At 48.7% G+C, this 71,258-nt stretch overlaps 1 protein-coding gene and 1 long non-coding RNA gene across 3 annotated transcripts; one reads left to right on the top strand and one right to left on the bottom strand.

Annotated features, from left to right (window-relative positions):
- Nucleotides 1-34,230: 34,230 nt before the first annotated feature.
- On the bottom strand, nt 34,231-55,662 carry PES1 (pescadillo ribosomal biogenesis factor 1). 2 transcript variants are annotated; one of them, XM_073312499.1, is made up of 15 exons: nt 55,517-55,662; nt 54,708-54,787; nt 49,136-49,289; nt 48,217-48,326; nt 44,019-44,190; nt 43,496-43,585; nt 40,359-40,475; nt 39,987-40,064; nt 39,443-39,532; nt 39,146-39,276; nt 38,468-38,593; nt 37,947-38,131; nt 37,560-37,699; nt 36,248-36,415; nt 34,231-35,164 (listed from the first exon to the last, which is right to left on the bottom strand). In XM_073312499.1, the coding sequence occupies exons 1-15, from the start codon at nt 55,538-55,540 to the stop codon at nt 35,078-35,080; spliced, it is 1,752 nt and encodes a 583-aa protein (XP_073168600.1). In that variant the 5' UTR covers nt 55,541-55,662; the 3' UTR covers nt 34,231-35,077. The 2 variants fall into 2 exon arrangements, with proteins under 2 accessions (XP_073168600.1, XP_073168601.1); XM_073312500.1 differs by having other exon boundaries at nt 37,560-37,696.
- A 248-nt stretch (nt 55,663-55,910) lies between these two features.
- Nucleotides 55,911-60,554, top strand: LOC140898533 (uncharacterized). Its single transcript, XR_012155012.1, has 3 exons — nt 55,911-56,270; nt 58,740-58,894; nt 59,653-60,554. It is a non-coding gene; the product is annotated as an uncharacterized lncRNA (long non-coding RNA).
- Nucleotides 60,555-71,258: the final 10,704 nt, after the last annotated feature.

Genomic DNA, 71,258 nt, shown 5'->3' with positions numbered 1-71,258 from the left:
TGATTGGTACTTATTTTATTTTCTTCTAGATGCTTACAGATTGATTGTTTGATTATTTGCTCCATTATCTGTTAAGATGACTGGTCTGTAATTCCCTGAGGTGTCAGAGCAAATACACGATAGGAAAATGATAATAATAATACCTAGCTCTTAAAAACCGCTTTTCATCAAAGGTCTCAAAGCACTTTCCAAAGTTGTCAGTATCAACAACTCACTTTTACAGATGGATAAACTGAGGCAAATGTCTTGCCCAGCAGGCCATGGCTACGAATAGAACCCAGGTCTCCTGAGATCCAGTCCAATGTGCTATCCACTTGGCACCACCACCCTTTATTGGTAGTGGCAGTATTTCAGCTGGGGAGGGAACTCCCTGTACAAGAGGTTACCAAACTTGGCCACTACAGAGACACCCAGTGCAATAGCTAGTGCTGAGCGTGGAATAAAGCTGCATTTGTACTTTGTCTCTGTAACCATGCCACTGGAGCTCCATATTTATTGTCTCCTAGAGACTCCAGGTCAAATGAGCTCAGTTTATAAGTAACAAGACGGTTTACCTAACTGACAGACCACAAACAGCCTCACATCGAAGGCAGCATCCACACTAGGTTTTTAGCCCTGTAATTCCCAGTGGGCACAACTCAATCAGTGGTCATGCTGGTGGCGGTTGCACTGGGGGTGGCTCCTGCTGGGCGTTAGCAACAGTGCGACATATCTGTGAAAGGCTGTCTAATGCAGATAGAGCCATGGAGGGCCCAAATCTGCCACTGTGCAATCGCATACACTTTTATGGGTGACATGGGATGGGATTCAGTGCAGAATTTGTGTCACAGGCTTCAACTCAAGGGCAACAATTGACCGCTGGCTGAGGCGATTGCAGCGTCATCCTTGCAGAGTTACCTTGAGTTATCTATGCTGTAGTTAACACCTCTCTCAAGCTGGCCTTGCTCAAGTGACAGTAGCCACACTGCGATAAATACTCTAGCTGCGACACCCATACTGGTGCTGCACTCACGGGAGTGGTGCTAAGATTGCTGCAGGCACACCCCCTGGTCCTTAGTTCTATGAACTCTTTCCCAGTGAATTGTGGGAGAAGTTGTCTGTCCTTTCTGAGCATTTGGGGAGAATTTTGGAGTGCAGTGGAGGACTAGCCGCACGCAAGTGGAGCTAGCCTGTGTCCACATGACACAGTGGTCACGTTAGCGGCTGATGAGTTGTGCTCACTCACTCAATCTATACCCCTATACCTCTTAGGCAACCAACTCCAATTAAAAATACCAACACGCTTGAGGGAAGGGTTTTGTGTTTGGACAGGGCTCCAGTTAGGGCTAACACACAAGATATAACTCATAGAATCATAGAAGATTAGGGTTGGAAGAGACCTCAGGAGGCCCTCTAGTCCAACCCCTGCTCAAAGCAGGACCAACACCAACTAAATCATCCCAGCCAGGGCTTTGTCAAGCTGGGCCTTAAAAACCCCTAAGGATGGAGATTCCATCACCTCCCTAGGTAACGCATTCCAGTGCTTCACCACCCTCCTAGTGAAATAGTGTTTCCTAATATCCAACCTAGACCTCCCCCACTGCAACTTGAGACTATTGCTCCTTGTTCTGTCATCTGCCACAACTGAGAACAGCCTAGCTCCATCCTCTTTGGAACCCCCTTTCAGGTAGCTGAAGGCTGCTATCAAATCCCCCCTCACTCTTCTTTGCTGCAGACTAAATAAGCCCAGTTACCTCAGCATCTCCTCATAAGTCATGTGCCCCAGCCTCCTAATCATTTTTGTTGTCCTCCATGGGACTCTCCAATTTGTCCACATCCCTTCTGTAGTGGGGGACCCAAAATTGGACGCAATACTCTAGGCGTGGCCTCACCAATGCCGAATAGAGGGGAATAATCACTTCCCTTGATCTGCTGGCAATGCTCCTACTAATGCAGCCCAATATACAATTAGCCTTCTTGGCAACAAGGGCACATTGTTAACTCATATCCAGTTTCTCATCCACTGTAATCTCCAGGTCCTTTTCTGCAGAACTGCTGCTTAGCCAGTTGTTCCGCAGCCTGTACCAGTGCATGGGATTCTTCCGTCCTAAGTGCAGGACTCTGCACTTGTCCTTGTTGAACTTCATCAGATTTCTTTTGGCCCAATCCTCCAATTTGTCTATGTCACTCTGGACCCTATCCCTACCCTATAGCATATCTACCTCTCCCCACATCTTAGTGTCATCTGTGAACTTGCTGAGGGTGCAATCCATCCCATCATCCCAGATCACTAATGAAGATGTTGATCAAAACTGGCCCCAGGACCAACCCCTGGGCACTCTGCTTGATACCGGCTGCCAACTAGACATTGAGCCATTGATCACTACCCATTGAGCCCAACGATCTAGCCAGCTTTCTATGCATTTTATAGTCCATTCATCTAATCCATACTTTTTTAACTTGCTGGCAAGAATACTGTGGGCGACTGTATCAAAAGCTTTGCTAAAGTCAAGATATATCCCATTCACTGCTTTCCCCATATCCACAGAGCCAGTTATCTCATCATAGAAGGCAATCAGGCTGGTCAGGCATGACTTGCCCTTGGTGAATCCATGTTGACTGTTCCTGATCACCTTCCTCTCCTCCAAGTGCTTCAAAATGGCTTCCTTGAGGACCTGCTCCATGATTTTTCCAGGGATTGAGGTGAGGCTGTAGTTCCCTGGGTTCTCCTTCTTCCCTTTTTAAAAGATGGGCACTATATTTGCCTTTTTCCAAGCGTCTTGGATCTCTCCCGATCACTACGAGTTTTCAAAGATAATGGCCAGTGGCTCTGCAATCACATCCGCCAACTCCCTCAGCACCCTCGAATGCATTGCAACTGGCCCTATGGACTTGTGCATGTCCAGCTTTTCTAAATAGTCCTTAACCTGTTCTTTCACCACTGAGGGCTGCTCACCTCCCCCCATACTGTGCTGCCCAGTGCAGCAGTCTGGGAGCTGACCTTGTCTGTGAAGACCACGGCAAAAAAAGCATTGAGTACTTCAACTTTTTCCACATCATCTGTCACTATGTTGCCTTCCCCATTCAGTAAGGGTCCCACACTTTCCCTGACCTTCTTCTTGTTGCTAACATACCTGTAGGAACCCTTCTTGTTACCCTTCACATCACTTGCTAGCTGCAACTCCAATTGTGCTTTGGCCTTCCTGATACACCTCTGCATGCTCAAGCAATACTTTTATACTCTTCTCTAGTCATTTGTCCAAGTTTCCATTTCTTGTAAGCCTTCTTTTTGTGTTTAAGCTCACCAGAGATTTCTCTGTTAAGCCAAGCTGGTCACCTGCCATATCTGCTATTCTTTCTGCACATTGGGATGGTTTGTTCCTGCACCCTCAATAAGGCTTCTTTAAAATACAACCAGCTCTTCTGGACTTCTTTCCCCCTCATATTAGCCTCCCAGGGGATCCTGCCCATCAGTTCCCTGAGGGAGTCCAAGTCTGCTTTTCTGAAGTTCAGGGTCCATATTCTGCTGCTCTCCTTTCTTCCTTTTGTCAGGATCCTGAACTCAACCATCTCATGGTCACTGCTGCCCAGCTTGTCACCAATAACTTCTACGTCCCCTACCAATTCTTCCCTGTTTGTGAGCAGCAGGTCAAAAGGAGCATGACCCCTAGTTGGTTCCTCCAGCACTTGCCCCAGGAAGTTGTCCCCAGCACTCTCCAAAAACTTTCTTGATTGTCTATGCACTGCTGTATTGCTCTCCCAGCAAATGTCAGAGTGATTGAAGCCCCCCATGAGAACTAGGGCCTATGATCTGGAAACTTCTGTTAGGTGTCTGAAGAAAGCATCATTTACCTCATCCTCCTGGCCTGTTGGTCTACAGCAGAGTCCCACCACGACATCATCCTTGTTATTCTCGCCTCAAAACCTAACCCGAAGACTCTCAACAGGCTTTTCTCCAGTTTCGTACTGGAGCTCTGAGCAATGATACTGCTCTCTTACATACAGTGCAACTCCTCCACCTTTTCTCCCCTGCGTGTCCTTCCTGAACAGTTTATACCCATACATGACAGCGCTCCAGTCACGTGAGTTACCCCACTGAGTCTCTGTTATTCCAATCACATCATAGTTCCTTGTCTTCCAATTCTTCCCTTTTGTTTCCCAGGCTTCTTGCATTCATGTACAGATACCTAAGATAACTAGCTGATTGCCCTAATTTCTCAGTATGAATCAGGAGGCCTCCCCAGTTGCACCCTCCTCCTTGTGTTTCCTCCTTTCCACTTCCCCATTTACCTCAAGGCTTAGGTCACCATCCCCCAGTGAACCTAGTTTAAAGCCCTCCTCACTTGATTAGCAAGCCTGAAAGAGAAGATGCTCTTCTCTCTCTTCATTAGGTGAATCCCATCTCTTCCTAGCAATCCTTCTTCCTGGAACAACATCCCATGGTCAAAGAATCCAAAGTCCTCTTTCTGACACCACCTGCACAACCATGCATTTACCTTCACAATTCGATGGTCCCTACCTGGGCCTTTTCCTTCAACAGGGAGTATGGACGAGAATACGACTTGCACCTCAAACTCCTTTATCCTTCTTCCCAGAGCAACGTAGTCTATAGTGACCCACTCAAGGTGATTCTTGGCATTATCGTTGGTGCCCACGTGGAGAAATAGGAAGGGATAAAAGTCCGAGGGCTTGATCAGTCTCAGCAGACACTCATCACATCGTGAATTCTAGCTCCAGGCAAGCGGCACATTTCTCGAGTTTCCCAGTCTGGACGGCAGATGGATGACTCTGTCCCACTTAGGAGGGAGTCCCTGACTACCACCACCTGTCTCCTACTTTTGGGAGTGGTGGTTATAGAACCCCCATCTCTAGGACAATGCATCTCATGCCTTTCGGTTGATGAGGTCTCCTTCTGATCTCTTCCCTCAGATAACTCTTCCAAACCATTCTCCACTGTAGTACCTGTGCAGAGAGCCTGAAAATGGTTTCTTACCTCTATCTGCATTGGGGGTGCATGGGTTCTCCTCTTTCTTCTTCTGGAGGTCACATGCTGCCAATTTTCTTCCCTGTTCTGCACTGCCCTGTGTGACAAAATTCCTCCTCTATCTTGGTGGGTCTTGCGCTTACTGGCAGATTTGCTCGCCTTGGAGCTTCACGGCAGCCCTCAGTTTGGTCGTTTTCATGAATTCACAGTCCAGGTCAACTCCTCCTGTGTCTGATCAGGAGTTGGGAGGTTTGGGGGGAACCTGGACCCACCCTCTACTCCAGGTTCCAGCCCAGGGCCCTGTGGAATGCAGCTGTCTAGAGTGCCTCCTGGAACAGCTGTGCGACAGCTGCAACTCCCTGGGCTACTTCTCCATGGCCTCCTCCCAAGCCCTTCTTTATTCTCACCATAGGACCTTCCTCCTGGTGTCTGATAATGCTTGTACTCCTCAGTCCTCCAATAGTACACGTTCTCACTCTCAGCTCCTAATACCTCTTGCTCCCAGCTCCTCATACGCACACCACAGACTGAAGTGAGCTCCTTTTTAAAACCCAGGTGCCCTGATTAGCCTGCCTTAATTGATTCTAGCAGCTTCTTGATTGGCTGCAGGTGTTCTAATCAGTCTTAATTGTCTCCAGAAGGTTCCTGATTGTTCTGGAACCTTCCCTGTTACCTTACCCAGAGAAAAGGGACCTACTTAACCTGGGGCTAATATATCTGCCTTCTATTACTCTCCTGTCACACCTGTCTGATTCTTCAGCATGCTGTGCCTGCAGTACAAATGCTGACTTCTATCCAGAAAGTTAGCTCACAACACAGCCCCCCTAATGCAGCACTCACCGTAGCTCCTCTCCCTGTTTGCCTGTCCTCTGTTTGCTGCTCACTCATTAACATTGCAGTGAAAACAAGTCCTAAGTGTGCTCAGAGATGAGCTAAAACCAACAGACATACAGCTGAGCTGAGAAGTAACAGAGAAACCATCTAGCCTGCTTTTCTTCTCACTGGCACCAGAATAAATCAGGAGTAGCTCCCCTGAAGTTAGCAGAGTTAGACTATTGCAAATGAGAGGCGACCCAGGCCATGGGTGCAAACAGCTAGCAGCTGATGATCTGAAAGAGCTGTGAGTCTGAGCTGTACTATCTACTATCCTTCTTCAAGATTGTACATACATATAAATGACACCAGAAGTCAGTGCCTGTGTTGGTTTATTTTTCTCACCACAAAGAAATAATGAGGTTAGTCAAAGTTATAGGGCACCAGAGTAGGAGGCAGCAGTTATGTATGGGTTCTAGTCCCAGCACTTCACTGACTTGCTGCTTTACCATGGGTGGATTACCTCATCTCTCTCTTTCCCTGTTTTCCCATCTATCAAATGGCAATAATTCTTACTCCACCTCTGCAAAGCCACTGAGACCTATGATGAAAAGTGCTCCATGCTACATACCTATAGCCTGGGAGTCCACACTTTTCTGATTGCTCAGAACCTATGATGATTGGCTGGAGTGAAAACTGTCCCAATAGTCAGGTTTCAGAGTGGTAGCCGTATTAGTCTGTATCAGCAAAAACAATGAGGAGTCTTTGTGGCACCTTAGAGACTAACAAATTTATTTGGGCATAAGCTTTCGTGGGCTTACATGGCAGACGGGCATTGCTGGCAGATGATAGCATATATCACATTGGTAGATGTGCAGGTGAATGAGTCCCTGATGGTGTGGCTGATGTGGTTAGGTCCTATGATGGTGTCCTACAGACAGCTCCCCAACCTGAAGCAAATACTTACCAGCAACTACACACAACACAACAAAAACACTAACCCAGGAACCAAACCCTTCACCAAATGCCGGTGCCAACTCTGTCTGCATATCTATTGAAGGGACACCATCATAGGACCTAGCCACACCATCAGGGGCTCATTCACCTGCACATCTACCAATGTGATATATGCCATCATCTGGCAGCAATGCCCCCCTGCCATGTACATTGGCCAAACCAGACAGTCTCTATGCAAAAGAATAAATGGACATTCATCTGACATCAAGAATTATAACATTAAAAAACCAGTAGAAGAACACTTCAATCTCCCTGGACACTCAATAACATACTTAAAAGTAACAATTCTTCAACAAAAAAACTTCAAAAATAGACTCCAATGAGAAACTGCAGAACTGGAATTAATTTGCAAACTGGACACCATAAAATTAGGCCTGAATAAAGACTAGGAGTGGATGGGTCACTACAAAAACTAATTCCCCCCCGCTGATACTCACACCTCCTTGTCAACTGGGGAAGAAAACTATTAGAACCTCCCCTGGGATAGTGCTTTGGGTGTGCTATAGACTGCCAGGATCTAATTTGGATATGGATAGAGCCCTTTTTAATGTTTTTAATAAAGTAAATACTAATGGAAACTGTGTGATCATGGGAGACTTTAACTTCCCAGATATAGACTGGAGGACGAGTGCTAGTAATAATAATAGGGCTCAGATTTTCCTAGATGCAATAGCTGATGGATTCCTTCATCAAATAGTTGCTGAACCGACTAGAGGGGATGCCATTTTACATTTGGTTTCGGTGAGTAGTGAGGACCTCATAGAAGAAATGGTTGTAGGGGATAATCTTGGCTCAAGTGATCATGAGCTAATTCAGTTCAAACTGAGCGGAAGGATTAACAAAAATAAATCTGCAACTAGGGTTTTTGATTTCAAAAGGGCTGACTTTCAAAAATTAAGGAAATTAGTTAGGAAAGTGGATTGTACTGAAGAATTTATGGATCTAAAGGTAGAGGAGGCCTGGGATTATTTTAAATCAAAGCTGCAGAAGCTATCAGAAGCCTGCATCCCAAGAAAGGGGAAAAAATTCATAGGCAGGAGTTGTAGACCAAGCTGGATGAACAAGCATCTCAGGGAGGTGATTAAGAAAAAGCAGAAAGCATACAGGGAGTGGAAGAAGGGAGGGATCGGCAAGGAATGCTACCTTATTGAGGTCAGAACATGTAGGGATAAAGTGAGACAGGCTAAAAGTCAAGTAGAGTTGGACCTTGCAAAGGGAATTAAAACCAATAGTAAAAGGTTCTATAGCCATATAAATAAGAAGAAAACAAAAAAAGAAGAAGTGGGACCGCTAAACACTGAGGATGGAGTGGAGGTCAAGGATAATCTAGGCATGGCCCAATATCTAAACAAATACTTTGCCTCAGTCTTTAATAAGACTAAAGAGGATCTTAGGGATAACAGTAGCATGACAAATGGGAATGAGGATATGGAGGTAGATATTACCATATCTGAGGTAGGAGTGAAACTCAAACAGCTTAATGGGACTAAATCGGGGGGCCCAGATAATTTTCATCCAAGAATATTAAAGGAATTGGCACATGAAATTGCAAGCCCATTAGCAAGAATTTTTAATGAATCTGTAAATTCAGGGGTTGTACTGTATGATTGGAGAATTGCTAACATAGTTCCTATTTTTAAGAAAGGGAAAAAAAGTGATCCGGGTATCTATAGGCCTGTTAGTTTGACATCTGTAGTATGCAAGGTCTTGGAAAAATTTTTGAAGGAAAAGGTAGTTAAGGACATTGAAGTCAATGGTAAATGAGACAAAATACAACATGGTTTTACAAAAGGTAGATCGTGCCAATCCAACCTGATCTCCTTCTTTGAGAAAGTAACAGATATTTTAGACAAAGGAAACGCAGTGGATCTAATTTACCTAGATTTCAGTAAGGTGTTTGATACCTTGCCACATAGGGAACTATTAGTTAAATTGGATAAGATGGGGATCAACAGGAAAATTGAAAGGTGGATAAGGAATTGGTTAAAGGGGAGACTACAACGGGTCCTACTGAAAGGTGAACTGTCAGGCTGGAGGGAAGTTACCAGTGGAGTTCCTCAAGGATCGGTTTTGGGACCAATCTTATTTAATCTTTTTATTACTGACCTTGGCACAAAAAGTGGGAGTGTGCTAATAAAGTTTGCGGATGATACAAAGCTGGGAGGTATTGCCAATTTAGAGAAGGACAGGGATATCCCACAGGAGGATCTGGATGACCTTGTAAACTGGAGTAATAGTAATAGGATGAAATTTAATAGTGAGAAGTGTAAGGTCATGCATTTAGGGATTAATAACAAGAATTTTAGTTATAAGCTGGGGATGCATCAATTAGAAGTAACGGAGGAGGAGAAGGACCTTGGAGTATTGGTTGATCATAGGATGACTATGAGCCGCCAATGTTATATGGCTGTGAAAAAAGCTAATGCGGTCTTGGAATGCATCAGGAGAGGTATAAGGAGGTTTTAGTACTGTTATACAAGGCACTGGTGAGACCTCATCTGGAATACTGTGTGCAGTTCTGGTCTCCCATGTTTAAGAAGGATGAATTCAAACTGGAACAGGTCCAGAGAAGGGCTACTAGGATGATCCGAGGAATGGAAAACTTGTCTTATGAAAAGAGACTCAAGGAGCTTGGCTTGTTTAGCCTAACTAAAAGAAAGTTGAGGGGAGATATGATTGCTTTCTATATATATATCAGAGGGATAAATATCGGAGAGGGAGAGGAATTATTTAAGCTCAGTACCAATGTGGACACAAGAACAAATGGATATAAACTGGCCACCAGGAAGTTTAGACTTGAAATTAGATGAAGGTTTCTAACCATCAGAGGAGTGAAGTTTTGGAATAGCCTTCCAAGGGAAACAGTGTGGGCAAAAGATCTATCTGGCTTTAAGATTAAACTCGATAAGTTTATGGAGGAGATGGTATGATGCCATAACATGGTTTTGGTAATTAAATATTCATGGTAAATAGGCCCAATGGCCTGTGATGGGGTATTAGATGGGGTGGGATCTGAGTTACCCAGGAAAGAATTTTCTGTAGTATCTGGCTGGTGAATCTTGCCCATATGCTCAGGGTTTAGCTGACTGCCATATTTGGGGTTGGGAAGGAATTTTCCTCCAGGGCAGATTGGAAGCAGCCCTGGAGGTTTTTCACCTTCCTCTGTAGCATGGGGCATGGGTCACTTGCTGGAGGATTCTCTGCTCCTTGAAGTCTTTAAACCACGATTTGAGGACTTCAATAGCTCAGACATAGGTGAGAGGTTTTTTGCAGGAGTGGATGAGTGAAGTTCTGTGGCCTATGTTGTGCAGGAGGTCAGACTAGATGATCATAGTGGTCCCTTCTGACCTAAATATCTATGAATCTATGAAACTGTTTGAAATGGGCCACCTTGATTACATTGAACTCATTAACACCATAAAAGTGATTTTTTCCTCCCTTCTTGTCAACTATTGAGAATAACCCACTTCCACCTTAATTGAATTGGCTCATTAGCACTGATCCCCCACTTGATAAGGCAACTCTCATCTTTTCATATGCAGTGTATTTATACCTCTTTACTGTATTTTCCACTCCATGCGTCTGATGAAGTGGGTTTTAGCTCACGAAAGCTTATGCCCAAATAAATTTGTTAGTCTCTAAGGTGCCACAAGGACTCCTCATTGTTTTTGTCCTAATAGCCACCTGCTAAGTGTAGTCACCTGTCTTAGTAGCCAGGTAAATCTCTGTCCTGTGGGAATTGTTATCCCTATCACAACACTGTGTTATGTGACCACCTGGAAACCCCAAGCCCAGGTGTATAAATACACTGAGATCAACCTGATGTATAGGCTGGTGAACAGACAGACTTGAGCCAGCTTGAAGCACCACCCAGGAAATGGAAACAGGCAAGGCAGTGAAAAGGAATTGCAGTAGTAAGCCTGGGAGATGGACAGGAAATGGAGCCGAGCTGTGACTGAGGGTGGGGCTGGCTGGCCAGGCTCAGGGGCCATCTGAGCTTCCATCACACCTTGCCCCTGGAGCATGAGGAGTATTTAAGTGTGGATGCAGAGGCTGATACTTCTGGAATTTACATGCTGAATGGACAGAACTAAAGGAGCCAGTGATAAACTGCCCAGGCTGCCTCAGGGGATGCATCTGCATGCAATACTCTGACACCTGTTCTTTATTATGCCCTTGTTTCCCATCCTGCCCTGGGTGCGTCTTGTCCATTTAGATTATACGCTTTCCGGGCCAGAGGTCTTTGTAGAATATCTAGCAAAGCAAGGCTCTGATCTACGCTACGGTGCTTTAATACAGAAACAATAAATAATCATTGAGGGCCCAGCTCAGGATAATGCTGCTTGGTGTTTTAAACAAGAAGCTGTTTCTGGGTTACACAAGCTCAGCAAAATGTCTGACAAAGCCAGCATGCATTCAAGGGACAGCTGTTCCCTGTGCCCTTCAACACACAAAAACTAGGCCTGGAACAAGGCTATTGGATTTTTCTGGTTTGATCAGGTGTGACACACAAAGAGTAGGTTTCAGAGTAACAGCCATGTTAGTCTGTATTCGCAAAAAGAAAAGGAGGACTTGTGGCACCTTAGAGACTAACCAATTTATTTGAGCATGAGCTTTCGTGAGCTACAGCTCACTTCATTGGATCACTTCATCGGATGCTGTAGCTCACGAAAGCTCATGCTCAAATAAATTGGTTAGTCTCTAAGGTGCCACAAGTCCTCCTTTTCTTTTCACACAAAGAGTAACATCCGTTCCGTCTGCCCCCTCCTGGCTAGACTGTGCCTGGGAACAACCTTGGCAAAGGGTGTGATGCATTTCAGTTACCCTGGGATTCAGCAGTGTCACCTTTAACTGGGCTGGCTCCATCCCAGCACACACATCCTGCCTAGGGCTGCCAGTTCAATCCTGGAGGGCTGGCAACCCTGTAACACTGCTTAGTCTGCAAACCTGTGGCAGCTCAAACCCGCCTCCAAGATGCTGGGGGAGGAGGCCTGCAGGCTTCTCAGAGGTACTTCTCATTTTAAAAATCACTCCAGCCCTCCCTTTGTATTTACTGCTAACCTCACTAGAAGCTTGACCCAGAAACCCATTTCATTACTGAATGCCCCCCACCCTCCCCCGCATTGGGCTCACCCCCGGTTTTGTTATTGTAGGGTTGTTTGTGAGGGCTGGGCTACGTACAATGGTTTGTTATTGGACACCTACTCGTGACCCCTAGCTTTGGGGCACTTGTTTGGGTTTCATAGGGCAGCCCACCAGCCGCAGGCTGCCCCTACTCTGGCTTGTTATGGTGGGGTGACTTGCGAGTGCTGAGCCGGAAACACGGGTTTGTTATTGTAGGGTTGCTTGGGGCAGCTGCTCTACAATTGAAGTCATCATTGGAAAACAAAAGTCTGTAGGGAAAGTAAGTGCTTCTCCTTCGCCTGCTGGCAAGGATCCCCACAGGATGAGGTGGGGCCCGCTTTCAGGGGGCTGGCCTACATGGGGTTACATCTGGGGCCCTCCTGGGGCCTGCGGTAAAATTACACCCCCAGAGCACTGCCAGCTGCTCCCTCCCTCAGCCAGAGCCCCCAGCATGCCCCGTGGCCCCAGCGCTGTAACCCTCTTCCCCCGACCCCTGCCTGGGCACGGAGAGGGGACCGGGGTCACCCCCGCCCAGCCAGGCCCCACACCTGAACCGAGCCAGAGACCTCACCTGTGGGAGCCGGGCTGAGGAGACCCGCCTGCCGCGCGGCTGGGTCACCAGCAGGGGGCTCTCTCCCCGGGCCTGGCCCTGCCCTGAGCGCGCCCTGCCAGCCCGGTACAGGCCCCACACCGGGCCCCTCCACCCCACAGCATCAATCCAGGCAGAGCCTCTCCAGAGCACAGCCCAGCACGGCAGCGTTGCTGCCACCCTCACGCAGAACGGCAAGTACCCCCCGCCCAGTGCCTCCCTCCTCCAGCTCAAAATGGCCCTCCGGGCTTTCCAAAGAGTCCCGCTGCTCCCCCCGACATCTCCAGCTCTCTAACCCTGGCCTCCTCCTCTGTGTCCCTTATAGATATAGGATGTAGATATTCAGGCCTGTCGGTAAAGGCCTAGACTCTAAGAATTTAGGTGTATTCTTATCACTTGGCTAGTGACAGAGGTATAAAAGAAAGAATCAAAATCACTGTCTGCTGGTGTAAGGGCCGTTTCTTACTGTGACAGTCTGAGGCCCTGTGCTTAGGCTCAGGCCTTTGGCTAAGCAGCAGAGGCAGCCATAAGCTGGGAAGCGACCGGTCACATCCTCACATTCCAAACTAGTCACATTGAAATAAGGTGCTATTGGGCTGTTAGGCACTATCAGGACAGGATTGTATTCCTATCACCTCCAGAGAAAGGGAAGTGCCTAGAAAATGTAAAAGGAAACTTAGTTTGATAGCATCCTGTCTGGCAAGAACTCACTTATCAATAGCTGGGATGTGAAAGCCTCACTTCTGTATTGTTTTGTCATTATAGTTCCCACTTTGCTGTTGTTTGTCTGTATAATCTCTGTCTGGTTCTGTGATTGTTCCTGTCTGCTGTATAATTAATTTTGCTGGGTGTAAACTAATTAAGGTGGTGGGATATAATTGGTTACATAATCATGTTACAATATGTTAGGATTGGTTAGTTAAATTTCAGGAAAATGATTGGTTAAGGTATAGCTAAGCAGAACTCAAGTTTTACTATATAATCTGTAGTCAATGAGGAAGTGACTGTGTGTGTGTGTGGGGGGGGCATCTGGGTGTGTGTGAGAGAGATGGGAACAGGGAATGGGGGTAAGAAAATTGGAATCATGTTTTGCTAAAGCGGGAGATGGGAATAGGGAATGGGGGTAAGAAAATTGGAATCATGTTTTGCTAAAGGGGGAAATGGGAACAGGGAATGGGAGTAAGGAAGTTGGAATCATGCATGGCTAACAGCAGGAATGGGAACAAGGACACAGGTGTAAGGCTCTGTGGGTCAGAGCTGGGAAGGAGGATACTAAGGAAGGAAACTGGAATCATGCTTGCTGGAAGTTCACCCCAATAAACATCGAATTGTTTGCACCTTTGGACTTCGGGTATTGTTGCTCTCTGTTCATGCGAGAAGGACCAGGGAAGTAAGTGGGTGAAGGAATGAGCCCCCTAACATCTTGGTGCCGGTGACTTGGATGCATCGCATTGGATAGGTGGGTGGCAGCCTGTAAGTCCCCCTCCCCAACAGTCTGCGCAGCTGCTTGGAGGGGGTATCGCAAACTCTCGTGATGGTAGTTGCGGGTTCTGGCAAGCCAGGGTAAAGGATTTTTTGGATAAATGGATAAGGGAGGACCAGGGCCCATACCAGGTACAGGGGTCAACCTAGGATAAGATTAAAAAGGAAATGGAGGAAGTGTTAGGGGACCCAGAGGTATGGGGGGTGGCTGAGGAGCCCACCCTCCTTGGTATATGGGTAGGGGAAGAAGGTCCCTGCCCATGGGGACTGAATGCCTCCCAGGGAAAAGAGGCACTTTAGTCTGCTTGAGAGGTTTGAAGTAAGGGCAGCAGTATGGGAAGCTGCCAGTAATCTTTCAAGTTTGGTGCTGCTTCAGCAAGGGCTGCTGAAGGGTTGTAAATTAGTTAGGGATAGTGAAAGATGATTTGTCACAAAAGGGTTTAAGGTCAAAAGCAGAGTTAACAGACCACCTTTAGAGACTGGATCTGAGACTTGGTCCTGGGGGAGTGGAGGAAAAAAAAATAAAAGTTTCAAAGTGCAACCTGCCTTTCCACACTCTTTTTTGTTTTTCTGAAGTTTTAATGGAGGGTACTTTGGATACTTATGTGAGATGTCAAGAAGGAAGTTTTTGTTTAATGATAAAACCCAGTTTTAGAAATGTAACTGTATGTGCAACTCTGTGCAGTCACATTGGATGGAAGCTTGGTAATTAAATTATCGAAGGGGGTCAGGTAGAGTGACTACTACCACCACTACGCTTCTGTCCCCAGAAGCCTTTATAGCTATTCTGAGGGAAAATGGGCCCTTTTCCCACAGAAATGGTCTATAAGGGACTGCTGCAGGCAGGAGGTGGAGAGAGAATCTGAGCAAAATTATTTGACTATTGGGTAATGTAATCAAAATCACTAAAGGATGGAAGAGGTTTCTTTTGGAACTTAACTTGGCTGCCCCTAGTTGTGTCTAGTTGTACAAGATGGAAGTGTAATCAGGGTACAGTTGTGTAAAAAAGAGTAATCACAGTGCAAGGGATGTTAGGCAAAACAGAATTTTGTGTGTGTGCGCACAGGTAAAAGAAAAGGAAAAGGGGAGGAATGATGGGAACACTGAGCCTTGGGATGGCTCTGGGGGATTAGATTGTTGCTTTGAAAAAAGAAAAGGAGGACTTGTGGCACCTTAGAGACTAACCAATTTATTAGAGCATAAGCTTTCGTGAGCTACAGCTCACTTCCTCAGATGCATATCGTGGAAACTGCAGCAGGCTTTATATATACACAGAGAATATGAAACAATACCTATTCCCACCCCACTGTCCTACTCTGAAACCTGTCATTGTTGCTTTGGTGGGTTCTGCATGAAAACTCTGTAGGCCTGGGGGAGGCAGTTATACCTTGTGTAAAATTAATTTGGCTAATATGATGTTATGGAGGTTAAACTATATGGAAGGAATTTGCATTTTCCCAGGACATGTGCAGTGTATATTGGAAAAGGAGTAAAAGAAATGCAAATAAAACATGGTACTTCATTAAAATCCTAATAGGGCTCCAAAAGGAGCCACAATAGGTTGTGCTTTCTTTTTCAGATCGCTGTGTTTTGGAGCAGGAGATGAAAGTGGAAAGTAATCAGAACTCTGGTGGAAGTAAAATGTTTCCCTTTTAAGACAGTGTCTGAGCTGCTAACAGCTTTGGATCCAGAAGCAAGCTAGTAATCCTCTGTGTAAATGCAAATTACCTAGCTGATGGGCACAAAGGAGCTGCAAATAACAAATACATCTGGTCAGCAAACAAGCTACTAGAAGACTCAGATTATGGCCCTTCAGGAAAGGGAGGTGAAAAAAACAAGTCAAGCCTGAAAATAAGGGGGACAGGTTAACCTTAAGGGGTGTGTGTGTGTACAGTGCTAAAATCTGAAGCTGTGTCTCAGCTATTATCAGAGAATAAACTTAAAGCTTGGTACAGCAGAGAAACTATTGCAAACTTGGTCTGTTGTACAAGAGGGGAAACTGAGGTACACCATCTTATGAATTTCATAAATGACCAGTGAGTGAGGTAATTCACTAGCCTGACTATAGAACAAAATAAGGACAGTCTGGAGGTAATTCTTCTGTTTTTCCTGCAAGTAGCAAGGACATTTGTAAAAGAAAGTGGTATTATTATTAAGCAATAATCTGTCCCCACCATGGGGAAGGAAATTGTTTCTTTTGTTTTTCAGGCACTCTACAAGCAAGCTGGCGCCAGCGGGAAAAATAACCCAGAATACCATGGATCTATGTTTTGTGTTGTTTGTCTGTGGTGTTTGTCTTGTTGTTAGCATTGTTGTGTTTTAATGAACAGAAAACCTCATGATGTGGGTGGGGGATGGCTTCCAAAGGCTGGCCTTGGGGGGGAAGATGTGTATGGGAATGCAAATTCTCAACTAGGAGGCCAGCACCTGTGTAATAGCTACCGTGGTACCTGGAAATGGAATGGCAACTAAGGTGGCCCCCACAAGCCCTATGGAAATAATGAAAAGGGGAGGAGCTCACTGGGAATTAATGGAGGGGTGTGTAAAATAGTGTAAATCAATAGAAGATGTTTGGATGTGCCCCTCTCCTATGACTATAGAGGAGCAGGATCAATGGCCTATGCAAGGGGTGGACAATTGGATGTACTGTGTATAAGGTGTTTTGCTGGGAATGTACATATTACTGGGGGCACAATTACACCAGCCCATAACCAAACTACACCCATCTACATGCTGCTATATGGACTTTGGTGCACAAATGGATCTGTGAATCTTATTGCTGTGAATAAGCCAGGGCTTACTGCCTGATTCCATACCAAGTGGTCAAGCTGGTTTGGACAATATCCCATTTCTCTGTGAACATTCAATGGACTTGTGATATGGACAAAAGCATACAAAACTTGAAGGAGCAGCTTGTTGCAACTGCCAGCAACTGGACACAAGATCGTGACCCCATCGAAGGAGGAGAGGCAGTATTTTGGGGGTGTCTCGGATGTTGGACCATACTGCAGTGGTCAGGACTCGGTGTTGCTGTGGATTTTGTATTGTTAACTGTACTTGTGTTACGTTGCATAGGGAGATAACCTATTAGGAATGTAATAAGCCCTCCAAACCCTGCAGTGTACTAGACAACCCGGACCTAACCTTCTCAGGCCCACTCTAATGGGAAGTCTGGAACACTAATTGGAATAGGTGTGGTATGCCCGTATGAGAGAAGGTGCAGGGCACAGTACTACACAAGGGGCAGTGGGACAAATGGAATATCGACACCTTCCACCTTGATGCCTGGCCCTATCAGGAAATGTGTCGCCATATGTCCTATGCTTTTCCAGGGATACCTGGGCAGGAGGATCCCAAAAGAAAAAAAAGGGTGGAGTGTTAGGATATAGATATTCAGGCCTGTCTGTAAAGGCCTGTACTCTAAGAATTTAGGTGTATTCTTATCACTTGGCTAGTGACAGAGGTATAAAAGAAAGAATCAAAATCACTGTCTGCTGGTGTAAGGGCCTTCTCTTACTGTGACAGTCTGAGGCCCTGTTCTTAGGCTAAGGCCTTTGGCTAAGCAGCAGAGGCAGCCATAAGCTGGAAAGCGACCGGTCACCTCCTCACATTCCAAACTAGTCACATTGAAATAAGGTGCTATTGGGCTGTTAGGCACTATCAGGACAGGATTGTATTCCTATCACCTCCAGAGAAAGGGAAGTGCCTAGAAAATGTAAAAGGAAACTTAGTTTGATAGCATCCTGTCTGGCAAGAACTCACTTATCAATAGCTGGGATGTGAAATCCTCACTTCTGTATTGTCTTGTCATTATAGTTCCCACTTTGCTGTTGATGGTCTGTATAATCTCTGTCTGGTTCTGTGATTGTTCCTGTCTGCTGTATAATTAATTTTGCTGGGTGTAAACTAATTAAGATGGTGGGATATAATTGGTTACATAATCATGTTACAATATGTTAGGATTGGTTAGTTAAATTTCAGGAAAATGATTGGTTAAGGTATAGCTAAGCAGAACTCAAGTTGAGATGGGAGGGGGGAGATGGGAACAGGGAATGGGGGTAAGAAAATTGGAATCATGTTTTGCTAAAGGGGGAAATGGGAACAGGGAATGGGAGTAAGGAAGTTGGAATCATGCATGGCTAAGAGCAGGAATCGGAACAGGGACACAGGTGTAAGGCTCTGTGGTGTCAGAGCTGGGAAGGAGGATACTAAGGAAGGAAACTGGAATCATGCTTGCTGGAAGTTCACCCCAATAAATAAAAAGTTCACCCCGAATTGTTTGCACCTTTGGACTTCGGGTATTGTTGCTCTCTGTTCATGCGAGAAGGACCAGGGAAGTAAGTGGGTGAAGGAATAAGCCCCCTAACACCTTCACGCAGAGTAAGCCACGTGGTGAGAGAGCCTCCGCCACCGCAACTCCTGCCATCTACAGCAGCCTCCCTTTATCTCCCCGCATCGTCCTGTTCCACATCTCATCAGTCACACCCACTAGAGCTCGTCGGAAAAGGGGGGAAAACACATTTTTAAAAAATGTACAAATTAGTTCACTTATTTTTCTTCAGCAGGGTTCAAAATGGGTCAATTTTTTAAAAGTGTTTTGCTAATTTTTTAGTTTAGGGAAAAATGATATTCAAAAACAACAAAAAAATAGGGAAAAGGGGGAGGGAGAAAAGAAGAAAAACCAAGAAATAAAACTCAACGACCAACAAATTTAGATAGAAAAGTCAAAAACAGACAATTTTCTGAAGAAAAAAAGGTTTATTTAAAAAACAAGGCTGTTTTTCTATGAAAAAATACCCCACTTCATTCAAAAAATTTCCCTTAGTTGTAGACAGTATCAACCAGTCATTGCCTTCTTACATCTCTCATTGCGTTCCACTGCGGCTGTTTAATGGTGGAAGGTTTTGGGGAACATGGTTTGTATGACAGACATTGCTCAGAATACAATGGTGGTGGTTTGAGCAGACTGGTGTGCGGATACGGAGATGTGCTGAAGCAGGCTGGGGCACAAGTCTTTTCAATTGAAACTATAATCGCAATTACAGGAGTTTGGTGGCTTGTACAAAGTACACCCAAGTTGGTGTGGTCTGCTCAAACTAGGCCCCAGGCTGGCACAGCAAGAAGGCTACCAAGCAGCAGAGAGTGGTCTGGAAAGCATTACTATCTCTCTGTTGATATTGTCAAAGTCAGATTCAAGGCTCACAGAATTTGTCAGACCACTCTGTTTATTAGCAAAGTGCTTTGCCAATGCACCCAGATATATGTGAGCCCCCTGCAAAAGCTCAACCTAACTTATTTATACAGAAGCCAAAGCCAATTTAACATAGCAGACAAAAGGAAGCAGAAACTGACAAATATACATACATATCTTATTTGCATGCTAAGGTTTACCAATCTCCTAGCTCAGTAGGAGCTCTAAGTTAATTAGTTTGAGGACCCACTGCCTCACACTCCTTAATGTTTCTCTTCCTAACAACTATATTTCAACAAACTCTTCAAGCAGCATTTCTTTAATGAATTATAATTTCAATATAATTCATTCTACTTTCACAATATACTGCCCTTACTTTAAACAGAGACAGAAGACACAAAACTAGGAGCCTGCTTTCATCCCATATTGCTGTCCAGGCTGTTTGGATCCTGGCTTTTGGTTCAGCACTTTATAAAAACAGGGGCTGTCAAGGTTCCTTCCCCACTCTGAACTCTAGGGTACAGATGTGGGGACCTGCATGAAAGACCCCCTAAGCTTATTCTTACCAGCTTAGGTTAAAAACTTCCCCAAGGTACAAACTTTGCCTTGTCCTTGAACCGTATGCTGCCACCACCAAGTGTTTAAACAAAGAAGAGGGAAAAAGAGCCCACTTGGAGACGTCTTCCCCCAAAATATCCCCTCAAGCCCTACACCCATTTTCCTGGGGATAGCTTGATAAGAATTCTCACCAATCTGTACAGGTGAACACAGACCAAACCCTTGGATCTTAAGAACAATTTAAAATCAATCAGTTTCTTAAAAGAAGAATTTTAATTAAAGAAAAGGTAAAAGAATTACCTCTGTAAAATCAAGATGGTAAATACCTTCCAAGGTAATCAGATTCAAAACATAGAGAATCCCTCTAGGCAAAACCTTAAGCTACAAAAAAAAGACACAAAAACAGGAATCACTCTTTACAGTGTGTATGGTAACACCCATTGTTTCATGTTCTCTGTGCATATAAATCTCCCCACTGTATTTTCCACTGAATGCATCCGATGAAGTGAGCTGTAGCTCACGAAAGCTTATGCTCAAATAAATTGGTTAGTCTCTAAGGTGCCACAAGTACTCCTTTTCTTTTTGCAAAAACAGGAATATACATTCCAGCCAGCACAGCTTATTTTACCAGCCGTTAAACAAAAGGAAATCCAACGCATTTCTAGCTAGATTACTTACTAATTTAACAGGAGTTGTGAGGCTGCATTTCTGATCTGTTCCCGGCAAAAGCATCACACAGACAGACAGAACCCTTTGTTCCCCCCCTCCAGATTTGAAAGAATCTTGTCCCCTCATTGGCCATTTTGGGTCAGGTGCCAGCGGGGTTACCTTAGCTTCTTCACCCTTTACAGGTGAAAGATTTTGCCTCTGGCCAGGAGGGATTTTATAGCACTGTATACAGAAAGGTGGTTACCCTTCCCTTTATAGTTATGACAGGGGCCATCTGCAAAATACAGTTTTAACCCCCCAACCAATTGCCATGAGCAGGACATAGCTCAGGCTGGAAGCAGAGTCCAATCTTGCATGCTCCAGCTAGCCACACCCTTATCATTCCCTTACGATCTGCAGGTTTAAGTTCAGAGGGCTGGACCCTCGCAAAGAGATAGAAGCTTGTCAGTATTCTTAACTGTGCAAAATAATTTCCAATGGTAGGAATTTCATAGTTCAGTGGGTGGAGTACAGCGATGCAGAGCTTTTTACCCATTCAGACCCTGTGCAGGCTGGTGCACATCGTAAGAACATAAGAACAGCCATATTGGGTCAGACCAAAGTTCCATCCAGCCCAGAATCCTGTCTGCCGACAGTGGCCAATGCCAGCTGCCCCAGAGGGAGTGAACCTAACAGGTAATGATCAAGTGATCTCTCTCCTGCCATCCATCTCCACCCCTCTGACAAACAAAAGCTAGGGACACCATTCCTTACCCATCCTGGCTAATAGCCATTAATGGACTTAAGCTCAGACGTCATCCATTGCCATCTGGAAAGCATTTGGTTAGGTTGCCTACCTCTCACTGCATGGAGCCACATGACAAAGAACAGGGGCTCAAACCAGCAGCTGCCTTGTATACCAGGCCCCTATTGTCTTCAATGGCAATTACTCAGACAGAGCAGCAGTGGGGCTAGATCCAAAGCTAGTAGATCAGGATTCTGTATCCAAAGTGGTACAAATATTGGGATGAAGTCACCACAGCAGCCCTCTCTTGGTTCTGGGTCAATCCGCCACTGCATCCACAGGACTCTCTCCAACTCCCATATTTATAACCTTTTCCCCTTGGCTCATCTCTCAGAGGGTGAACATGTGGAACCTGCAAGACTGCCTACACTTAACAGAAAGAACATGTCCAGTAACTCCAACACCCCTTGATCAGAACTCTCTGGCTCCTTTTAGCTAATCTGCCCCACTCCCTGGCTAGTGCAGCTAGAGAGGCAGTGTAGCCCAGTAGATTGGACACTTGAATAAGACTCAGGAAACCTGGGTTCTATTCCCAGCACTATCCCTCGCAGGCTGACCTCGCCTCCCTCTGCCTCAGCTTCTCCAGCTGTAAAAAGGGGATGCTATGGATCTCGTTGAAAGTGCTGGAGATCTGATAAGAGCTAGGGATTATAAAATCAGTGACTCCTCACCACTGCTTCCCTCCCTTTCTTTGCACCTAAAAGCTCAAATACTGCACTATAAACATGTGGATCCCATGCCCCCCTCCTCCCCGCAAACGCGAAATGCATACGTTGTGATTAACTTCGTTATCTCAGTTCCATTTGCCACATCAGTGAGCTGTTGGTGTTGCAACTTGGCCAAAGAGCAGGGTGGGGCCCTGAGAGTGGACTAACACAGTGGGACTATGGAGAAGGATGGCCCACTGCAGATCTAGGACTGAAACCCTGAGTCAAGACCCTGCTTTGCTAGGCTTCCTGTGGGACCTTAGGCCAGTCACTTGGTATCTCTGGGCTAGAGCCACAGAGGAACTTAGGCCTGGCCCACAGTTAAAACGTATGGACCCAGCTACGTTGCTCAGGGCTGCGAAACACTCAGTACAGACACAGCTAGGGTGATGGAAGAATTCTTCCGCCAACCTCGCTACTGCCTCTTGGAGAGGTAGAATAACTACAGCCACAGACCGCCCCCTGGCCTCGATGTAGGAAGTGTTTATGCTAGAGGGCTACAGCGCCCTGGCTGTGCTGCCATAGCCACTTTTGCACAGACAAGACCGAATGGTTGCTTTAGGTGCCTCAAGCCAACATTTAGGCACCTCTGAGATGCCCAACCCTGCTGCTCAGCTGCCATCTAATCCTGTCGGTATCGCAGCATCTGCAAACAGGCACGTGCAACACTGCTCCAGCCCTGCCAGCACCATGCAGGAGGCCAGCTGTGAAAATTGACTTTACTAAAGTACAGTAAAATCACAGCCATTTACAGGCCCTAGACCCTTTGTGGAGGGGAGCTCAGGGGCGGTGGTGGGCAGGAAGCAGCTTTTCCCAGGAGGCCCCACAACCTGCCTGCCCTGGCTGCAAGGGACTGTGCAGATCCCCAGCTTGCAAAGCAAACAGCAAAGGGGCCCTCCCTCTGAGAGCAGCACCTGCCGCAAGCTCCAAGGCACCCAGCCTGCTGGAGGAGCCCCAGCTCAGGGCCTGGGCCAGCTCATCCTGGGACCCGTTTTGACCGTTAGCTCTGTATGTACCCAGAGACCCGAGATGTTCATCTGCACCAGGCACAGCCTCCCCTCCCCCGACCCGGGGAGAGATGCTGACATTTAACAGGCCATTCGGCTTCTCTGGGGACCTTTGGCTGCATCCATGATCTGTTGCAGCCACGGGGAGGATTCTTTCCCACATCCCTCATCTGCCTACCTGGAGGCTCTGCTGGGAGAGACCAGGTGGGGGAATCCACTGCCCCCTCCCACCCATGACCTGTTGGCATCGGCGTGAGTGAAGCAGAAAAAGAATACTCCCAGAGGCTCCCCATGGAGGAGCCTGGGATGGGGTCCCAGAGGATGGGGGAAGAGGCTGGTTTTGTTTTTAAATAGAGGGGATAAGCGGTAATTAGCAGTATCCCCAGAGCATCAACGGAGCTGAAGGTCACGGCTGGCCAGATACTGTCGGCTTCCGTTCAGTGTGGCCTATCCTGGAGGGGGTCCAAGGTACAGCCTAGAAAGGAAGTCTCCCGGGCCAAGGGCAGCCTGACCATCTGGCCTCATTCACCTTCACTAAATCCATAGCCCCAGCCCCTATGGGACAAGCTGTCTCCAGCTAGGTGAGTAAATCCTTCCATTTTCAGGGTATGCAGCAAGCCCCTGGGTGGGACGAATATAGGGTGCTGCTGGTCAGGGCTGGAAGTGCTGGGGGAAGAAGAGGCTGGAGCAGCCCCGAGCTAAGGCCCTGGCTCCATCGTTAAGGGAACTGAAATAATTAACTCGCTCTCAGGCAATTGGGTTTTGTGCCTACAGAGCCCCCTGAAGAACAGGTGCCATTTTTGCATGCCTCAGTGGGTCACAATCACTCTCCCTATGTGTGTTAGAGAGAAGAGCTGCACGGTCACAAAGGACAGGTCTGTGTATTTCCCATCAGAGCCCTGCATGTCTCTCACCTACCCACACACCTCATCAGCCCACCTGACTTCTGCTGTACTGTCATCAAGAGGCAGCTCACAGGTGAGAATAGTGCTGCAGGGAAGCAGCACAACAAGCCTGCGAGCATCCTTGCATGGATCCAGTTTACACAAACAACCCCTCAGCCCACAGCACAGCCCTGTTCTTGCTCTGGCTGAGGGGCACTGATTCTCTCAGAAAGAGAACTCTCCCACTCAGCTCTGTATCCTCCTCATGTTCCTATGAGGTAATAGGGTAGGAGACTGCTGGAGTAAGAGTGTACAGTGGTTCCACTTCCCTTTGCCTGCAGCTCAGCTCACCTTGCTGCTGCAGCGCGAGTTCACTCTTCTCATGGCATTTTCTGGAAAGTACTCTAAAAGCATTAAGCCTCGGAGCTAGTGTGCAACCAAACCTGAATGTAGATCTTAATGCAGTGTTGGTGGAGCCATGTTGGTCCCAGGTATCAGAGAGACAAGCTGCGGGAGGTCATATCTTTTACTGGACCAAGTTCTGTTGGTGAGAGAGACCAGCTTTCAAGCCTACGCCAAGCTTTTCTTCAGCTCAGGAGAGCAGGCTGTTTCTCAAGGAGGCCATTTAAAGGCACAACGGCAAACTATGCCATTACAAAGGAAAGAGAAGAAGAAGAAGAAGAGGCCAAGAGCTCCATCAGGAACTCTTTGATTACCTGAAACTCAAAAAGGAATCCCAAGAGTGGAAACATGAACCAACACGTTCATATGGAAGAGTAGAGTACAAAAAAACCCCAAGAAGAATAAAAATAGCACAAAATAGGAACAAAATCAGACAGGCTAAGGCACAAAATAGTTGGACCTAGCAAGGGAGATAAAGAACCTTGTTGTCTTGCTTTTTAAATACATTAGGATCAAGAGAAAAAATGAAGGAAAGAGTAGGTCCTCTACTTCGTGGGGAAGGAGAGCTAATAAATGTGACATCAAGAAGGCGGAGGTGTTTCATGCCTATTTTGCTTCAATCTTCACTAACAAGGTTAATGGTGACCAGCTACTTAACACAATTCATATTAACAACTAGGGAGAAGGAACGCAAGCTAAAGACGATTTAGATTCATAAGGAAAGAACAGGCTAAAGATGATTTAGATTCATAGATTCCAAGGCCAGAAAGTACTGTTGTGATCATCTAGTCTGACCTCCTGGATAACACAAGCCATAGACTTTATCCAAAATTATTCCTAGAACAGATCTTTTTAAAAAGCCTTTGATTGTGCTTTAAAAATTACCTTGATAAGATGTTCCAATGGTTACTCACCTCTGTTACAAATCTAAATCTGAATTCTACTCCAGATTTGTCTAGCTTCAACTTCCAGCCGGCAGATCTTTTACACCTTTGTCTTCGAGATGAAGAGCCCATTATTAGGTAAAAAGAAAAAGAGTACTTTTGGCACCTTAGAGACTAACCAATTAATTTGAGCATGAGCTTTCGTGAGCTACAGCTCAGCTCACGAAAGCTTATGCTCAAATAAATTGGTTAGTCTCTAAGGTGCCACAAGTACTCCTTTTCTTTTTGCGAATACAGACTAACACGGCTGTTACTCTAAAACCTGTCATTATTAGGTAAGTTAGATGTATTCAAGCCAGCAAGGCCTGATGAAATTCATGCTAGGGTACTTAAGGTTTCAGAGTAACAGCCGTGTTAGTCTGTATTCGCAAAAAGAAAAGGAGTACTTGTGGCACCTTAGAGACTAACCAATTTATTTGAGCATAAGCTTTCGTGAGCTACAGCTCACTTCATCAAATGCATCTGATGAAGTGAGCCGTAGCTCACGAAAGCTTATGCTCAAATAAATTTGTTAGTCTCTAAGGTGCCACAAGTCCTCCTTTTCTTTTTAGGGTACTTAAGGAACTCACTGAAGCAATCTTGGAACGCTTAGCAGTTATCTTAGGGCTTGTCTACACTTGCAAGTTTTGTCACCAAAAACTGGCTTTTGGTGACAAAACAGTGATAGCGTACACACTGCAAAGTCACTTTTTTTGGAAAAAAAAAAAACCCTGCCTAGTTTTGGTGACAAAAAACTTCCACCCTGCAAGGTACTTTTGTCTTTTCCCCTCCCTTTATTGTCGACAAACGGCCAGTGTAGACACCACAGGGTTTTTCCCGATTTTATTGGCCTCCAGAAAGTGTCCCACACTTGCCGCTCTGGTCAACGGTTTTGAACTCTGCTGCCCTGCAGCCAGAGGTGAAAGTAAGCCAGTACGGCGTACTGGCAAGAACCGGTATGCCTGCTGGACTGGACCAGCTTCCCCAGGCTGGTGATTTAAAGGGCCTGGGGCTCCCTGCAGTGGCCGGAGCCCCGGGGTAGCAGCGGCAGGGCTCCAGTGGTGATTTAAAGGGCCCAGGGTACCCAGCTGCTGCTACTGCAGCAGAGCCCCAGGCCCTTTAAATTGCCACCTGAGCCTGGGGTAGCGGCAGCAGCTGGGAGTCCCTGGGACTCCATCGGTGATTTAAAGGGCCCAGAGTTCTGCTGCGGTAGCGGCAGCCTCTGCCCCGAGCCCTTTAAATAGCCACTGAGCTCCCAGCCACCTCTGCAGCTGGTAGCTCCAGGAGTGATTTAAAGGGCCTGGGTATTTAAAGGACCCACCTCTTCCAGTTGAGGCCTCGCCTCTTCCGGTTGAGGCCCCGCCCCCTGCTCAGGACTCTGGCGTACCGGTAAGTCCTTTAAGTTACTTTCACCCTGGCCTGCAGCCAACCCGACCCTCCCCCTTGCAAGCCCCAGGAATTTTAAATTTCATTTCATAGAATCATAGAATATCAGGGTTGGAAGGGACCCCAGAAGGTCATCTAGTCCAACCCCCTGCTCAAAGCAGGACCAATTCCCAGTTAAATCATCCCAGCCAGGGCTTTGTCAAGCCTGACCTTAAAAACCTCTAAGGAAGGAGATTCTACCACCTCCCTAGGTAACGCATTCCAGTGTTTCACCACCCTCTTAGTGAAAAAGTTTTTTCCCTAATATCCAATCTAAACCTCCCCCACTGCAACTTGAGACCATTACTCCTCGTTCTGTCATCTGCTACCATTGAGAACAGTCTAGAGCCATCCTCTTTGGAACCCCCTTTCAGGTAGTTGAAAGCAGCTATCAAATCCCCCCTCATTCTTCTCTTCTGCAGGCTAAACAATCCCAGCTCCCTCAGCCTCTCCTCATAACTCATGTGTTCCAGTCCCCTAATCATTTTTGTTGCCCTTCGCTGGACTCTCTCCAATTTATCCACATCCTTCTTGAAGTGTGGGGCCCAAAACTGGACACAGTACTCCAGATGAGGCCTCACCAATGTCGAATAGAGGGGAACGATCACATCCCTCGATCTGCTTGCTGGCTTCCCAGAGGAGCTTCCCAGAGGAGCATGGCTGGCTATCGCACCAAACGCGCTCCCGCTTGGACCACTGCAGAGCTGTTGTATGTGATCAGTATACGGGGAGAGGAGGCTGTTCAGTCACACCTGTAGGAACTGGGACACATATGGGGCTTGTGCAAAAAGGGCTATGATCAGGACATGCAGCAGTGCAGCGCGAAGATAAAGGAGCAGAGGCAGCCATACCATAAGGTGCGGGAGGGAACCATCGCTCCAGTGGTGGACCTAAGACCTGCCACTTCTACAAGGAGCGGAATGCTACCCTTGGTGGTGATCCCACCTCCATCGCCGACTGCCCCGTGGATACTTCGCATACAGCGGAAAGAGGGGTTATCCAGAAGCTGAAATTGTGGATGAAGAAGTTGAGCTAGAAGAAGATGTGGTTTCAGAGTAACAGCTGTGTTAGTCTGTATTCACAAAAAGAAAAGGAGTACTTGTGGCACCTTAGAGACTAACCAATTTATTTGAGCATGAGCTTTCGTGAGCTACAGCTCACTTCATATCGGATTAAGTGAGCTGTAGCTCACGAAAGCTCATGCTCAAATAAATTGGTTAGTCTCTAAGGTGCCACAAGTACTCCTTTTCTTTTTAAGAAGATGTGGTGCTCCCAGCGGGGTTGCCTGATGGGGCAGGCAGCCAGGAACTTTTCTCCACTCCAGAAATGCTCAATGAGCGGGAACCAGATGAGACTCTAGGTAAGTTGCTGTGGCTTGTGTAGGGAATCGAAAAGTGGGAGGCAGGTAGTGTTTGCTATGAGCTGGACATTGCCCTGTGTAGATAATCTGCATGGCGAAGCAGGGTGTTGAGGGACATTGAGACCTGCAGAGAATCCTCCAGAGAGAGGCTCTGGAAAGTTTCCAAGAGGTACTTGTTAATCCTCTGTCGCAGATTCCAAGGGATTGCAGCCTTGTTCGTTCCCCCATTGTAGGAAACTGTACCATGCCATTTAGCAATCACTGGAACTGGGACCAAAGCAGCACATAGCTGAGCTGTATAGAAACCGGGGTGAAAACCGCAAGCATTCAGCAGCTGAACCCTGGTTTCTCTGGTCACTCTCAGCAGCAAGATGTCAGCCAGCAGGTTGGCCGCCTGTGAAAAAGTGTGGGATAATTTTAGAATGAGTTCCCTCCAAAACTGCCCTGAAAGCCAAAACCTTTTTCTCCATATGCACACCCACCTTCCCCCGACTCCCGAAACTCACCATGACTGGGGTCTTCGCGAAGCTGTGTGCCTGCCTAGAGTCTCAGAGAGAAAGTGATTTCTACTAGCAAAATGCCCTTTTTACGAAGATGTGTCAGTCATTTGGAATGTAACAATCCCTCTTCTGTCCAGCACAGACCTTGAAGAACACATCATGCACCCCCGTGGACCGGCTGCAGCACATAAGAAAAAAACCTAGGCGCAGCAAAGAAGAAATGTCCCTCAAGGTTATACAGCGTGATGAGAGACAGACCAGGGAACGGAAAGAGTGCTGGGAAGCCAAAAGGCAGGACAGGAAAGAGAACGCTGCTTGTGCTAGGCAAGCAACACAGTGTGTGGTACAAGTGACGTGGGATCAGGCAGAGACGCTCGAGTCCCTGATCCAGCTGCAGACTGAGCAGATCACAGTTCGAGCCCCACTGCTGCAGATGCACGATTCTTCGCCAACCCCACCCCCCTCTAGGCCCACACGTTCCTTTTCTCGCCACAGCTCTCCTGAGCTTCCCCAGCACTCCACCCCGTCTCACAGCTTGCACCACGACAGCTGGAGCTACACACAGTTGTGAGGCTTTACCCTTTAAAACAATATATAGAGGCTAAGGTATTTAATGGTACAGTGTTTTTATTTCGTGTTCTACAAAAGCATATAGCAATCAATTCACTCTCAGGAACGGTCTTCTAAAGCCTTGTGTTGCACGGATCTTGGGCCCCAAAACTGTACATGAATGCAACAGGGAAGCAATTCCAAAGCAGACATATGTTACTGCCCCTTATTATCAAAGTGGTTCCTCAGAGCCTCACTGATGTTAATAGTAGCCCTTTGGGCTCCTGACAGCCCTAGCATCCAGCTGTTCACAGGGCTGGCCTTACCAGGAGGTGAACTGAGGCAGCCGCGGTGGGCGCCACTAGGACCCAGAGTGTAGAAAATGGTGTCTGCTGCTGGTGTATCTGTATTCTCTCTGCGCTAGATGCACAGAGATGGTGCAGTGCTGTGCTGGAGGAAGGAGGGCACAAGAGACATAATAGGCAGGCCGGAGAAAAGGGGAGAGGGAATAACAGAAAGCAGCAGGAGCTGCAGGGAGAGAGAGGAGAAGGAGCCTCTTATGTACCTCTCTAGCCCCCCCAGGAGCCTGGACTGATTAACCCCAGCTTCTCAGGGAGCTTCCTGTTTCCTGCTGCTTCCCTGAATCCACTTGAGGAGAACAGGCAGCCAACTGAAGTAGTAGGAGCCAGTTAGGCCCTTAAGATGCTGACATCTTCCCTCACTCAGGCCCTGCTACCAGCCTGCTTATTTGTCCCCTTCAACGGAGTGCTGGGAGCCACTATAGCTGGCCCAGAACAGCAGTCATGAGTGAAAGAAGAAAATGCCTCTCTGGGGCAGCATTCAGAAAAAGAAAGAAAGCAAAGGAAGCTTTTCTATCTAAGCAGGAAGGAGCTTTCCTGAGATACATAGACACAAATGTTCATGGTGAGCCTTCAAAGTTTTGAAGAGAGCCTTTCAAAGTTTTGGTGCAAGCGAGGGGCCATGGGGGCGTCATTTGAGCTCCCCGCCTCAGTTGCCAAAATGTTGTGGGCCGGCCCTGGCTGTTCGAACTGTGCAGCCAAGCACTCTGCCTCAGTGCTCGACACCAGAGCAAACCTTTCACCCTTAGATTCACACAGATTATGCAAAGTGCAGCACGCTGCTATGACCACAGGAATATTACCCTCAGTAAACTCTAGCCTGCCATTGAGACACCTCCAGCAAGCTTTTAAAGGGCCAAAGGCACATTCAACTACCATGCAGCACCTGCTCAGCCTGTTGTTAAAATGCTCCTTGCTGCTGTCCAGGTGCCACGTGTAAGGTTTCATGAGCCAGGGCTGTAAGGGGTAAGCTGGGTCTCCCAGGATTACTATGGGCATTTCCACATCACTCACTGTGAACTTGTGGTCTGAAAAGAAAGTTCCCGCCTGCAGCTTTCCGTACAGGCCACTGTTCCTGAAGATGCATGCATCATGCACCTTTCCAGACCAGCCTGCACTGATGTCTGTGAAACGCTCCCAGTGATCCACAAGCACCTGCAACACCATGGAGAAGTATCCCTTCCTACTGATGTATTCAGAACAAAGTGGTCTGGCGCTAAAAGTGGAATCATCAATTGCCCCGTCACAGCTAGGGAAAGCCATCCACTATTTCATGCACATTTCCCAGAGTCACGGTCCTATGCAGCAGGATACAATTTATTGCCCTGCACACTTGGAGCAATACAGCCCCAACAGTGGACTTTCCTACTCCAAATTGACTTGCGACTGACTGGTAGCAGTCTGGATTCGCCAGCTTCCACACAGCAATTGCAACACGCTGCTCTACTGGAAATGCAGCTCTCAATCTGGTGTCCTTGTGCTGCAGGTCGGGGCCAGCTCAGCACAGAGCTCCAGGAAGGTTGATTTACGCATCCTGAGGTTCTGCACCCACTGGTCGTCATCCCACACCTTCATGACAATGCGATCCCACCATCAGTGCTTGTTTCCCTCGCCCAAAAGCAACACTCTGCAGTATGCAGCTGCTCTGTGAATGCACAAAGCACTGATAAGTTGCTGCCGTCCATATCACACTTGGGTGCCTGCAATTCATCCTGTCAACTTGCGAGTAACTCAGAGAGTAACTGTGCTGCCATGCGCGATGTCCTCATGACAACTAACAGCACATAGGAGAGAAGTGCGGGATCCGTCCGCTCACTGCAGATGCTGGCGCGCACTACAAAAGAATGGGAGTTGGAAAAACAGCACGAAAGGAAGCCAGAGACCTTTGGAGGGGTGGGACACAAAGCGGTGCATGACGGTGCATTTTGCACATCCCAGGATGTGCCAGGTTCCATTTCCACAACACCTAGTGACAGATGTTGTCACCAGGCACTGTGGGATACATACCCACAGTCCATTGCTCTCACTGTTGACAAAGGTGCCCCAAATGTGGACACAACCTGTCACATGTAAACACGCTTTGGCGACTTTGCTTTTGTTGATTTTTCCTTGGCAACATTAGTTTCATCAAAAGAACTTGCCAGTATAGACAAGCCCTTGGAGAATTCATGGAGGATGGGTGAGGTTCAGAGGGCGGGGCAAGGCAAACATAGTACCTTTTTAAACATAGTCTTTAAAATAGGGAACAAAGAAAACACAGAGAATGATAGACCAGTCAGCCTAATTTCAATACCTGAAAAGATCTGGAACAAACTATTAAACAATCAGCTATGCACTTAGAGGATAACAGGGTTATAAGAAATAGCCAGCATGGATTTGTCAAGAACAAATCATGCCAAATCAGCCTAATTTTCTTCTTTTTCTTTCTTCCTAACAGCCTCCTCCCAGCCAGCAGCAATCCCAGTCTCTGAGCCAACAGCCCAGTCTCTGTGGGTTCTAGCAAGACCTGGAATCCAGAGCCCATATCTGAAGTGGTACAAGTACTGGCATGTTGCCTTCTCAGCAGACATCTCTGTCCTGTGCCAATCCACCACTGAGTCCACAGAGCTGTCTCCAGCTACCATATTTATAACCTCTCCCCCATAAGCTCCAACTGACTCAGCTCTCAGCTGGTGGGTGCGTGGAACCTTGAAGCCTGCTTGCCCTTAATGGTAAAACCCTTTTCACTAAGTTGCCCATGTCTCTTGCATGTATAACAGACCAGATTCAGAAGTAGTGGACTGGGACTCAAGACCTGTGTTCTATTCCCACTTCTGCCACTGGTGACCTTGGGCAAATCCCACCATCTCTCTGTGGCTGTTTCCATCTGTAAAATGGGGCTAGTGACTTCCATTGCAAAGTGTTTTGAGATCTGATAAAAAGGGCCAGATCACAGCTAGTTATTTCAAAACCCATTACTCCCCCCTCCGTTTGAAAACACACACAGGCATGAATTAGAACGTGGAGCCCTCAAAGCAGTGTGTGTAACCTGCAGCAATTCCTGGAGAGAGCTGTGGTTGGGCCTGAGGCTGGACTAGCAGAGTGGGGCTGGGGAGAAGGATGGCCCAGGTTTTAGGGTGCTCATCTGGGAGGGATAGCACAGTGGTTTGAGCATTGGCCTGCTAAACCCAGGGTTGTGAGTTCAATCCTTGAGGGGGCCATTTAGGGATCTGGCGCAAAAATTGGGGATTGGTCCTGCTTCGAGCAGGGGGTTGGACTAGATGATCTCCTGAGATCCCTTCCAACCCTGATATTCTGTGATTCTGTGACTTGGAAGACCATGGTTCAATTCCTTGCAGAGCCAGGCTCCCTGTGAGACCCTGGACAGTCCCTTGGTCTCTCTGTGCCAGCTCTCCATTTGTAAAGCAGGGACAACAGCTCTGCCCTGCCTCCCAGGGGTGAGGTGAGGACAAACATCAAATATTATGAGACACCCACACGGCTAAGATAATTGGGGCCATACAAAATACTTAAGGCTGCTGATGCCCCTCAATACTAGGCAGTAGCCTGCCTTTGGCCAGGCTCCAGCCGGCACTTGCCTTAGTCCCTCACATTAACCTCACCCCCTTACACAGGGGAGGTTTAACGTCTCAGAAGCAAGGTGACTACACAGGACTAGCCAGGCAACGCAAGCATTCCCGCCCCAGGTCAGCAGGTTCCCAGCCTGACAAGGGGTGCTGAGCACTCAATTCACGCAGCATCACTGACAGCCCAACCCCACCCCTCACCTATATGTAGGGGCCAAAGGGAGTGGGGGGGTGGAAAGAGTCAGATCATGGCCAAAGCGCTCTACAGGTGCCCTGGGACTGAGTTCAAGGGATGCAGCTGTGGCTCGTGGGAAGAGTGAGACACACACAATCAGTCCTGTTCACACCATCCTTGGAGACGGCACTGGAGCATCTCTCTGCCCTGCAGTGACCATATAGCTACAGGTTTCAGAATGGTAGCCCTGTTTAGTCTGTATCAGCAAAAAAAACTGAGCAGTACTTGTGGCACCTTAGAAACTAAAATTTTTTGGGCATAAGCTTTTGGGGGCTGAAACCCACTTCACTGGATGCATGCATTGGAAAATACAGTAGGAATATATATATCCACAGAACATGAAACAATGGGTGTTGCCATACCAACTGTAACGAGACCAATCCATTAAGGCTGGCTGTTATCAGCAGGAGAAAAAAAAACCTTTTGTAGTGATAATCAGGATGGCCCATTTCAAACAGTTGACAAGAAGGTGTGAGTAACAGTAGGGGGGGGAAATTAGCATGGAGAAATAGTTTCACTTTGTGTAACGACCCATCCACTCCCAGTCTCTATTCAAGCCAAATTTAATGGTGTCCAGTATACAAATTAATTCCAATTCTGCAGCGTCTCGTTGGAGTCTGTTTTTCAAGTTTTTTTGTTGGAGAATTGCGACTTTTAGGTCTGTAATCGAGTGACCAGGGAGGTTGAAGTGTTCTCCACTTATCTTAGAGCTTAGCTGTAGACATTGGAGCTATGGCTGTAGACAATGGATTAGCACATATGTATATGTATCTTCCTACTGTATTTTCCACAGCATGCATCCAGTGAAGTGGGTTTTAGCCCACGAAAGCTTATGCCCAAATAAATTTGTTAGTCTCTAAAGTGCCACAAGTACTCCTCGGTTTTTTTGCTTATAGCTACAGACACCCAAGTGGGCCAGCCGCACCCAGCGGGTTTTCTGCATTCACCCAGGGTTCACTGAGTTCACTCTGAATAGTGACCTTTTCCCTCTCAAGAGATTAGAGTCAAATAAAAGGAGCTGGAGGCTACTGAGCAGAGCCCTGAGGCTGGGAGGGCAGCAGCTGTCACAGAGGGCTGAGCTACCATAGCTCACAGGGGGCAACAGACCACACGGGAGGCCAGCTGTGAAAGTTGACTTTACTAAAGTACAGTAAAATCACAGCCCTTTTCAGGCCCCAGCCCCTGTGCGGAGAGGAGCTCAGGGGTGGGGGGGCTGAGGCAGCTTTTCCCGGGAGGCCCCACAACCTGCCTGCACTGGCTGCAAGGGACTGTGCAGATCCCCAGCTTGTAAAGCAAACAGCAAAGGGACCCTCCCTCTGAGAGCAGCACCTGCCACAAGCTCCAAGGCACCCAGCCTGCTGGAGGAGCCCCAGCTCAGGGCCTGGGCCAGCTCACCCTGGGTCCCGTTTTTACCATTAGCTCTGTACGACCCAGAGCCCTGAGACATTCGCCTGCACCAGGCACAGCCTCTCCTTCCCCAACCCAGGGAGAGCTGCTGACACTTAACAGGCCATTTGGCTTTTCTGGGGACCTTTGGCTGAATCCATGATCTGCTGCAGCCACGGGGAGGATTCTTCCTTTTCCACACCCCTCATCTGCCTACCTAGAGGCTCTGCTGGGAGAGACCAGGTGGGGGAATCCACTGCCCCCTCCCACCCATGACCTGTTGGCATCGGTGCGGGTGAAGCAGACAAAGAAAGCTCCCGGAGCCTCCCCATGGAGGAGCCTTGGATGGGATCCCGGAGGATGGGGGAAGAGGCTGGTTTTGTTTTTAAATAGAGGGGATAAGCGGTAATTGGGGGTGTCCCCAGAGCATCAACAGAGCTGAAAATCACGGCCAGCCAGATGCTGTTGGCTTCTGTTCAGTGTGGCCTGTCATGGAGGAGGCCCGAGGTACAGCCTAGAAAATAGGTCTCCCAGGCCAAGGGGCAGCTCCAGTCCTGGAGGGAGGGCAGAGCCTGACAGCCCCATCACTCCCGTCGCACCTTCTTGGTTTTCTTCTTCTCTGATTTCATGGCAGCATCATGAGCTTTCCTCTTCTCAGCAAGTCTGGTTGCCTGCGGGGGGAGAAACCGCCCAGATTAACCCCTGAACACTGACAACAGTTCTTCCCCCTGCCTGTTACAGTCATGCCAGAGCCAGATTCGAACCCCCTCCAACACTGGAGGAGATCATACCCTGATCTCAGCCTCTGGGCCAGGACCACCCACCCCTAAGCTCTGGGCCTGCTGCTGGATCAGGATGGTTAGCTAAGTCACTCACTAGCTCTAGTTTTTTTGTTTTTGTTTTTGGGGGGGTGGGGGGGAAGGTGGGGGGAATGGTGAATCACAGTACACATCACTGCCATGGACACAGGCCACCTGGGACACCCCAGGACCACCTCAGGGACCTAACCTTGCTGACTCCCAGGCCAGAGCTCTGCACCAGGCTTAAACTTCCATCTACCCTGGCAGGCAGCGAGAACTTGGGGTGTGTGTGTGGGGGGAATGTCACCAAGCCCTAGGGGAAAGCCCCAAGGGCCAAGTCCAGAGGCGAGGTACGGGGGCCGGGGGAGAAGTGTACATTACAGACCAAGTGGGCCAGGGGAATTGTTATAGAAAAAGCCCCCCTCCACCCCAGGAAGTTTACACGATCATTTCCATCATTGTTGAACCCAGGCCAAAGTCTCCGAATGCACAATCCTCCCTCGGTGGCTTCTCCTGTTCTGTATATACCATAGAGAGGCAGCATTGCCTAATGGACTGAGTATAGGGCTGGGAGTCAGCAACTCTGTTCTAATCACCATGGAGGCTCCAACCCTCCCTGGGACACTGAGCAAGTCACTGGCTCTGTGCCTCAGTTTCCCCATTTGTTAAGCAGGGATGATGCCCACCTACCTCCCAGAAGTGGGGGACTGGCCAGTTTCTGCCTCACTCGGTATATTACACAGCGTGCGGATGGTTTCTGGCCTAGCACTCCCCAGTGCCGTGTCACCCCATCCAGTTAGAACTCGCTGCAGCCTGGCTCGATTAGGGTAACCCACCTCTCTTCACCAGTGTGCACTTTGTGGTGGGAGCAGGCTGAGTGTTAAGGCCTATAGTTCTGCTCTAGTGACCAGGGGGTTCATCCCCATGCTGGGGAGCGAGCGCTGGCCACAATACCTCTCGAACTTTGCGCTTCTTCCCAAACATGATTTTCTGGTAGAGGTACTTCTCCCTCTTCTTCATCATCATGATGGCGAGACGCTTCTCCTCGCTCTGCTCCTCTTGGGCTGCTTGCTGCTTGTCCTCCAGCCGCACAATGCCAGCCGACACCTTCACTGGCAGCTTCTGGGGAGGGCACAAGAGAGCCAGTGACCTCAGAAGCCCCCTGCTGCATCCATTGCAAGGGACTCCACCCCCAGCCCTGCAGATGGTGCTGCCCCTTCCCTGGCCCTATCCTGAGGGAATCCCACAGCTGAGCCTGGAGCAGCCAGGGCAGCATGAGCTAGAACTGCCTGCAGGTAAGGCAGAGCGCTCAGCTAGCGCCCCACTAACAAGCTGCCATTAACGTCATGGCAGAGAATGCACCAAGGTTCCTCCTGGAGGTCCTCGGAGCTACCCCCAAAGGAATTCAGGCAGAGACTGTGATGGGAAAGAGGGCACGTGCCCAGCGCCACCAGTGACAGGAACTTCAGCTGTGCTCCCTCACGCTTTTGCGATTCGTTTCCTTTCTACTTTTTTTAGAAAAAGTAGAGAAGAAAGCATGGCACTGTCTGGCTTGGGGGAAGTTTCAAGATTCCTCAGACAACGTATACACGTCCCTAGAACACATGTGTATGTGACAGCTGCCATCTCGCCCAACGCACCAGGGATTGAACCGGGGACCTCCAGAGCCAAAAGCATGAGCAGCTACTGCTTGAGCCAACATTACCTAGCTGGGGCTGTGCAGACTCCTGTCCTCTGTGGACTGGCACAGAGGGGGACCTGTCCCCTCCAACCTCCCATGAGTACACACAGTGTCTCGATTTTTCACTTGTGAGCGTAGCAATGGTTTTTGCTGTGCATGATCACTATGCAGATTCCAGAGAAGCTGGAGATGCTTTAAGGGCAGGTGCTAGCCCTGGATAAAGACTGGACTGGCCTGGCCAGGCCGAGGTCCCAGCCCATTCTGCAGGAGCCCCATCAAAGATTAAAAAAAAAAATTAACTCCTTAAAATAATAAAAACCTCAAGCTCCAAGTCCTTTGCCCAACCCCTGCTCTCTCAGAAAGGGACATCACCTGCAGAGACCGAGTCAGGAAGCATTTGGCTCAAAGGGGAGTGTTCTGCACAGGTGAGCAGAGGGTTCAGAACGGAAGCCATTCAGCAACCTGCCTCCAGCAGGTGCTACCCAGTGGAGGGCTGAGACGGGGAGGCATGGAGCTTGACCAGAGCTGCACCACAATGGGGATGTCCCCTTCAGGGCACGCTGGCTCCATGGCTATGCATGGTACCTTTCCCTGGGATCGCTGCTCTTCCAGCTTCTTCAGTTTCCATTCATCTTCCTTTTCAGAGTGTTCTTCTCCTTCTGAGCCTTCATTATCATCATCATCTTCATCACTGTCCTCCTCCGCCTCCTCTCTGCTCTCTTCTGCTAGAGAAGTCAAGAGAGCAGAGTTACCATTCAGGATTCTAACCCCTAAGCAGAGCAGGAAGAACCAGCCTGGCATAGGCTGGCAGAGAACCCAGGTAAATGTTTCCCAGGTCTGTGCTCCTAAAGGACCTGTTGATAACCTGGGACGAGGAGGCAAAAGGAGGGAGGGACCGATGCCCAGAGGGAGGCAAAGGATGCCCAAGGTGAGAAAGCTGGCTGGATCCTTGGGACTTGGCCCCCCCATTACCTGGGTTCTCGCCCTTCTGCAGGGCCAGCAGCTTCAGCTTCTCAGGTGGGATGTAGTCCCCATCCTTCTCTGAAACGAAGGGCGAGAGGTGCGGGGGCAGCAGCACGCCGGGGAAATAATCAGCCACCGGGAGGCACATCTTAGCATTGACCGAGTCGAACACCCACTGTGGCTGGAGGTAATACCTAGGAGGGTGGTGAGAGGGCTGGAGTGAGCAAGAGGGATGGAGGGAAGGAAGAGCCAAGAGGAAGTGGATGTGGGTGCATGGCCCCCACCCCCAGCGGGGTCCCTAGAACATGGAGCAGGCCACTTGCACACCAGAAGGGGATTGGGGCAGACACCTCACTGGGGCCTGGCTCAAAGTGCACTGAAGCCAGCAGACAGGCGCCCAGGGGTGGCAGGGCAGAAACTCTGAGGGCAAAGAGGGGGGCTGAATGGCTCCAGAGCAGGACAGTCAGTTGGCCTCTCCTGCCGCTTGTGCAGAGGCTCAGATCTCACCCAGGCAAAGATGCAGAGCTCACCTGCCTATCACCTGCTTTCCCAGGCTGGGCCGGTCGACAATCTGGTGGGTGATGGTTGGATTCCTCACATCGTAGGTGGCACTGATGCACATGGACTTGTCCCAAGACACTTCGCCTCCAAAACACCTGCCCAATGAGAAACGCCCATGAATCAGGCTGGGTGGGAAGGGCCCAGCACCAGCTGAGGGGCAAGGAACAGAGTCCTATGCGGGACACACAGGGGCCTCACTGTTTGCAGTGGAAACTTGCAGGGACACAGTGACATCCCACGAGGCTAAGACTGGAGAAGCTGGATTGTCAAGAGGATCAGGAATGCAGATCCCCTCCCTCAACCTTGTCAAGGGGCCCAGGGGAATGTGCCTAGGCACCTGGGCCCACAGCACCTTCTCAGAGCCACAGCAGGGCTTCAAGGTTGCTCCAGGGACTTCGTTCACCCCAGCCTCGCTGGGTAGCTCTCGCAGGCAGGGACACTGGCTGGGCTCCCCAGAGTATCACGCCTGGGTTAATCCTGCTCTCATGGCTAGAGGATCTCCAGATGGCTCATGGGCTTCCTCCATCACTAACATTGCCCTTGCTCCTCACTTACTCCTGGACTTGGTACCCACCCAGTTCAGACCAAGTCCCTCGCCCTATCCCCAGGGCTCGCCTTGAGGGAGGAGGAGTGTGATCAGCACGTACCGGATGATGAAAGCTATGGGCTCCCGAGGCACCTCTCTGTTCAGGAAGAACCGCAGCCCCTCAAACAGCTTCTTCTGCTTTTCTACTGCCTCCTGCTCCTTCTTCCTCGCTGCCTCCTGCTCCGCACTCTCCTGGCCAGAGCAAGGCGCTATGAGAGGCTCCTCTACCATGCCCTCCCCAGACAAGGGGAGGGACAGCGGGGAGCCCCCTCCCTTGTGGCAGTCCCTTCCCTGCCAGCCTCCTTCGAGGTGTGGGGGGACTTGGAGCAGTGATAAATTCAACCTGCTGAGCTCTTACCCCATCCACAGGGAACTCATCCACCTGCACTTCATCCTCTGGGTTTGGTGCTACCACTCGGGCTAGGCTGGCACTCAGAGCTGACAGCTTCTGCAGTGGGAAAAACCAGCAATGTGTCACACACTGCTCTCATATGGGGGAGGCTGCCGGAAAGGTGGTTAAGATCCCAGGGCAGGACCCAGGAATAGCAGGCTGTAGGTCCTACAGGGGTCCTCTTTCGTATCCCACCTCCAGCTGCAGCCAATACCCAAGGGCTCAAAGGAAGCCCCATAATGCACCTGGTCCATTGCATGTCACTGGGGAATGGCTCCCCTTTAGCCCCTGCCTTGGAGATCAAGGTCCCTTTTGTTTGCATGGCTACAAACGTTAACGAGTGCACCAGGGAGAGGGGCCCAGCCCCCCAGCCAGGGCGGCCAAGAATGGCAGGGTCTGTGCCCCACCCCCAGGCCAGCTGGGGAGTGTCCAGCTATGCAGGGCGGCCCATGGCCCATTAACCAGCTCCAGGGTGTCATGTGGGGTCCGCATGGCAGGCAGGGCCTCTCACCTCCATGTAGCTCTCTGAGTCCATGGCGTACGCCTCCCCCTCCTCCGGCTTCTGCTCTGCCACAGCCTGGCCTTCAATCTACAGAGAGGAGAGGGGTGAAGGCAGGGCCAGAGTCTGGCATGATCCTGCTGCTCCCTTCCCCAGCCTCTCAGGCAGTCACCACCCTTCCAGCAGGATCCGACTGTGCTGGGCCCACCCACAGCACTCCCTCCCCACCAGTAGGGGCAGGCTGTCTCCCCTACACTAAGCACCCGGGCAAGGGGAAGAACCTGGATCACACTGCAGTCCCCCAGGCCTGCTGCAAGAGTCACCTCTCCGCTTGCTACCAGGGGCCTGGGATCGTAAACCCCGGTGGTGCCCTCCGCCCATCACCTTGGGGGGGTAATGCAGGTTGAGGGACTGGTAGAGGCGGAAGTTCACAAAGCCCAGCAGCGTGGTGTAGAACTCCGTGAAGGTCGCCATGACCCTGTAGTCTACGTCCGTCGGGTGCTGGAAGAGACAGTGGGAGGTCAACCAGGGACATCAACAGAGCTTAGGGGGAAGCAGTGATAACCAGCACCTTCCCCCGTGCAGAGCTGGGGCCAGGAGTGGCTGTGGCTCCGGGACAGGAGGATGTGGACAGGGCTAAGGGGTCCCTGGCTGGGACCATAGCTGGGGGGCAGGAGCAGAACCCCGGGCATGGGTCCTGCAGCCGGGATCAGGTGCATGGCCGGGCACGGAGCCAATGGCAGACAGGACCCCGCATGTAGGGCTGGGAGTGGAGCCCCGGGCCCTGCAGCCAATACTCAGTGGCGGGGCAAGGAGCAGAGCTGAGTGGCGCTCCCTCCCCACCCTTCCGGGGGCTGACCCAGACCTCAGCTACACGCCCCCAAAATGTTCCTCAGCACCCCCTAGAGGGGCATGCAGCACAGACTGGGGGACCTCTGCTGTAAAGCAACTTCTCACAGTGAAACCTGGGGGCGCTGCAGCACTCCCCGAAACCCTAGTTCCCGCGCCTATATCCCTCAGTTTCACTCAGAGAACACCACTGTATCGCCCCTGCCCCCACACAAGCCTGGGAACTGTCTGCCTGGCAAATGCTCAGCTCCAAGAGCTGGAGCACACAGCTGAACAGGGCTGTCTCCCCCCGACCAGGGGACAAGGTGTTGTTCAGCCCTCTGCAGCGGTAGCAGCCCCATGTGCAGTGAGCCAGGGAGAACTCCATCTCCAGGCAACGGCAGGAAGAAACTCACTGACTCTGCATTTAAGACTCATCCCCCTTGCCCCAGCCCCATCTCACACAGTTACCCACCCAGCATTCACAGGAGCTGCCTCCATGCCCCAGGCCAGCGATTTCCAGGCTGCTCATTAAGCGCTCTCAGCAGGCACTGCTGGGAGGTAACAACCTTGGGAAAAGGTCCTTGAGGGCTGACGGGAGGGAGCCTGCAGAGTCCCACCCACCCGGTCCCCTAGCAGGGCAGGGTATGATGCGTTAGCAGCAGAGTAGGCCTCTACATGGCACTGGCTGCATGTCACCCACACTCTACCCTGGGAACCCCAGGGCAGCCAAGGAACAAGGGAACGTTTCTGTCAACCCTGAAGCGAAGATCAACCCATGCAAGAGAGGTTCCCCAGAGCATGGCAGACCTGCAACCGCAGTCTCAAGAAGATGGGAGGTTGGTCTTAAAGCACACAATTAACAGAGAGGGCTCCTGGGTCCTGCCTGTGAGACTCAGCTCAATGACCCGTGGAGACCCTCCAGGGGATCACCAAGAGAAAGCAAAATGCACAGGAGTGCCGCCTGTGGTCAAAGCCCTGGACTGGGCAGATTCAGCTGGAGATGGCTGGACAGCATCTCTGGGACTGTCTGCTGCTCAGTCTGCAGGGGTCTGGCAGATCTTAGGAGAGGCCCTAGAGTGTCTTAAAGGTCAGCAAAGGTCATTGATTTCTAGTTAACTGGAGGGGCACAATGCAGCTCCCCAGCCAGTAAATGAATAACCCAGCAGAGACATTGGGTGTGGGGGGGAAGGGAGGCTGAAGAGAGAAAAGAGAAAAGACAAGACCTTCCTGGGGCAGGGGGAACTAGAAATTGAGGTCGATAGGACATGTCAGAAGGGGAGGAGAGCAGGATCTTCAAAGAGATACTCTAGCTCAGCCAGAAGTTCTGAGCCTGATGCAGGAATTGTGGCGTGAAGTTCTCCAGCCTGTGTCATTCAGCAGGTCAGACTACATGATCAGAGTGGTCCCGTCTGACTTTCACTCTATGAATCTATAACTAGAGCAAACCCAGAGGGAAGACCCAGTGGCCAGCGTTCTAGCCTGGCGTTGGGAAGACCCGAGTTCGATTCCTGCTCTGCAACAAACATCCTGTGACTTAAGGCAAGTCATTTAGTCTCTGTGCCTCCACTGCCCACCTGTACAACGGGGCCAACAGCCCTCTCGGCAGCGCTGTGGGACTCAGATGCCATGGTTGCAGGGGGCAGATAAGTATGGAGAGAGAGACAGCCAGTGGCAAAGTGAAATGCTGACGAGCAGGGGCAGCAGGGGCCATTCAACCTTAACTCTGCCCCCTTGTGCATGTGCATCAAAAATCCGTGACAACATGATCACCCTGTTGTCCCTGCAGGACCCTGCTCTGTTCGCTGTCCTTCGCACTCTCATATCACTTCTAACCTGCGCAGCAAAGGACAGTCCTGTTTGTGGCACCTCACAGCCTTCATATAAAGGAGAGTTTACAGAAGATGACATTTGTAGTCTAACAGTCTGGCTCCCCTCCTGAAGCCCAGACACTAGCATCCTCATCTGCTCTCCAAGTCCCAGCTCCAGCACAACTGAACTGGAAACAAATCTCAGCTTCTTTGTCAAGATGATCACAACAGACTCCCCCCAGCTTATCTGGCAGAGCAGTCAGAGGGCAGCAAAGGACCCCTCACACTGCCCTGAGTCTGCTCAGACCTGGCCTCTGTGGAGACAATTAGCAGCTAATGAGGGACCCCACCCCAGGACAAGGGCTGAGACCCCACCCCCTCTGATGGGACCAGCTTTGAGTTTCCACCAACCAGAACTGTCTGGGAGCTTGCTAGGGAAGGCTCCGCTCCCTCCGCCTTCCATCCCACTCACAGTCACCCAGCCCGTTAATCTTTAATAAAGTTCAGAGAAGTAATTAAAGTTAATTATTTCCAGCCCAAGAGGAGAACGATGAGCTGGCTGGGCTCCAGGGTTGCTGACTAGTGCATGCAGGGTGATGACTCTGACCCAGAGGCAGGAGCTCCCCAGAGGGGCAGGTGAGAGGCTGTTTCAGACGGTTCCCTGGGCATTAGGCCCCATGATATCCTGAGCACCATGCAGTCCCTGGGTGGCAGCTCAGCTACAGCAGCTTCGAGGAGCCACCCTGCACTCTCCTGGGACTCCCCCACCCCCATACTGATGGAAGGATACTAGAGCCTCCCCCCCCCGGCATCTTATTCACAGGCCTCAGGGAGGTTGGGGGATGGACAGATAGACACAGGAGCAGAGCGCACGGTACTCACATCGTGGGCAAAGGCATATGGAGTAATCCAGGTGATGGGCTGCCCCAGCACCTCGGCCTGGTAATAGATCCCTTTGATGGACAGGAACACCTGGTGGGAGAGCAAAGGGAGAGGAGCTGGGGGGGGGCACGGCTGCTGGCAGGAAAGGAGACAGCCTGGCCAGTGCACTGTGAATCCTACATGTATTGAGGCCCCCTCCACCCTCCAGCAGCATAAGCAGGGCTCTCAGATCTGTACTAGGCAGGAGACGGACATCCCTTAACCCCTCGCTATCCAGGGAGTGAATTTTTTCCAGAGCACATGCTGACAACAGCATAGTGCTGCCCTGCTGCAGAAGGCCTCTCCCCCGCTTTTCCCTGGGAACACTCAGGGCAAGCATTAGTTGGTGACTAGATGTTCTGGAACCGAAGGCATCTCTGAGCCCAACTGGCTGCCCATCCAGCCACACCAGGGTGCCTCTCGCCGATGCCCTCACTGCACTGCCCAGGCAGGAGAAGGGCCTGCGCTGGCAGGGGACTCTCACCTTGCGCAGGGAGCGGGAGGCGATGACGTAGTTGAGAAACTCCACGGTGAGGCGGCGGCACAGCTGGATGGTCTGCACGTGGCACTTGCCAGTGCGCGGGAAGGTGGCAAAGAGGAAGCACATGGACAGTGCGTCATCCAGGTCTCGCAGGGCATCGATGAAGGTCGGGTACCTGCATCCGCCACAGAAGAGAATCCCGGTGAGAGCAGGAGGGGGCTCCAAATAGCAGCATCCTCCCACACCGCTAATAAGGCGGCACTCGCACCCAGCCCAGGAGTGGCAAAAACTGGAGCCTTTCAACAGGTGTTGGGTGGCCCCTGTGAACCAAGTCTGGGGACATCTCAGACCAGTTCTAGAGAGCAGGCTTCCTCATCCCTGAGCTCCTCACTACCACAGCTGGCACCAGATGCCAACAAAGCCAGGGGATCTGCAGACACCCTAGTGTGGGGTTGGAGTCCAGACCCACTTTGGTGCCATTCAGGCAGGTAGTGAATAACAAGCCCCCGCATGGACACCTACACTTGTGGCAAAGAGGAAATACACAGTGGGGAGGAACAAGATGGAGAAGCCTGGGAAGCTCACTAGTGCAAGAATAAATCATGTTCCTGCTGCCTGACTTGTGCAAACACCTGCGGATCCCTAGCTTGTATGCTGCATATGTTTGCATTGTGTACAATGCACGCTTCACCAACCCACGCCACATTAGCTTGTGAACACTCCCTTTGGTCTGTTTATGGTACCACCACACCTGGATTCCAGTGTCCAGCTGGTCTGCACTGCTACCGGTGTTACTGTGATTGGCCGTACCCTGAGACCTACCTTTACAGTCAGCAGGAGGAGAGGGACAGAGTCTCAAAAGATATTTAGGCACCTAGGGCAGTTTTCAAAAGTAGGCGCCTCACTGCATCGTTTGGTGCCACTGACCTTTGAAAGTCTGCCCCGTAGCGCTGTCAGACAACAGGTGCTTTACACACATAGAACAAGCCCTGCAACAAAGCTCTTACCAAAAGAGATGGGAGGCAGCATGGGCTTGGGCTAGGCTGCTGATCTGGGAGTCACAAGGCCTAGGTTCTACTTCTGGCTCTGCTGTGCATCTTCCCTTCTCTGGCTGTTTCCCCTCCCAGCCACTGTCTCGTCTATGTAGACTGTCAGCTCTCTGTCTCTTATGAGGTGTTTGTATAGCACCTAGCACAATGGGGCCCTGACCTCAGCTGAGGCCTCCAGGCAACACTGGAACACAGATCAGCTGTGCTGATTACGGCACCGTTGGTGGGTGCATCCTTCATGTTTCACTGCAGTCACCATGTGACTGGGCAGATCATCTGCAGGATTCACATTCCTCTGGGAGTGACTCCGAGCATCATCTTTGAAATCACCATTCAGGGAGAGAAGGGGAGCCCATGACATCCTGCTAGGTATCACACAGGCCCCTGGGGCCTGGAACTTGTACTAAGGCTGTGCAGGCTCAACCCTGCTTTGCCCCATTGTCTCTTCAACTCATAAGCAGTGGTTTATAAACATTTTAAAGGCAACGATGCAGCTCACAGGAACAGCAAACTATCGTAGTGTGTAGGAAAGATAGGAAGCATGGCAAGAGACCGCCCTGGCTTAACCAGGAGATCCTCAATGATCTAAAACTCAAGACATCTACAAAAAGTGGAAACTCAGCCAAATTACAAAGGATGAATATAAACAAATAACACAAGTACGTATGGACAAAATTAGAAAAGCCTTGGCACAAAACAAGATCAAACTAGCTAGGAGCATAAAAGGTAACAAGAAAACATTCTAAAAATACATTAGAAGCAAGAGGAAGACCAAGGACAGAGTAGGCCCATTACTCAAAGAGGGAGGAAGACAATAATAGAAAATGTGGAAATTGCAGAGGTGCTTAATGACTTCTTTGTTTCGGTTTTCACCAAGAAGGTTGGTGGCGACTGGATGTCTAACATAGTGAATGCCAGTGAAAATGAGGTAGGATCAGAGTCTAAAATAGGGAAAGAACAAGTCAAAAATTACTTAGACAAGTTAGAAGTCTTCAAATCACCAGGGCCTGATGAAATGCATCCTAAAATACTCAAGGAGCTAACTGAGGAGATATCTGAGGCATTAGCAATTATCTTTGAAAAGTCATGGGAAGATGGGAAACATTCCAGAAGACTGGAAAAGGGCAATTATAGTCATCTATAAAAAGGAAAATAAAGACAACCCGGGGGAATTACAGACCAGTCAGCTTAACTTCTGTACCTGGAAAGATAATGGAGCAAATAATTAAGCAATCAATTTGCAAACACCTAGAAGATAGTAAGGTGATAAGTAACAGTCAGCATGGATTTGAGGGGAGGGATAGCTCAGTGGTTTGAGCACTGGCCTGCTAAACACAGGGTTGTGAGTTCAATTCTTGAGGGGGCCATTTAGGGATCTGGGGCAAAAATTGGGGATTGGTCCTGCTTTGAGAAGAGGGTTGGACTAGATGACCTCCTGAGGTCCCTTCCAATCCTGATATTCTATGAAATTGTGTCAAACCAACCTGATAGCTTTCTTTGACAGGGTAACAAGCCTTGTGTATGGGGGGAAGTGGTATATCTTGACTTGGGTAAGACTTTTGACACCGTCTTGCATGACGTTCTCATAAACAAACTAGGGAAATACAACCTAGATGGAACTACTACAAGGTGGGTGCATAACTGGTTGGAAAATCATTCCCAGAGAGTAGATATCAGTGGTTCACATTCATGCTGGAAGGGCATAATGAGTGGGGTCCTGCAGGGATTGGTTCCGGGTCCACTTCTGTTCAATATCTTCATCAGTGATTTAGATAATGGCATAGAGAGTATACTTATAAAGTTTGCGGACGATATCAAGCTGGGAGGGGTTGCAAGTACTTTGGAGGACAGGATTAAAATTCAAAATGATCTGGAGAAACAGCCTGAAGTAAATAGGATGAAATTCAATAAGGACAAATCCAAAGTACTCCACTTAGGAAGGAACAATCAATCAGTTGCACACATACAAAATGGTAAATTTCAGAGTAACAGCCGTGTTAGTCTGTATTCGCAAAAAGAAAAAGGCGGACTTGTGGCACCTTAGAGACTAACCAATTTATTTGAGCATAAGCTTTCGTGAGCTACAGCTCACTTCATCAGATGCATACTGTGGAAAGTGTAGAAGAACACTTCTACACTTTCCACAGTATGCATCCGATGAAGTGAGCTGTAGCTCACGAAAGCTTATGCTCAAATAAATTGGTTAGTCTCTAAGGTGCCATAAGTCCTCCTTTTCTTTTTACAAACTAAATAGGAGTCAGTGTATTGCTGTTGCAAAAAACAAAAAACAAAAAAAAAACAACCAAAAACACAAGCATCATTCTGGGATGTATTAGCAGGAGTGTTGTAAGCAAGGCACGAGAAGTAATTCTTCTGCTCTACTCCTCGCTGATTAGGCTTCAACTGGAGTATTGTGTCCAGTTCTGGGCACCACATTTCAGGAAAGATGTGGACAAACTGGAGAAAGTCCAGAGAAGAGCAACAAAAATTATCAAAGGTCTAAAAAACATGACCTATAAGGGAAGATTGAAAAAATTGGGTTTGTTTAGTCTGGAGAAGAGAAGACTGAGAGGGGATATGATAAGAGTTTTCAAGTACATAAAAGTTGTTACAAGGAGGAGTGAAAAATATTCTTCTTCTTAATCTCTGAGGCTAGGACAAGAAACAATGGGCTTAAATTGCAGCAAGGTTGGACATTAGGAAAAACTTCCTGTCAGGGTGGTTAAGCACTGGAATAAATTGCCTAGGGAAGTTATGGAATCTTCATTATTGGGGGTTGCACAAACACCAGTCAAGGATGGTCTAGATAATACTTAGTCCTGCCTTGAGTGCAGGGGCCTGGACTAGACGACCTCTTGAGGTTGCTTCCACTTCTGTGATTCTATCTTGGAATGAGTCAGTTACATGAGCTGCAGTCGTGGGATTCGATGCTTGGAAGAGGCTGCCTGAGGTCAAGCCCAAGCAGTGTCCCAGGTACAAGTCCTACTGCTGGGGGGCGTGACAGTCCCTGGTCCAGCTGCTTGCTCGGATGGATTCTCGCTAATCAGACTAAGCCTTCTAAGTTCCAGCCAGCCTACCTTATCTGCTATACAACAACAGGGCTGTTTCACACCGTGCTATCGGTGTCCCAGCCTTGGCAACCTCCACCTCACCTCTCCTTGATGATGTGGTCAAGCTTGTAGCTGGGCTTGTTATCTTTCAGCCGCTCCACGGTGTTCCACTCGCTTTTCCCATACGCTTTCCGGAGCTTCCGGACAAATACCTGAGCAGAGACAGAGAGGCCAAGGGGTTGATACAAGGGAATGCAATCATGTGACCACCTCCTGCACCTATCACACTTCAGGTCAAGGCATACAGCACATTCCCATCACTGCCAAGGGCTTGATTAACAGACCAACAGGAAACAGGCCTCAAAACCTGCCTTCTCACAGCACACTACGCAGTGGCAGAGAGGACTAAGGGGACTTGCCTAAGGTCACCCAGAAAGTCAGGAGCAGAGCAGGGGAAAGAACCCCGGAGTCCTGGCTCCCAGTCCACTACTCTCTTCACTGGCTCATGCTGGCTTCAGCTCATAGTAATAAACCAGGCACCTCCACCCACTCAGAATCAAAGCCCACTATTGCTCTCTACTGCCAATATAAGTGCCCCACCACTAGGGCTGCGTCCTTCACACAGGCCTAGAATCCTAAGCAAAGGTCCTGTGGCATGTTAACAAGCACAGCTGGATCCACAGCAATGAATAATGAATCTGCATCAGCAGTGACAGACTCCCAGGCAGGCTTCAGATCCGCAGCTTCCCACTCTACCAAGCCACCAGCCTAAGAAGTCACACACAGCAGCTGGTGCCTGCCTCCTTCAGTTTCCAAAGCCCAGACTGCCCATGACAAGAGCAGCCCCAAGAGCCATGGCACGTTAGGAACACGCACAGCTTAATGGGAGGTGGACAGCAGCCCAGGCAAGGGAGGCCAGGAGCTCCAGAGCCTGTATGTAGAGGGGTGGTAGGGGAATGTCTTTTTCAAATGGAACAGAGCTAATCTAACTCACAAAGCTCAGCTGGCCCTCTCAGCCTACCTTATACTCCCGAAACTTGTTGATGATGGGCTCATGAAGGAGGAACTTGATGTCTTTGAGGAGGTAAAAGGTCCGGGCAGCAGTGGAGCCTTTGTTCACCTTTTTCTTGTGTTTGGGCTCATGGGGGTAGATCCCCTTCAGGATACACAGACGCCTGCAACACAGACACAGAGGAGATGAGAAACCACACAAAGGCACTAGTGGCTCAAGGCACTGGTGATGGGATGCCCCTGAACTTCACTAATAGAGAGTTAAGGTGGCTTAGTGCCCTTCTACAAGGTGGGCAGTGGGTGGTAAACAAGCCTCTGAAAACCAGGAAATACTCAAACCCACCGCCTGCATGGGTCTAATGTTTGATTTAGAAAGTGGTTTGGGACATTCCCTGCAACTGACTTTGCAGGATCCGTGCTAAGTCGCCATACACAGCATTGCAGCATACAGAGCAGTAGCAGAGTTTGGAACATGCTACTCAAGGCTACGTTCCAAACAGTGTAAAGCAGCACTGGGCCCAGCAGTCACTCTCTCATACCTGTTTATAGCACGATCTGTAAAGTACTGCCTAAGTCATCATGTGCAGTCTTTCAGAATATAGATTCAAGCCCCTTCGAAGACAGCTGTGCTACTCAAGGCACTTTCCCAAGAATATAAACATACCTGTGTCACAGGCTGAAGCTATGTCTATACTAGAGACCTTACGGTGGCACAGGCACAGACATGGACCAGCCAAAGAAACAAACACCTACGAGCAGATTGCATGGGAGACGCAGGAGAAAAGGTACAACAGGGACCAGCAGCAGCACCAAGTGAAAGCAAAGGAACTGTGTCAGGCATACCAGAAGGCCAAAGAGGCCAACAATCAATCTGATGCCACGCCACAGACCTGAAGAGCTTCATTCTACACTTGACAGAGACACCAACACCCCACAAACCACCGTCATGGAACAGTAGGGGGGAAATAAACACTGCTACTCCACCCCAAGGGATATTAAGGACAACAGCTTCACATATACAGCAGCCATAGCTCTCACACATCAGTGTGTGCAACTATAATGGATATGAATGTTCTTTCCCCTTAATATATTAACGAAACAGAATGTAACAAGTTTTTATTGTATTTGCTTTTAAACCACACAGCCTTTTTTTGCATTGGTATTGTTACTGAATAAATTTATATTATTTGGAAAACGAATTCATCTTTCTTCGTTCATAGCATATGCTGCAGAGTGCCTAGCAGTTCTGAAAGCACCCACTTACTTGTTACCGTACACAGTGGGACACAAGCCATAAAGTCAGTGACACACACTGTAATAACCATAAATGTACACCAAGCACCGGAAAATTAATAGGTGCATTGTCAGTATTATATTCATTGATGTACATCAAGCACCACACAGTTCGTAACAGGCTCCAAAATAGCAGGGTCAGGGAGAGCACGGTATACCACAATGCATTACTATGGCTCACTGTTAAAGAACTACTCCTGGGGGAATTTGGTGGCAAAAAATGGAAAATTCTGACAATTTTATTTGTCAGAATAACAAGATAATCACATCAGTTTCAATTATTTTGGTAATTAATTTCAAAAATATATGTCAGCAAGTATGTCTATAACAATACAGACAACAAAAAGATTCAGGAAATGTTTTTTGACAAATAGATTTCTTACTAGGTATATTAATAGAGAACTTGGAGTACACAACAATACAGAACCATATTTCCCACACCCCTCAGAAGCAGTGCAAAGGCTTGAGGGAGTCAGGGATAACGGAGGAGCTAAGGGAGAGGGAAGTAATTGCTGGGAAGGGACCTGGGTATGAACTGGAGGGTTGTTGAGGGCAAGCTCTCTGTCCTGGTGCCACAGCAACCCCTGGTGGGTGAAAAGCGTAACTGCAGCACATCTCCAGCAGAATGTATTTTCTGCAGAGAAAAAAAAAATTATGCACAGCCCATATATTCTTCACATACACAACGGTGCAGAATTCCCCCAGGAGTAAAGTGCACTTTCAAATCCTCCCTGAGCCATATAGCCCTGTTGAGCTCTAACAGCCCTTGTTCAAACTCAGCAGACAGAAGTCCACCTCTGCCCTCCATCTCAGCAGCAATTTCCTCCCCTTTACTTCACAGATATCATGCAGGACATGGCAGACAGCTACCACCATTGGGAATTTCCTTCCCACAGATCTAATCTTGTCAGTAAACACCACCAATGTCCCTTCAATCAACCAAAAAGCACATTCAACGGTCATTCTCCACCTGCTGAGCCGATAGCTGAATCTCTCCTTGGTGCTGTTGAGGTGGCCGGTGTACAGCTTCATAAGCCAGGGGAGTAAAGGGTAGGCTGGGTCACCTAGGATCACTACTGGCATTTTAACATCACCAATGGCAATCCACCAGTCAGGAAATAAAGTCCACGCTTGTGACTTTATGAACAATCCTGTGTTCTTAAAGACATGAGTGTCATGCCCCTTCCCTGAACCAGCCTACACTGATGTCAGCGAAGTATGCCCAGTGATCCACAGCGCTTGCACAACCATAGAAAAGTAGTCCTTTCTGTTGATGTACTTTGTGGCAAGGTGGTCTAGTGCCAAAACAGATGGCACGCATATAACCCTATGCCTCCACCACAGGTCAGGAACCCCACTGCTGCAAAGCCATCCACTATGTCCTGCACATTGCTGAGAATGACCTGACCAGTAGCAATCCTGCATTACAAAATTCAGCAGTGCAATCCCCACTCGCTTCTCCACTGTCAGCACAGTTCTTAGTTTGATGTCCCTGCACTGAAGGGCTGGGGTGAACTCAACACAGTTCTAGGAATGTGGCCTTGTGCACACGAAAGTGCTGCAGCCACTGCTTGTCATCATAAGCCTGCATTTTGATGCGATCCCACCAGTAAATGTTCATTTCTCAGTCCCAGAATAGGCACTCCACCACGTACAGCTGCTCTGTGAACATCAACAACCCTGAATGAGTTCTCGCTATGTCCCACAGCAATCTGCCCTCCAAGAAGTCATCTTGTTCCCCGCTACAGTAACTCCTTGCATAATGTTGTAGTTACGTTCCTGAAAAATGCTACCTTAAGCAAAACAATGTTAAGTGAATTCAATTTCCCCATAAGAATTAATGGGGGGGGAGAGGGGGGAGGAGAGGCTTAGGTTCCAGGGAAATTTTTTTTTGCCAGACAAAAGACTATATTTTTATATTTATTATACATACACACATATACATACACACAGGATAAGTTTTAAACAAAAATTTAACACTGTACACAGCAGCGATGTGAAGCTTGGTTGAAGTGGCAGACGGTGGCATATTTTCCAGGGAATGCCTTACTGTTAAATGATGAACTAGCACTTGACTGAGCCCTCCACACACTACAAGGCAGCACGAATGGAGGGAGGGGGGACAGCGACACACACCATGTGTGAGAGAGAGATGCGCATTGCCCCTTTAAGTATGCTGACCCTACTTTAAGTATACTGCCTTTGCTGTAGCTCACGAAAGCTTATGCTCAAATAAGTTTTTTAGTCTCTAAGGTGCCACAAGTCCTCCTTTTCTTTTTGCCTTTTTAAGTAGATCTGCAAGTTGAGACAGCAGCTGCTGCCAGCAAGCTCTCTCCGTCCTGAGCCCCATCCTGTCTCCCCTGCTCTGGGGAGATGGGGGCCAGAAGCAGCGGGAAGGGGGACACCCAGACATTAGCACCCCTCTTCCCCCACTGCACAGCAAGCAGGAGGCTCTCGGGAGCAGCTCCAGGGCAGAGGGCAGGAGCAGCACAGGGCAGTGGGGGGGAGGGACAGCTGAACTGCCCGACAATTGATAGCCTGGTGGGCAGCTACCACACAAGAAACTTAGGGGAGCCGATAGGAGTGCTGCCGGTCCACCCTGGTTCCAAGCCCCCACCAGCTCGCTCCAATGGGCTGCTCTTTCTGCAAGCAGTGGACAAAGCAGGCAGTCCCTTATAAACAAGGTTATAAGGACAGGTTTCAGAGTAACAGCCGTGTTAGTCTGTATTCGCAAAAAGAAAAGGAGTACTTGTGGCACCTTAGAGACTAACCAATTTATTTGAGCATAAGCTTTCGTGAGCTACAGCTCACTTCATCGGGGTTTTGTGCTGAAAATGGCCCAACTTGATTATTATACACATTGTAAGGAGAATGATCACTTTAGATAAGCTATTACCAGCAGGAGAGTGGGGTGGGGGGGGAGGTATTTTTTCATGCTTTGTGTGTATAAAAAGATCTTCTACACTTTCCAAAGTATGCATCCGATGAAGTGAGCTATAGCTCACGAAAGCTTACGCTCAAATAAATTGGTTAGTCTCTAAGGTGCCACAAGTACTCCTTTTCTTTTAACGTTATAAGGGAGCATTGAGCAACTTTAAACAAGCATGTTCTCTAATTGATCAGCAACAAAACGTTAACAGGGAGGACTTTAAGTGAGGAGTTAATGTACTTCAGTTCTTCTTGAGGCTCTGTAAATACCGAAGGAACATGCGTCCTGTGCTTGCAACACTCATGCCAATAGGGCAGAGCTGTACAGGCTCCGTGATTCTGTCAAAGGTGACAAACAGCAAGGAAGAGGGCTGTACAGATGTGTGGGATTTTTTTTTTTTTTTTTAAAGACGTGAAAAATTATGGGAGTTAGATAACATTATGGGAAGGAGAGAGTTGCACACTGTGAAGTTGACCCTTGCTGCCAGCCACCCCTGGACGACTTGTTTCTGCTTCACCATGCATTGCCAAAGTTCCCAAGAGACAGTGCTACTGGACTACCCATGGTGCACCACACTGTACACGTCTACATGCTTCCCAATGCAACACATGAGGATCTGAATCTCAGTTGGGCTTGGCCAACCTGGAGTTACAAGTTTTACCCTTAATAACTTTCCAATATGGCTTCCATGCAGAGAGAGTGGGTACCATGTACTAGCTGAGATAGATTCTGAGCAACTGAGTTCAACTTGGGGAGGATCTAAAGTTTGAGCCCCAGGAATGTGCAAAAAAGGGTAGACAAATGGTGATTTTGTAAACAGTTCACTACGGGCTTGTCTACACTGGCAGCGCTTTAATGTGGCTTGGGTAGTCGCAGCAAGCGATGGGAGACAGCTCTCCCAGAGCTCTAAATAAATCAACTCCACGAGGGGCGTAGCTCCCAGCGCTGGTGTACTGTCTATACTGGCATGTTACAGCGCTGAAACTTGCAGCACTTGGGCTGTGTTTTTTCACACCCCTAAGTGGGAAAGTTGCACCGCTGTAAAGTGCCAGTGTGGAATAGCCCTAAGACCAGATGCTCACATCTCTTTATATGCTTACTAGCAACCTTAACACAGAAAACAGACTGAACTGGCTGAGAGGAGCAACATATATATACACATAAGCAAACAGAATCCCCTTTCGCCTCTAGAAGAGGAACCCTGCAGGGCAGGACTATCACAAATTAGCAAAGGAGGCTGGACAGCTCTTGCACTGTAAGTCACATTACACAGGAACAGAACAAGTCAATATCCAAGGCTGACAATTCAACATTTTTCAGCTTCTCTCACCTCACTTGGAAACCCTAAACCATTCCTTACCTGAAGTCTGCGAGGCTCAGCTGTAGTTTCTTCCGGGCCTTGTTTCTAGTGATGTAGTTTGTGGCTGATCCCCTCTCGTACTTAGGAAGAAACAAGGACAAAGATTCATTAGCAGCACAGGGGACAGAAGTTTCCTTGAATTGGGATCACTGAGCACAAGGAAAACTAGTGACTGGCTCAGAGAAGGTGAGGTGAGTAACTCAGTATAGATATTAAGCAGACTAATCCACACAGGATCCGAGATACAGAAAAAGAGGCTCACCTCCAAATTGGGGATCCTTTAGAGAACAGCTACCTAGGATCTCAGGAATCTATTGATAGCAACAATATTCTGTGGATTATTACCTGAGCGCAGGGCATGCAGGAGGAACCCACAGCAGCTGAGACAAGAAGGGATTTACACGAGGTGCCCTGACACCCAGCTGAGAGCGATTTGTGGGCACCTTAAGAACTGGCAAGCCGACGCCGCGAAGGGCACTAACGGGGGGGGGACGGACACTCCCGGTGGCCGCCGGGTGCCGGCACGTGCCCCGCCTGCACAGAGAGCGGCGCCCCGGGGCAGCAGGCCCGGCCCGCCGCAGACCGGGGCCGACGCGCTGCTGGCAGCGAGCGGAGCCCTGGCACGCCCGGGAGGAGACCGAGCCGAGCCGAGCCCAGCCCGCGGGGACCCGCGGGCTCAGGCGGCTCCGGGGCGAAGCGAGCTCGCGAGCCGCTGCCCAGCGCGGGGGACGAGCCCCGACGGGCCCAGGCAGCGGAGCGGAGCGGAGCGGGGAGGGGCGAGGCGCAGCAGCAGCCCCGCGGGCCGGTACCTTCTTCTTCTCCAGGCCGCCCATGGCTGCGGCTCAGCGGCGGCCGCGCTCCGCTCCCCGCGCCCGCTGGCTCTCCAGGCGGCGGCTCCAACTGCTCCCACGTGGCGCGCCGCGCCGCGCCGAGGACCCCACGGGCCGGGGCTGCCTCTCGCTGCCTGCGCGGGCGGCACCATCCGAGCGGCCCTGCGCCAGGCCACCGCCTCGCTCCCGGCGCGGAGCCCGCAGCGCCGCCGGCCCGGGGCGCGGGGAGCCTCAGGAAGGCGGCGGGGGGCGCCCGCGCGCCCCTCAGGCATGAGTCGGGCAGACCCTGGGCTCGCGGGGCCTGCTGGGAAAGGGGTCCAGAGACTGCGCAGACCACGCTGGGGGGCAGGGCTGCGCGGGGCTTGCCGGGAAAGGGGCGGGGCGGCCGCTGCTTTGGTTCTGTGGGGCCGGTCCTGGTTTGGGGCCGTGGGAGCCCGACGTGCCCACGCGGGCGCCTGGTACCCCCCGCCCCCTCGCGTTGGCTGCCCGGTCTCCCTGCCCCCCGGCGTCACCCGGGGGCTGCGAACAAGGGGCGGGGAGCGGCTCGGGCCGGGGCAGGCGCCTGCGGAGGGTTGCGCGCTGAGGGCTGCTCCCGTAGCGCCGTGCTCGGCGCTTCCCTTCTCTGCTGCGGCCGTGAGGAGAGCCGGAGGGGTCGGGAATTGCGCGCCTTGATGGCAGACCTGCCGCTCGCTCGGTTTCATGAAGACACGGCGGGTCCTTGCGCCTGACCCAGGTTTTTGCCAAAAATAGTTTCCAAGTTTCGCGTCAATCAGTTAATTTACCAGTATTTTTTCCAAAGCTCCATGCTAATAAAGGGCCATCTGAGTTGCATACTTTAGATGCTGGAAGGGTATTAGCATAGTCTTTAAATAGACCTAAAGGTTTTAGGAACTTCTCTTTGTTATTTTTTCCTATTCTAAGAATCATCTGAGTTATGATCATAGAGTCATAGAATGTTAGGGTTGGAAGAGCTCTCAGGAGGTCATCTAATCCCGTGCAGGACCAACACCAGCTAATCATCCCAGCCAGGGCTTTGTCAAGACAGGCCTTAGAAGCCTCTAAGGAAGGAGATTCCACCAACTCCCTAGGGAACCCATTCCAGTGCTTCACCACCCTCCTAGTGAAATAGTGTTTCCTAATATCCAACCTAGACACCCCCTTGCCCCCCACCCCACACTGCAACTTAAAACCATTGCTTCTTGTTCTGTCATCTGCCACCACTGAGAACAGCCGAGATCCATCCTCTTTGGAACCCCCTTCAGGTAGTTGAAGGCTGCCATCAAATCCCCCTTCACTCTTCTCTTCTGCAGACTAAATAAGCCCAGTTCCCTCAGTCTCTCCTTGTAAGTCATGTGCCCCAGCCCCCTAATCATTTTCATTGTCCTCCACTGGACTCTCCCATTTGTCCACATCCCTTCTGTAGTGGGGGGCCCAAAACTGGACGCAATAGTCCAGGTGTGGCCTCACCAGTGCCGAATAAAGGGGAATAATCACTTCCCTCGATCTGCTGGCAATGCTCCTACTAATACAGCCCAATATGCCATTGGCCTTCTTGGCAATGAGGGCACACTGCTGACTCAGATCCAGCTTCTCGTCCACTGTAATCCCCAGGTCCTTCTCTGCGGAACTGCTGCTTAGCCCATCATTCTGCAGCCCATATCAGTACATGGGATTCTTCCTTCCTAAGTGCAGGATACTGCACTTGTCCTTGTTGAACCTCAGGAAGTATGGGCTTGATGAATGCACTATAAGGTGGGTAGAAAGCTGGCTAGATTGTCGGGCTCAACGGGTAGTGATCAATGGCTCCATGTCTAGTTGGCAGCCGGTATCAAGTGGAGTGCCACAAGGGTCGGTCCTGGGGCCGGTTTTATTCAATATCTTCATAAATGATCTGGAGGATGGTGTGGATTGCACTCTCAGCAAATTTGCGGATGATACTAAACTGGGAGGAGTGGTAGATACGCTGGAGGGGAGGGATAGGATACAGAAGGACCTAGACCAATTGGAAGATTAGGCCAAAAGGAATCTGATGAGGTTCAATAAGGATAAGTGCAGGGTCCTGCACTTAAGACGGAAGAATCCAATGCACAGCTACAGACTAGGGACCGAATGGCTAGGCAGCAGTTCTGCGGAAAAGGACCTAGGGGTGACAGTGGACGAGAAGCTGGATATGAGTCAGCAGTGTGCCCTTGTTGCCAAGAAGGCCAATGGCATTTTGGGCTGTATAAGTAGGGGCATAGCGAGCAGATCGAGGGACGTGATCGTTCCCCTCTATTCGACATTGGTGAGGCCTCATCTGGAGTACTGTGTCCAGTTTTGGGCCCCACACTTCAAGAAGGATGTGGATAAATTGGAGAGAGTCCAGCGAAGGGCAACAAAAATGATTAGGGGACTGGAACACATGAGTTATGAGGAGAGGCTGAGGGAGCTGGGATTGTTTAGCCTGCAGAAGAGAAGAATGAGGGGGGATTTGATAGCTGCTTTCAACTACCTGAAAGGGGGTTCCAAAGAGGATGGCTCTAGACTGTTCTCAATGGTAGCAGATGACAGAACGAGGAGTAATGGTCTCAAGTTGCAGTGGGGGAGGTTTAGATTGGATATTAGGGAAAAAACTTTTTCCCTAAGAGGGTGGTGAAACACTGGAATGCGTTACCTAGGGAGGTGGTAGAATCTCCTTCCTTAGAGGTTTTTAAGGTCAGGCTTGACAAAGCCCTGGCTGGGATGATTTAACTGGGAATTGGTCCTGCTTTGAGCAGGGGGTTGGACTAGATGACCTTCTGGGGTTCCTTCCAACCCTGATATTCTATGATTCATCAGATTTCTTTTGGCCCAATCCTCCAATTTGTCTAGATCACTCTGAACCCTATCCTTACCCTCCAGCATATCTACCTCTCCCCCCATCTTAGTGTCATCTGTGAACTTGGTGAGGGTGCAATTCATCCCATCATCCAGATCATTAATAAAGATGTTGAACAAAACGACCCCTGGGGCACTCCACTTGCTACCGGCTGCCAACTGGACATCGAGCCGTTGATCACTACCCTTTGAGACGGACAGTCTAGCCAGCTTTCTATCCACCTTATAGTCCATTCATCCAATCCATACTATTTTAATTTGCTGGCAAGAATACTGTGGGAGACTGTATCAAAAGCTTTGCTAAAGTCAAGATATGTCACATCCACCACTTTCCCAATATCCACAGAGCCAGTTATCTCATCAACGAAGGCAATCAGGTTGGTCAGGCATGACTTGCCCTTGGTGAATCCATGTTGACTGTTCCTGACCACCTTCCTCTCCTCCACGTGCTTCAAAATGGATTCCTTGAGGACCTGCTCCATGACTTTGCCGGGGACTGAAGTGAGGCTGACCTGTCTGTAGTTTCCTGGGTTCTCTTTCTTCACTTTTTAAAATATGGGCAGTATATTTGCCTTTTTCCAATTTGTCTGGGGCCTCCCCCGCTCGCCACAAATTTTCAAAGATAATGGCCAATGGCTCTGGAATCACATCAGGCAACTCCCTCAGCATCCTTGGATGCATTAGATCTGGACCCATGGACTTGTGCATGTCCAGCTTTTCTAAATAGTCCTTAAGCTGTTCTTTCACCACTATGGGCTGCTCACGTCCTCCCCATACTCTGTTGCCCAGTGCAGCAGTCTGGGAGCTGACCTTGTCTGTGAAGACCGAAGCAAAAAAAGCATTGAGTACTTCAGCTTTTTCCACATCTGTCACTATGTTGCCTCCCCCATTCAGTAAGGGTCCCACACTTTCCCTGACCTTCTTCTTGTTGCTAACATACCTGTAGAAACCCTTCAAATCCCTTGCTAGCTGCAACTCCAGTTGTGCCTTGGCCTTCCTGATTACACCCCTGCATGCAGCAAATATGGCAGCCAAGCTGGTCGCCTGCCATATTTGCTATTCTTCCTGCACATCAGGATGGTTTGTTCCTGCCCCCTCAATAAGGCTTCTTTAAAATACAGCCAGCTCTCCTGGACACCTTTCCCCCTCACGTTAGCCTTCCAGGGGATCCTGCCTATCAGTTCCCTAAGGGAGTCTAAGTCTGCTTTTCTGAAGTCCAGGGTCCATATTTTGCTAATCTGCTTTCTTCCTTTTGTCAGGATCCTTAATCATCTCATGGTCACTGCTGCCTAGGCTGCAACCCACTTCTACTTCCCCTACCAATTCTTCCGTGATGTATCTGCTCAGACCATTTCCAGATGGGTTAAACAGCAGTCCGGTGCCTCGTGCTGTGAGATCCGAGTCCACTTGGGCAGTAGCAGCATTATTTGCTTGTCTTAAACATGTTCCTATTGGGGAAATCTGACAATTTTTAATGAAAGCAAAACAAGTATATTAACAAAAAAATCATGGATAAAGTGATACCAAGTAAAAGGAATAAAGGTAGAAATAACAAGAAAATAAAAGTGCAAATGCATCTAAAAGACTAAGACTGTATCTTGTTAGATTAAGTTTTTCTTCAAGATGGTTTCTCTCACCCACAGCCTCCTTTCCAGCTTTTGCTGTCTAGGACCCATCACAGAGGTCAAAGAACTTGGTTCCTTTGTCTCCTAAGGTGAAGGATAAAGATGGAGTCTCTCTTCCTGATCCTTATATCCCCAAAGTGATTGTCTTTATCTTACAAGTTAGGAAGGCCTCCTGAGGATTCAGCCTCCTGTGTCTCTCTAGGGTGGAGGAGCCAGGTTAAATCTCTGCCTCTTGAGTTCAGGATCACGACACACACACACACCACACACACACACACACACACACACGCCCTTTAGCTAGAGAGCTTTGTTTACTGCTAATATGTATATTGAGGTAAACCTACATTCCTTTGTCTCAGACAGACCTGTTAATTACCTTTACCTAGGTCAGGCTAGTTCTAGTAACATCGTACAGAGGGAATTTAGAACTTCACATGTAACATTAACACATGCATTTTACAATCATATTAATAATCAGTCTATTAGCTTTCAGGTAATACTGCACAAGGCATAATTTGAACAAATAGTACTGCAGTAGTGTGTGAATATAGGGTGCATAGGGTCACAGTATGTTAGAGGGTTTTCTCTCAACCCTCCCACTTCCCTGGTTCTTGTCACACAGACAGCAAGCAGCAAAAGATCAGAAGTCCAAAGTGCAGACAATGCAATGTTTATTGGGGTTAGTTTCCAAGCAAGCATATTCCGAAGCCCTTCACATCAGTCGGGCTTATCGCTATACGCTGATAGAGTCTGTTCCCCAGTGTTCTGTTCCCAGCTCTGACGCCGCAGAGCCTTGCCTGTGTCCCTGTTCCAAGTTCCCTATACCCATTCCCTTCCCCCCTTAGCAAGCATGATTTCAATTTTCCCTTCCACTTCCTGTTTGACCCCAGTATGTATAGTAATATTCTCAGCTATACCTTAACCAATCATTTTACTGAAATTTAACTAATCAATCCTAACATATTGTAATATAATTCTCTAACCAATTATATCCCACTACCCTAATTAACTTACACCTGGCAAAATTAATTATACAGCAAACAAAAACAATTAGAGAAACAGATTAACAATAGAAAAGTGGGGGCCATAAAGATAAAATAATACAGAAATGAGGGTTTCACAACCGCAACCATTGATAAGTGATTTCTTGCCAGACAGGATACTATCAAACTACGTTTTCTTTAAAAAGAACAGGAGTACTTTTTTCAGAGTAGCAGCCATGTTAGTCTGTATTCGCAAAAAGAAAAGGAGGACTTGTGGCACCTTAGAGACTAACAAATTTATTTGAGCATAAACTTTCGTGAGCTACAGCTCACTTCATCAGATGCATAGAGTGGAACATTATATATATATATATTATATATATATATATATATATATATATATATATATATATATATATATACCCACAAACATACAGATAAGTTGGAAGTTACCATACAAACTGTGAGAGGCTAATTAGTTAAGATGAGAAAGGTGTGAAGATACTTAAGGAAATAGATTCAATATGTGTAATGACCAAGCCACTCCCTGCATCATTATGCATATTTAATCTATTTCCTTAAGTATCCGCACACCTTCTTGTCAACTGTCTAAATGGGCCATCTTGATTATCACTACAAAAGTTTTTTTTCTCCTGCTGTTAATAGCTCATCTTAACTAATGTACTCCTGTTCTTTTTGCGGATACAGACTAACACGGCTGCTACTCTGAAACCTAAGTTTTCTTTAACCATCTTAAGATCTATTTCTTTAGCTGTTGGTGATAGGCACTATCAGGACAGGATCGTCTTCCTAACAGCCCAATACCACCTTATTTCAATGTAACTGGTTTGGGATGTGAGGATGAGCCAAAGGCCTTAGCCTAAGAACAAGGCCTCGGACCATCCTAGTGAGAGAAGGCCCATATACAAGCAGACATGTGATTTTGATTCTTTGTTTTATACCTCTCTATAACTAGCAAAGTGTTAAAAATACACTTAAGTTCTTAAAGTATTGGTCTTTACAGGCAGGCCTGAATATCTATATTCTAATACAGTAACCTTCATTTATCTTCCCATGAACTTACCAGAGAGCACAAGAGCTGGGTTCAGTTTCTATTCACACTGCTGTGGCAAACACTTAAACAGCCACAATGGGTGCATTTCTTGTCCAGGTAACATTTCCCAAACTTTTGAAAGAGGAGCCTACCTCAAGGAGAATGAAACCATTCACCTCCTTTTTCAGTTCCAACATGTGGTGTTAAAGGCCTATGTAGATTAATTTATAGATCTTCCACACACCAGACCTCTTTTCCAGCTACTCTTTTATACTCTGCACCATCACTCCTTTTGGTAAACACTGGTGTCAAGGTTCCTTCCCCACTTTGAACTCTAGGGTACAAATGTGGGGACCTGCATGAAAACCTCCTAAGCTTACTTTTACCACCTTAGGTTAAAACTTCCCCAAGGTACAAACTATTTTACCCTTTGCCCTTGGTTTTCCACTGCCACCACCAAACGTTTCTCTGGGATCCTGAGAAAGCGTTGTTTGGAAACGTCTTTTCCCCCCAAAATCCTCCGAACCCTTGCACCCTATTTCTTGGGGAAGGTTTGGTAAAAATCCTCACCAATTTGCATAGGTGACCACAGACGCAAGCCCTTGGATCTTAGAACAATGAAAAAAAGCATTCAGTTCTTGAAAAGAAACATTTTAATAGAAGAAACAGTAAAAAGAAAAGGATCACCTCTGTAAGATCAGAATGGTAAATACCTTACAGGGTAATTTGATTCAAAATATAGAGAATCCCTCTAGGCAAAACCTTAGGTTACAAAAAGACACACAGACAGGAATGGAGTACTTGTGGCACCTTAGAGACTAACCAATTTATTTGAGCATGAGCTTTCGTGAGCTACAGCTCACTTCGTCGGATGCATACTGTGGAAACTGCAGCAGACTTTATATACATACAGAGAATATGAAACAATACCTCCTCCCACCCCACTGTCCTGCTGGTAATAGCTTATCTAAAGTGATCATCAAGTTGGGCCATTTCCAGCACAAATCCAGGTTTTCTCACCCTCCACCCCCCCACACAAATTCACTCTCCTGCTGGTGATAGCCCATCCAAAGTGACAACTCTCTACACAATGTGCATGATAATCAAGTTGGGCCATTTCCTGCACAAATCCAGGTTCTCTCACCCCCTCACCCCCCTCCCAAAAACCACACACACAAACTCACTATCCTGCTGGTAATAGCTCATCCAAAGTGACCACTCTCCCTACAATGTGCATGATAATCAAGTTGGGCCATTTCCAGCACAAATCCAGGTTTTCTCACCCCCCCACCCCCATACACACACAAACTTACTCTCCTGCTGGTAATAGCTCATCCAAACTGACCACTCTCAAAGTTTAAATCCAAGTTAAACCAGAACATCTGGGGGGGGGGGGGTAGGAAAAAACAAGGGGAAATAGCCACTCCCAGTCTCTATTTAAGCCTAAATTAATAGTATCCAATTTGCAAATGAATTCCAATTCAGCAGTTTCTCGCTGGAGTCTGGATTTGAAGTTTTTTTGTTTTAAGATAGCGACCTTCATGTCTGATTGCGTGACCAGAGAGATTGAAGTGTTCTCCGACTGGTTTATGAATGTTATAATTCTTGACATCTGATTTGTGTCCATTTATTCTTTTATGTAGAGACTGTCCAGTTTGACCAATGTAAATGGCAGAGGAGCATTGCTGGCACATGATGGCATATATCACATTGTTGGATGTGCAGGTGAACGAGCCTCTGATAGTGTGGCTGATGTTATTAGGCCCTGTGATGGTGTCCCCTGAATAGATATGTGGGCACAGTTGGCAACGGGCTTTGTTGCAAGGATAGGTTCCTGGGTTAGTGGTTCTGTTGTGTGGTATGTGGTTGTTGGTGAGTATTTGCTTCAGGTTGCGGGGCTGTCTGTCGGCAAGGACTGGCCTGTCTCCCAAGATTTGTGAGAGTGTTGGGTCATCCTTTAGGATAGGTTGTAGATCCTTAATAATGCGTTGGAGGGGTTTTAGTTGGGGGCTGAAGGTGACGGCTAGTGGCGTTCTGTTATTTTCTTTGTTAGGCCTGTCCTGTAGCAGGTAACTTCTGGGAACTCTTCTGGCTCTATCAATCTGTTTCTTTACTTCCGCAGGTGGGTATTGTAGTTGTAAGAAAGCTCGACAGAGATCTTGTAGGTGTTTGTCTCTGTCTGAGAGGTTGGAGCAAATGCGGTTGTATCGCAGAGCTTGGCTGTAGACGATGGATTGTGTGGTGTGGTCAGGGTGAAAGCTGGAGGCATGCAGGTAGGAATAGCAGTCAGTAGGTTTCCGGTATAGGGTGGTGTTTATGTGACCATTGTTTATGAGCACTGTAGTGTCCAGGAAGTGGATCTCTTGTATGGACTGGACCAGGCTGAGGTTGATGGTGGGATGGAAATTGTTGAAATCATGGTGGAATTCCTCAAGGGCTTCTTTTCCATGGGTCCAGATGATGAAGATGTCATCAATATAGCGCAAGTAGAGTAGGGGCTTTAGGGGACGAGAGCTGAGGAAGCGTTGTTCTAAATCAGCCATAAAAATGTTGGCATACTGTGGGGCCATGCGGGTACCCATAGCAGTGCCGCTGATCTGAAGGTATACATTGTCCCCAAATGTAAAATAGTTATGGGTAAGGACAAAGTCACAAAGTTCAGCCACCAGGTTAGCCGTGACATTATCGGGGATAGTGTTCTTGACGGCTTGTAGTCCATCTTTGTGTGGAATGTTGGTGTAGAGGGCTTCTACATCCATAGTGGCTAGGCTGCTCGGCAGCTCTCCAAAACGAGTTTCTACAAGCCATTACCCTATGATCCCACTGAGAGTTACCAAAAGCAATTACAGCATTTGCTCAAGAAACTTCCTGAAAAAGCACAAGATCAAATCCGCACAGACACACCCCTGGAACCCCAACCTGGGATATTCTATCTACTACGCAAGATCCATAAACCTGGAAATCCTGGGCGCCCCATCATCTCAGGCATTGGCACCCTGACAGCAGGATTGTCTGGCTATGTAGACTCCCTCCTCAGGCCTTACGCTACCAGCACTCCCAGCTACCTTCGAGACACCACTGACTTCCTGAGGAAACTTCAATCCATCGGTGATCTTCCTGATAACACCATCCTGGCCACTATGGATGTAGAAGCCCTCTACACCAACATTCCACACAAAGATGGACTACAAGCCGTCAAGAACACTATCCCCGATAATGTCACGGCTAACCTGGTGGCTGAACTTTGTGACTTTGTCCTTACCCATAACTATTTTACATTTGGGGACAATGTATACCTTCAGATCAGCGGCACTGCTATGGGTACCCGCATGGCCACACAGTATGCCAACATTTTTATGGCTGATTTAGAACAACGCTTCCTCAGCTCTCGTCCCCTAAAGCCCCTACTCTACTTGCGCTATATTGATGACATCTTCATCATCTGGACCCATGGAAAAGAAGCCCTTGAGGAATTCCACCATGATTTCAACAATTTCCATCCCACCATCAACCTCAGCCTGGTCCAGTCCATACAAGAGATCCACTTCCTGGACACTACAGTGCTCATAAACAATGGTCACATAAACACCACCCTATACCGGAAACCTACTGACCGCTATTCCTACCTGCATGCCTCCAGCTTTCACCCTGACCACACCACACGATCCATCGTCTACAGCCAAGCTCTGCGATACAACCGCATTTGCTCCAACCCCTCAGACAGAGACAAACACCTACAAGATCTCTGTCGAGCTTTCTTACAACTACAATACCCACCTGCGGAAGTAAAGAAACAGATTGATAGAGCCAGAAGAGTTCCCAGAAGTTACCTACTACAGGACAGGCCTAACAAAGAAAATAACAGAACGCCACTAGCCGTCACCTTCAGCCCCCAACTAAAACCCCTCCAACGCATTATTAAGGATCTACAACCTATCCTAAAGGATGACCCAACACTCTCACAAATCTTGGGAGACAGGCCAGTCCTTGCCGACAGACAGCCCCGCAACCTGAAGCAAATACTCACCAACAACCACACAACAGAACCACTAACCCAGGAACCTATCCTTGCAACAAAGCCCGTTGCCAACTGTGCCCACATATCTATTCAGGGGACACCATCACAGGGCCTAATAACATCAGCCACACTATCAGAGGCTTGTTCACCTGCACATCCAACAATGTGATATATGCCATCATGTGCCAGCAATGCCCCTCTGCCATTTACATTGGTCAAACTGGACAGTCTCTACGTAAAAGAATAAATGGACACAAATCAGATGTCAAGAATTATAACATTCATAAACCAGTCGGAGAACACTTCAATCTCTCTGGTCACGCAATCACCGACATGAAGGTCGCTATCTTAAAACAAAAAAACTTCAAATCCAGACTCCAGCGAGAAACTGCTGAATTGGAATTCATTTGCAAATTGGATACTATTAATTTAGGCTTAAATAGAGACTGGGAGTGGCTAAGTCATTATGCAAGGTAGCCTATTTCCCCTTGTTTTTTCCTACCCCCCCCCCCAGATTATCTGGTTTAACTTGGATTTAAACTTTGAGAGTGGTCACTTTGGATGAGCTATTACCAACAGGATAGTGAGTTTGTGTGTGTGGTTTTTGGGAGGGGGGAGAGGGGGTGAGAGAACCTGGATTTGTGCAGGAAATGGCCCAACTTGATTATCATGCACATTGTGTAGAGAGTTGTCACTTTGGATGGGCTATCACCAGCAGGAGAGTGAATTTGTGTGTGGGGGGGGTGGAGGGTGAGAAAACCTGGATTTGTGCTGGAAATGGCCCAACTTGATGATCACTTTAGATAAGCTATTACCAGCAGGACAGTGGGGTGGGAGGAGGTATTGTTTCATATTCTCTGTATGTATATAAAGTCTGCTGCAGTTTCCACGGTATGCATCCGATGAAGTGAGCTGTAGCTCACGAAAGCTCATGCTCAAATAAATTGGTTAGTCTCTAAGGTGCCACAAGTACTCCTTTTCTTTTTGCGAATACAGAGTAACACGGCTGTTACTCTGAAACAGACAGGAATATTCATTCTATTCAGCACAACTTATTTTCTCAGCCATTTAAAGAAATCATAATCTAACGCATATCTAGCTAGATTACTTACTAAATTCTAAGACTCCATTCCTGTTCTGTCCCTGGCAAAAGCCTCACCCAGACAGACACGGACCCTTTGATGTTCTCCCTCTTCCCAGCTTTTGAAAGTATCTTGTCTCCTCATTGGTCATTTTGGTCAGGTGCCAGTGAGGTTATCCTAGCTTCTTAACCCTTTACAGGTGAAAGGGTTTTTTCCTCTGGCCAGGAGGGATTTAAAGGTGGTTAGCCTTCCCTTTATATTTATGACAACTGGTGTGAAGATCTTTATAATATGACACTTCCTTTCCTTTCCTTCATGCTGTGATGAACAGTGAAATAGTTAACAATGTTGACATTGAAAGTATCATTGGCCTCTGAGTTAGCACCCAATGAATGAATGGGTCAGTTTGAGGCTCTCTCTTACATCAGTTTCACTTGGGTCATTTTTTTTCACAACTATAACAGCTAGAGATTTAGGCTATGGCTACACTAGAGACCTTACAGCATCATAGCTGTTCCGATGCACCTGTGCTGCTATAAGATCTCTCGTGTAGTCACTCTATGCCAGGGGTGGCCAACCTGATTCTGAGAAGGAGCCAGAATTTACCAATGTACATTTCCAAAGAGCCACAGTAATACATCAGCAGCCCCTCCCATCAGCACCCCCCCCCCGCTCCCAGAGCCTCCCCCTCCTTCCCTGCACCTCCTAATCAGCTATTTCGTGGCATGCAGAAGGCTCAGGAGGAGTGAGGGCACTGCAGGCTCAGGGGAGGGGGCGGGAAGGGGTGGAGTGGGGGCAGGGCCTGTGGCAGAGCCAGGGGTTGAGCCGTGAGCACCCTGGGCACGTTGGAAAGTTGGCGCCTGCAGCTCCAGCCCTGGAGTCTGTGCTTACACAAGGAGCCGCATATTAATTATGTGGGGCTAATGCAACCCCTGCGAGGTGGATAAGGGAGCATGGGACCTCCCAGTCCCCCAAGTTACATTGCATAGGCTCCTCGATGCTGGGACACTGTGCTGCTATGTGTCCCCACTCCCCACATGCATAACATCTATAATGGCTTTTAATCACTCCCCTATCCCAGGGGTTAGGGCGTTTAGTCCCAGGGTTCCCCCCACTCAGGCCAATCCCTTCCTTCTGGGGTCCCCACTCGTTTTCAGCCCCCACCTTCTTCCACCTGGGACTCCCCGGGGGTTTGGCTTCCCAACCTTCCAGGGTTGGGGTCGGGTGCTTGCTTTGAAAGGGGCCTTCCTTGGGTAGTCAGGTCAGTTCCCTGGCTGTCATCTGTCTTTCTACCAGTGTGATCATCTTGTCGTACGTGGACGGATCGTTCTGGCCTATCCATTTGAGGAGATCTGGCGGCAGTCCCCACATGTAATGGTCCATGACCAGGGTCTCCAAAATCTCCTCCGGGCTGCACACCTTGGGCTGTAACCATTTCCACGCGAGGTGTATGAGGTCGAATAGCTGGGACCTCAGGGGTTTGTTCTCCTGGTATTTCTACTCATGGAACCTCTGGGCCCTTAGCGCTGCTGTCACCCCTGCTCGTGCTAGGATCTCTGCCTTCAGACGGGTATAGTCAGTGGCATCCATGGCAGGCAAGTCAAAGTAGGCCTTCTGGGCCTCTCCATACAAAAAAGGGGCGAGAATGCTGGCCCACTGCTCCTGGGGCCATGCCTCATGCTGAGCAGTTCTTTTGAATGAGAGGAGATATGCCTCTATGTCATAAGGGAGCATGGGACCTCCCAGTCCCCCAAGTTACATTGCATAGGCTCCTCCTGACGTCATCTTTGGCAGACAACCAGTGGCCCTCAGGGTTCGCTTCCCGTCGGACCCCCGGGCCTGGGTGGTGAGGTTCTTCAGCTGGTCCACCACCTGTCTCAAGAGGGCACGATCTTGGGTCACCTGGCTCATCAATAATTGATTGGTTTCCTGCTGTAGACGCAGAGACTCATGTTGCGCCATTGCCTGAACCCGGGTGGCCTCCTGCTGGGCTGCCGTGGCTTGTACCAGAGCTCTTACCACCTCCTATTGTGGTACAAAGCAAACAAACAAACCAAAACAAAAAAAAATCCAAAACCCCAGTGCACCTTTTTTTTAAACCTCTTTCTTCTGCCATGCTGTGAACGAAATCCCACAACACCAGTTGTGACAAAACTCTGTCCTTGTCTCCATGGGTCCCGCATTTCCTGGCTGATTTCACTAGCCTCAGAGGCTCACTGTGACCCTCCATGTAACTCTTCTCTTTCTAGAGACAAGGGTCACAGTCTACTGAGCCATTTTCATCATAAGCCAGCGAGGGAGGTGAGGAGAAGCTATCCTCCCTTGCACAGTCTCTGTTGTCTCCCAGTTTCAGTGATTAATTGGGGGGGGGGCAAAGAGGGGAGCCCGGGCCCACCCTGTACTCAGGGCTCCAGCCCAGGGTCCCTAATAGTATCAGCTATGGTAGCTGACCTTTTAGAAACATGACACGTACAATTCCCTGGGCTACTTCCCCACAGCAGCCCCCACTTCCTCAAGCTCTACTTCACCCTTACCTCAGGGCCTCCTTCCTTGTGCCTGATATGGTGTGTACTGCTCAGTCTCTCCAACAGCACAACTTCCTCCCACAGCTCCTTATATCCACACCCACCTGCGTAACTGGGAGGCTTTTAACTAGTTTCAGCCATCCCCTGAGTGGCTTCAGGTGTCCCACTCAACCTAGCATTCTCCCTGCCTTCTGGAAAGTTCTTAATTGGCCCCAGGTGCCTTAACTGACCTGGAGCAGCTGCCATTTAACTTATCCTGGTACCAGGGATTTGTTTAGCCTGGAGCTAATATATCTATCTCCCACTACTTTTCTATAGCCATCTGGCCTTGCCCCGTCACAGGACCAAGTGGCTAGGCAGCAGTTCTGCAGAAAAGGACCTAGGGGTTACAGTGGATGAGAAGCTGGATATGAGTCAACAGTGTGCCCTTGTTGCCAAGAAGGGTAATGGCATTTTGGGCTGCATAAGTAGGAGTATTGCCAGCAGATTGAGGGACGTGATCAGCATTGGTGAGGCCTCTATTCAGCATTGGTGAGGGCTCATCTGGAGTACTGTGTCCAGTTTTGGGCCCTACACTACAAGAAGGATGTGGAAAAATTGGAAAGAGTCCAGCGGAGGGCAACAAAAATGATTAGGGGGCTGGAGCACATGATTTATGAGGAGAGGCTGAGGGAACTGCGGTTATTTAGTCTGCAGAAGAGAAGAATGAGTGGGGATTTGATAGTTGCTTTCAACTACCTGAAACTACTAGAACTAGACTGTTCTCAGTGGTAGCAGATGACAAAACAAGGAGTAATGGTCTCAAGTTGCAGTGGGGGAGGTTTAGGTTGGATATTAGGAAAAACTTTTTCACTAGGAGGGTGGTGAAGCACTGGAATGGGTTCCCTAGGGGTGTGGTGAAATCTCCATCTTTAGAGGTTTTTAAGGTCAGGCTTGACAAAGACCTGGCTGGGATGATTTAGTTGGGGATTGGTCCTGCTTTGAGCAGGGCGTTGGACTAGATGACCTCCTGGGGTCCCTTCCAACCCTGATCTTCGATGATTCTATGACGCTCCCAACCAGGCTATGCATCAGGGATCCCATTTCTCCCCCAAGAGACCCACATGGCCCGAGGAATAAATGGCTCTTATCTCCTTGAAGGAGTGGGGGCTTCCATCTAAGCCTCTTTGAGACCCAGTACTGCTCGGTTTGCTAGGACGAGGTGACATGTCCCCTTTGCTCCCTGCGGTAGTTCAGCTGCAGGCTGCGCCCATCTAGGAGGCTGTGACAGATCCCAGGGCCTGGCAGACAGCTGTGGAGGAGGCTCCTATTCAGTTCATACTCAGAGACCCCATAGAAGGGCCAAGGGGAGAATAAAGGGCAAGAGGTGAAGCTAGGCCTGAGCCTCTGTCCCATCCCAACTTCCTCAAAAGTGGAGATTTCTGAGCTTCAGTTGGGCAGACAGGCTGTAGCCCTGACACAAAGGCCCTTCTGCACCATATGGAGCAGGGAGAGCTCTGCCTAGGAGCAGGGGGAATGGGATCGGGATCAGGGCAAGGAAAGCGGGAGGAGAATTGAAGGGAGGGGAAGAGCTCATGG

The sequence above is a fragment of the Lepidochelys kempii genome, chromosome 15 (assembly GCF_965140265.1).
Source record: "Lepidochelys kempii isolate rLepKem1 chromosome 15, rLepKem1.hap2, whole genome shotgun sequence".
NCBI classification, from domain to species: domain Eukaryota; kingdom Metazoa; phylum Chordata; order Testudines; family Cheloniidae; genus Lepidochelys; species Lepidochelys kempii.
The sequence above is the reverse complement of the archived record's forward strand: the minus strand, read 5'-3'. Positions and strand labels throughout refer to the sequence as shown.

Excerpts from the sequence above, each read along its gene's own strand:
- PES1 (XM_073312499.1), bottom strand. The coding sequence starts at position 55,540 with ATGGGCGGCCTGGAGAAGAAGAAG. Across the intron at positions 54,788-55,516 it reads GCGGCCTGGAGAAGAAGAAG|TACGAGAGGGGATCAGCCAC; the intron begins GTACCGGCCCGC and ends TTTCTTCCTAAG. Across the intron at positions 43,586-44,018 it reads CCTCCCGCTCCCTGCGCAAG|GTGTTCCTGTCCATCAAAGG; the intron begins GTGAGAGTCCCC and ends CTCTCCCACCAG.